We start from the raw sequence: 72,089 nt of genomic DNA, 5'->3' as shown, positions 1-72,089 counted from the left end.
AAACAAATGGTCTTCTGTCTCCTCCCTGCCATTACAAAGGGTACACATTCAGAGAGAATCTTCCAATGAATCAAATCAGGCCCCGCCAGTAATGCATTGCTCGCATTCTCCTGATAAAAACCAATAGTTTGTAAGGCATTTTCAGTGCTCACTTTAGACTAAACGAGGAAAGCTTTTTAGCTGAAAGCATTAAAGTATACAGAAAAAGCTAAAAGAAAAAGGCACATGGGACTGATGGGACTCACAAATAGTGCTTACGTTAAAAAATTAAGAAAAATGTTAAGAGATGTAATTGTTAATACTTTATTAAAAAAAAAAATTTATGATAGTAGAAAAAAAAAAGTAATTAATATTTTTATAATTTTTTTATTTTTCATAAAAATGATATCAAATTTTTTTTAAAATAAATTATTAATTATTATTCTAAATGCACTTGTTAACATGAAGGAAAAAAAAAAAAAAAAAAAAAAAAACTAACAAGACACTACTAAGAATAGAACTGACATGGGACCAAACATTAAAACGGCCAAGCTTTCAGAAGAAAACAAAAACAAAAACAAAAACAAAAACGGCCAAGCTACCACCTAGTGTAGTGATACAACAAAAGCTACAACCATCACATAACATGGTACAAAGACTACAAGTGGATATAGCCAACAAATCTTTTTGGCGGACGTGTTGCACTTGAAGGGGGGAGAGAGTGAGGCATGGACAGTTGGGGGACCAAATATTTTTCTTTCAGGGCCAGCTACGTGTAAATTACTATTAAAAAATATTAATAATAAATAATATTATGATTCTCAAAAAAAAAAAAAAAAATTTTTGATTTTAATTAATTTCTCTATATCATTTAGAATGAGAGCACTAATAATTTATATACAATGGTAGTTCGGTGTGCATGAGAGATCAATGTTTCAAAGATAGCCAAAAATTTACACTTTCTACATCATAAAATAGTGAGCAAATACAAGACCTCTAAGCTTAATTGTATCTAAAGATGCTATCATTGATACTTGAGTGGTGTCGATAAATGGAATATTTGAGCTCAGCCTAGAGGAGTAGACTCAGTTCTCTTTGTTTTTACTAATCTTTTTGTTGGTTTGCAAAAGTAAAGTCATATTAGATTCTAGAGAAAAGATAAGCAACATGAATAAGACATAAATAAATGTCAAGTAACTTGAACAAAAATATATAAGTGCTTAAGTAAAAAGCATGTAATATTACACAGCATTATGAAAAACGAGCTTACAAAAAAGAAATAGGGCCTAAAGAATATAAAATGTATTTCTTTTGAACTTGTAGCTTCAATCTCACCTTGAAACTAGATCAAATATTAAAATTAGATTAAACTTCAAAGTCATAGAAATTGATATGCATGATGAAATGAACAAATATACACCATGCAAAATAGATTGAAAAAAAGTTATAAAGACTCTCTATCACATTCTAATTAAGTTTCCATCACCTCGTTTCTCAAAAAAAAAAAAAAAAAAAAAAAAAAAGAAGTTTCTATCACCACAGAACCATTCACAAATCAAAATCCACCAAAGAGCTTGAAAATTAACTACCCAAGGTAATTTTTAAGCATAGGATTTCATTGAATTTTGGGATCTGTGGGGAAACAAGGCAAAAAAAAAAGGGATAAAGGAAATCGGCTGATATCAATACCTAACAATAGAGTACAGAGAATGTGAACCCCTAAGAATAAATGCCCAAATAGTAATGTTAATCTCTACAGATGTTTCAATAGCCAACAAGTTGTTGAAAAAACAATCAACCAAAAGATACATAGATTGATAATGCCAAAAATATTGAAAAATATTCAAAGAGAACCAAAAAAAATCAATGTAAGGAAAATAGAAATAAGAATCACCTGGACTGTGGAATTCAGAAAGCATTGGATTTTTCTTTAAAACCAAAAGCAATAGCAACAGAGTACAGAGACTGTGAATCTATACGACAATACCTTATTAGCAATGAAACTTTATATCATGAAAAAAAAAAGCCCCAAATAAGTTACAAATATCAAACATTTCCTTTTCTCTATATTCAATTTGTCAACAACTAATCAAATACTATAAACTAAAAATCAATGATCCAATGTAATTTTTGAGCAAAAAAGGAAGTGAGGTTGCTTGAGTTGAGAGCTGATGCAGACCTTATCTCTAAAGTTCATCATCTTTGTATAAAATGCAAAATTCCTCTGTCAGATATATTGTCATTACACAATAACTCATTATACTATCAGATATAAAATTTATTTAACAACACAGTCATAAAAAGTGTTAATTCTGATTTTATAATCTCTAAACCAAAACCTACCACTAAAAAGATATCTTTCGTAGCAATCATTTAAATTCCTTATTCATTGAACAAATTGAATAAGAAATCTTATACAGCCAATATATAAAATGCACAATCATTAAAAATTTGATATCCAATATCCAAAGGTACTTACTTCCTAATAACTTGAAATTACTCCTATTTGAATGCATCCAAATATTGAAGAAACTACAACATAATAAACATTATGGGTGATTATTATTTCCTAATTATCCAAATAACTACCTTTTATGAAATAAATAAACTGATATTAAAAAAATAAAAATAAAAAGACCCAACACAATCCACTAGAGGAGACACAGGCTTTTTACCTTAGAGAGGTGTAGGGGCTAGGGCCCAAAATAATGTATTGGGTCTTGGGCCTTGTCCGAGAACACTAACAAGTCCAAGGAGGAGAATACGACTTAGATGATCCACATTACAAGTATCATCAGTGGGATAGAGGGAAGAAGGTCCGAGGAGGAACTCCTCCTCGGACACGGCAAACGCAGACCAGGTGTGTACTCTAGCAATTGAGATGCACCCCCTGAACACGTGAGAGGGAAGAAAACTTAAAATATCTAAGGAAAAGCTGTCACCACCACATTAAATACACTGCAGCTACTTTTCTGGTCGCATTAATGTGGAGAAGACTCTTGAACAGTGCTGTCTTGGCTACCACAACTCATAGAGTGCTGAAAGAGGTATCTGATGGGATGGGTACTCAAGTGGAGATCCAGATGATCAACAAGTGTAAGGTCCAGATAACCAGAAAAGAGCTATATAATGTGGAAGAGCTCCCATGAAGAAAGGAGGCAGAAAAAAGAGTGAGAGAGAATACTGTAGCATGCTAAACGATCTTAATATTGTGATCTGTATACATCAAATTCTGGACTCCTCGGACCGAATATCCTTTGGCAATAATGGCTTTTATTTGTGTTTGATTGATTTTTAACTCCATGCTAGCCGTTGCCCAACTCATCTAGACTTAGTTCTTTGACCCATACTCTACAAAATTCATTGTATTGAGCTTATTAGACCAAGATTCCATACGTTTGGGCTTAGGCTCCAAATCTTGCCCCTACAAGAGGTTATAGAGATGTGGCTGAAAGGACATATTTTTTGGACTAAATAACTAAAATTTCAAACAATAAATCTAATTCACAAGGTAATCCATCAACTACAAAACCCAATGGCAATATCATCTATACAAATCCAACCGATAATTACACATGCATGAAAGAAATTTATAATTAAAAAAATGATCAATGCCAAAATAAATCAGAGTTGCTTAAAGGCAAGAGACAAACAATTGAGAGTGATGACTGGTTAAGAGAGGTTACTGAAATGGGGACTGAGTAAGTGAATGAACTTCTCGAAAATATGAGTTGATACTATTCTTCTTCCCAGACTTTCTATTTGTCTCTCATCTCTTCTATCCATTCTCTCTCCTCATATCTATGGAAGTAATTAAAGACCACAATTCTTATCTTTTGACTTCCTTGTCTATCAAAGCAAGTGCAATGGATAAGTTTAAAAATGTGAACAAAATGACAAAACAACCCTCAGAAAGAGCAAAAACAAAACGCAACACACATGACTCGTGCCGTTTAATCCTTTCTATAATCATTTTGCCAAATACAAGCACCTTAACAGTCCTTTTATATATAATAGAATATAGAAGCAAATTTAAAAAAAAAAATATATATATATATATATATATATATAGGTCCTGGCTCCCACGACCATATACATAGTCCCACTAAATAATTTATTTAGTACAACATAACATTTACTTCAAAGTGATATGACATTTTTAATAATCAATTTAGTAGAATATAACATTTGCTTTGAAGTGATGTGACATTCTAAACAATCAATTTAGTAGAACATAACATTTACTTTGAAGTGATATGACATTCTTAATAATCACTAGTTTGGCTGCAAGGCATGTGCTGACTTGAGTGAGAAGCCTGAGTGAGAAAATTAACACAAAACTTCTATTTGAAGAGTATAAAACATTGTACTTAAACTTAGAGAAAAAATTCAATATATGAATATTTATTTGGAATGATAGTTTTTTAAAACCTATTTGTTAAAGTCAATATCCAACCCCTTCATCAACTTCTTCATAACACTCATGCTCATCATCACCTTCATTACCTTGATCCTCATCAACTTGTTCCTCAACAGATTGTTCAACATGCTTCACATATGTGTATTAACTTTTCAAGTGCAAATTCTAACCAGTCACATAGGGCCCTAACATCACCATTTTTATTCAATGGACATAAGCTGTTACGAAGTTCCATCTAAGGAATCTGGTAAAAAAATTCTACTACATTCGTAATACCAAGATTTTTGGCATATTTAGGCATATTAAAAACAGCAAGAGTGTCTCTGTCACCAAAAAAAAAGAAAAAAAAAAAAGAAAAAAAAAGATTGCCAATATCAACATCAAAGACCCTTGATTCAGTCCCTTTAACATATTCAACATGTGTATCACTATGTGTAATGAATACCTCTCCATGATGTATACACATATCAAATATTTGATCCATATTCAATGTCCTGCACACACATATAAATGCATTACTAAAATATAATATTTAATTAATATATTACTAAAATATAAAACACACATAAATGCAACAAAACATACATGTAGGCATGAAGCACAACACATGTACTGCTCACTTGGACCACAACCATGCACTCGGTTAGTTTACCAATTAAAAATACACATTATTTTAAACTAGTCAACGCATATAGCTAATCATCATCTAACAAGTAGACCCACCAAAAATAAAAATCAATAAAGTAACTAGAACAAGACAAAATACAACCAACTATATTATAATCCATTGACAACAAAATAATACAAAACTAATCCCAATCAACAATATTCAAAGTGATACAGAAACCAAAAAAAAAAAAAAAATCAAAGAAAAACAAACTTCACCATAAACACACACAGTTTCAATAAAGAAGCAAGTTGTACAATGAATTTAAATCATACACAAATAGACAGTTCCAGCAACAAATCAATCACCTAAACATTTATACAAAAACCCCCCACCAAACCCAATCAACAAATCAATCACACAAGAAGAGGAGCTCACGGTTGGGTTTATTTGGTTTTACTGTGGATGTGGCCACTGAGGCTGCCTAGAGCCACCACCACTGCCATTGCCTGGGTTCACAAGAGCCGCTGTCTTCGCTGCCACTGCGATAATGGGTTCACAATGAGTCGGTACCTTTCAGGTGGATGGGTTCACAATGAGGCTTGCTCAGATAGACGAGAATAGCTGATGATTCACTAATTTAAGATTTTAGAATTAGGCTAAAATGATGTAGTTTTAGGATTGTATTTTTTGTGTTTTAGCTTAGGGAAAACAATACAGTTTGCATAGTGCCATGTAAGTTTTTATTTTTCATTGAAACGATGTAGTTTTTGGGCTGATTTGGCAAAAATAAAACACGTTAACATGCACATGTGTCACTTAACAACAGAAATTGACCGTAGGGTGTGAATTGCTAACGGAACCAAATTTCAAGGTGTAAAATCAAGTTTCCGAAATTTTGGAGTGTAAAATCCAGTCACCCCAAACTTTAGGGGTGTAATTTGAATTTTACCCAAAAAAAAAGGGAACAAAAAAAGCTAGCCTAAAAAAACTATGCATGAAATAGTGAATTTTGACTCTCCAAATTTAACTAAATCAAAACAACCAAGCTACCACCTAGTAATACAACAACATACTACAACATTTTCACAATATTTTTATTTTCAATTGTGTTGAATCCCAATTTGATATTTTATTATTTTATTTTAACCTATAAGGAACTTATACCTTAATAGTTATGAAAATAGTTTGATAACAACAAAATATCACGACATTTTTACAATACAATGTCTTTATTTTTAGTTGTAGTGGATCTTGATATGATATTTATTTTATTTTATTTTGATTTATAAGTAATTAACACCTATGTCATAGCATTTTCATAATATCTTTATTTTTAGTTATAGTCGGATATAGTCTCATTTTATAATTAATTTTTTTTAACCTATAAGAAACTGGCATCTCTACAATTATGAAATTATTGTAACAATTTATTTTATTAGTATAACAACTCTTAAACCAAAATAAACACATAAATATTAAAAAATAAAAAACAAATACAAGCTCAAACTAAACCAGTATACTTAAAAATAAAAGAAAAAAGAAAAAGAAAAGCTAGCTTACCAAAATAATTGACCAAACCAAAGTCCCTGTAGGAAGTATAACATGCCTCCAAAACTTGACTAAACCAAAATTACAATTCTTTAGCCAACCAAAATTACAATTCTTTAGCCTCCTGGCTCTATTTATCTAGCTAATAGATTAATAAACGTGACTCGTTTAAATAATTTAATAAATCTCATTATACTGGGAATGATAATTTGATCTCTATTTATTATTTTTGCCATGATCACCGGATGATCAACCCGGTAAGTCACATAGTCTTTAGCAACAAATTAACTTGTATTGTTTAAAACTTAAATGAGTTTCAATGTAAACGGCCCAGGAAAAAGGAATAAAGAAGTAAGAAAGACAAAGAGTAAATAACAGTAAAATTACATACAAATATATCTATATGACTATATTCATATAATGAAATCTAGCAATACAAGAACTGACACAGCTCACACACATATATAAATTTTAAAGCAATAAATAACAATAGTTTAGATAAACGTACAACATAACATATCTCATATCTGACATCCATATAAAACGAAACAGAAAATAAGTGCCTCCAATTATTCCATGCCATTGAATGTGTGTCTGTTCAGTATACTGGTTGGCATGAGATGAAACATAGTTCAAGGTGTTTCTTTTAGACCCATGTCAAAGCAGTAATAATTAACCAGTTTTAAGCTTGAGTTTTCAATTAGATCAATTATGCAAGCCTTAGGTTACTTCAACTATTATCAATATTATGCTCAATGAAAATATAAATGGATACAAAATATAATGATCCAGGAAAACCAATTAAATGAACCGTTTCATAGTAAAAACCTTGTGAGATTTGACCTACAATCCCTAGGAAGAAAATTCACAATCAAATAGAAGTTTAGAGACTAAATAACCCTATTATTCGTAAATTTAACTATAGTTACCAAACCGAGTTCTAAAATCCATAAATGTCTATGATAGCAACTCACTGCAATATTGTGAACCCTCAATCCTCAACTTCAAGATCACCCTTGACAATTTAGATCTGGCACTTTGTTTGACTGGTATGTAGCAACTTTAGATCTACCAGTTTAGATTGAATGCAAAATAAACACTGGTAGTAACTTTGAATACAAAAGACACACAATCTTTTAGATCTCAAAAACTACATCTTCAAAGTCTTAATAAACATGCATTAGGGTTTTCTTTATATATTAGGTCAAGTAGAACTATAATCCCTAATCACTTAATGGGCTAGTGGGTTGAAAATCTGTTTCATTGAAGGCGTAGTTCGATTGGTTTATATTCATTTCAATTGATCAAGCATGTAAGTTTCCAAAATTCTCTTTCATACATACTAAATTGTAGAATTTTGAGAATCAGTCTTGACACACTTATAGAATTTAAAGACTATAATAAGACATATTTTGATTCACATGTTTGCTAATACAAACAAGGATTCTAAAATCCTAACAATTTCCTCGTTTGGAAATTCGTGACAAAACGTACAATATAAAGAAATGCTCAAATACAGTAGACATTCTTATTACAAAATTTTGCCCAATAACAAATCCCAACCAAAAATAATTATCCTAGAAGTTGCAAGAATAGGCAGTCAATCTTAATTAGAATTTACTTATCTTTTTTGAAACACTTAAAAAGAACATCAAGGTACATGTGGAAACAAAAATAGATAAACACAATGTTTCACAATTCTTTAAAATAAAGATAAAATCAATACAGACTATAAAGCATGTGAACATAAATCAAGTTTGATTCCACTTATTAGTTAATAAGAAATGTATCAAAACTAATAAAAATAGGTACAAAACCCAAAGCATAAACAAAATAAAATAAAATAAACTAAAAACTAGAAACTTCCCCTAAAACCAAGAACCCATTAAAAACACAAATGACAACTACTCTCACTGTTTGTTACATATTCTATTATTTTGTCAACCCACAAAAAAAAAAAAAAAAAAAAAAAAAAAAAAAAAAAAAAAAAAAAAAAAAAAAAAAAACTTTTTGTTACTTATTGCCAAAAAGACATAAGATCAATCAGAAGGGGTTGGAAGTGGTGTAGGGAATAAAAAAATCCTCGGCTCATGGAAGTCAACCCGCAAAGCAGCCACATCTCCCACAAGGCCACAAGTGTTTCCAACAACTGAACATGTGCAGCTTGAGAAGACAAAAAGGACTGCAGCATCTCCCCTTGAGTAGCACTCTCTCCAATATGGACTAGACAATAGAAGAGCTCAAAGAAGCAAGAACATCACCAACTCATCAACTCATATTTCCTGTTCACCCCAAATCTTCCTAAGACAATGATCATCTTGAAAATTTTCAAATTGCTTAACAGTTTGAAAAAGAGTATGATCACAATCAACAAAGAGAGGAACAAGGGAAGCAGCACGAGTAGATTTGCGAGGATTAACTTTTCTAGAGGCCACGTGTTTGAAACTGGAAGAATTAAAACACAAATGCAGACAAAAACACAATTGCAATGCGTGTCTTAACTCCTAAGTGCAACCATATGCTCTATGCAAACTGAACAAAATTATGATTCATGATAGACCCAATTTTTCCCCACCACACAAGTTTTTTATATATTAAAAAAAAAAATTACATCTGAATGGTTAAAACTCATTAGTAACCAATATAGCACAAAACCCAAATGTCAATTGAGTGAAATAACCAACTAGAACAAAAAGGCACAAATTTTGTCAAGAACATATGAACCATAATTTTGCAATTTTCCACAAATCATCAAATTGAAAGATATAAAGGGTAAAGAACATATTCAAAACAAGCATATATAAAAACTCAATATTCAATTTAACCAATTAAACACAAAAGGATCAAAACTCCCAAATTTCACTCTAAGTCCGAAAGTTCTAGGTTTAGGATGATTTATGCATGAAATCATGATAAACACAAGGAAACAAAGGTTAGAAAAGACATACCAAAGGTCTATTTGAGATCCGCTTATTTTGCTGAAACTGAAAACTTTTTGTTAAAAGTACTGTTTATAAAGGTAAAAGTTAGCTGAAATAGTACAATAAGACCTATAAATAGTACCAAAAAGTACAGTGGGGTCCATAAATAATAGCAAAAATAAGCTAAATAGTAAAATAAGCTAACATTTTAATTTAGATCTAAACGCACACCAAGAGTAGTGAAACAAAACCCTTGAAAGATTTGTCTTAGAAAATTACAAAATTGACTTGAGTGGGTGTGGGGTTCAAGATAGAGAGAGAGAACTAAATCAGAATGAACTTAAAGAGTTCATAAATACATGTGGCCAAGGATCTTAGGAATCAGACTTTTGATTAGTCGAATAAGAATCAAGAAAGAATTGAAATCTAGAAAAATGCAAAAACAAAATTGCAGCACAACATGTAATTTTTGATGACAAAAATGCATATGAACATAGTCCAGACTTGATTTAAAAGCATCGAAAACGCAAATGAGACATATTAGACCAAAATAAGCAATAAATTTAGCAGATACCCATTTTGTAATATAGGACACGTATTAGTTTTATTCCTATCAATGCAATTTATATAGTCAAAGAACATTGTCAGATAATTGTAGGAATAATGGTAAACGTAGTAGGAAATTGAAAAAGTATTGACAGCTTTTTCAATTTCCGAGAAAATATTTCAAAAAATAGATGGCTTAATGTATGTCCTAAGGACACACATTAACCAGACCCTTTGTTTAATAGCTTCTCATTCTTTTTTATAAAAGGAGTATCTTTTTTTTACTGAGATATAAAAGGAGTATCATTCTTTTGTGGTCAAAGAACATTGTCAAATAATTGTAGGAATAATGGTAAACGTAGTAGGAAATTGAAAAAGTATTGACAGCTTTTTCAATTTCCGAGAAAATGTTTCAAAAAATGGATGGCTTAATGTATGTCCTAAGGACACACATTAACCAGACCTTTTGTTTAATAGCTTCTCATTCTTTTTTATAAAAGGAGTATCTTTTTTTTGCTGAGATATAAAAGGAGTATCATTCTTTTGTGAAGAGCAATGATTAATATTGCAAGTCTTTCTTTAGTTCTCTCTTATCCTTTCTTTGTTATCGCTTTGTTTTTGTAACTAGTACAGAGTCTCCTACCTACTTGTATATACACTTAAAACACTACTACTCTTGTGAGTTCTGTAAATAAGTACAAAGTATCTAAAGCATACCTATACATTATCCTAAGGAGTTTGTAAGGTAAGCTTGTATTATATAAATCTGTTTGTATTATATTATAAATAGATTCATTAATAGGCTTAATGAACAATTAGAGTTTGATGGATATTTTACTCCTAAAAGAAAATGTCTTGGTTAGTCAAACCAAAGAATCAAAATTCTTTAGTAAATTTGACTGTAAATCATGATTTTGGCAAATATAGTTGACAGGGGAGTCTAACCATAGTTGTTAGTATCATATAACAATACATATCGTATTGTGCACTAATTATCATAAGTACTTATGAATCATACAATACATAAGTGTATATTATATGAATTGTATCTTATTATAAAATTGTTTGTATTGTACAATACATTAATATGTAGGTTTAAAATGAGTTTTTTAATTAAAATTTATACTTTTGTTTAAACCCAACAAGTTGTTAGACTTGTTTTTAACACAAAATTATTAGACTACTTGGTTGAGCCCAATAATATAACATGTTCATAACTATTTTCTCCCCTTCCTTCTTTGTCCTACAAAATTTAAACTACATACCTAACACTTCATTTTTATAGTATGAATAAGGTATTAAATGAAAATATACTTTTTGTTTTCCTTTTGATACTATAGTTATAAGTATAAGAAGCTAAAATATGAAGAAGAAATATAATGAAAAAATTACTAAAATTAAATAATTAATAAATAAAAAAAACAAGAAGAGGTACTATATGTTGACGATGAAGAAGAAAATATCAATGAAGAAATAATTTTGCGAGATAATGAACATGGTGATAACATTAACTTAGATGAAGTTAATTAGGGAAGATGATAAATATGATGAAAATAAATAGTACTATTTTGGCTTATATGTCATATATTATTATTATCACTTTTGAATTTAATCAATTTAAATGTGTATATTAATATTATAAACATATGTTATTTTCTGTTATTTAGTTAACTTTGTTAAATATTATTACATAAGAGATAATTAAATTAGCCATGTGCTGAATATTTTCTGAATTTATAACAAATATAATTTTTATATATGTATATCTATATTTTTTAATAATTTTTTTGAGATGTTTATATATCTTATGATAAACAATACGATACAATATATGATATAGAAAAATAAAAAATCGATTGAAGATAAGATTCACATTTTCACAACTATTGTCTAAACCATTAACATCTATCTACCTATCTATCTATCTATCTATATATATATATATATATATATATTAAAGCTTGTGTATAATAAATTCATACTGTATTATATATATATATATATATATATATATTTAATGTACTTTTTTATAACTAAATGTGTGTTTCCATATATCTATATATATAGTACAAGTGTTAATTTATTGTACACAAGCTTTGATTAAATTGACCCATTGTATTTTAATTAATGTCTCATGTTTATTCCCACCAAAAAAATGTCTAATGTTAATAAAAATAAAACTATTATATGTTTATTTATGATTTTTTATAAATTCTATAAAGGAAAAAAAAATCGATTCATAATACTATTTGTATTTTGAGAACCATGGTTTAACACGTAAAATCACCCATCGCAATTAGCTTTTAACACATATTTCCACGTTTATTCTATACATACTTACAGTGCCAGCAAAAGAATTGAATCAGAGATCTAAACCCAACTGAAACCAATGAACCATGCAAAAAAGACACTAAGATAAAACTTGGGTTAAAACCATGAACTCAAAAGTCAAAAGTACTTGAAAGGCAGGAGGTTTATGCAAGTTCCAATATCAAATACTCGCTCGTGGTCGTGGGTTTGAACTTTGAAAGAACACAAGGTGGAGCGGAACACTCATCGAAAAAGGCAGTTGCAATTGAAGTTGATCTTGATTTTGATTCTAGCTTTGGCATTTTTGAAGGTGATTTAATTTGGCCATTGTTGTCAAAGCTGTCTGTGGAAGCCTTGAACACGTACTACGTTTTAGGGTTGTAAATGAAACAAAGTGTTTATAAACATTTCATACTCCACTCTGGAAAAAAACTTATGTTTGTTTGTTTTGCAAACAGGTCAAACTTAAATCCAAATTTAGACTTGATTATTAAACAGACCTAGCTCAAATATAATAATATATTCATGAAAAAACTCGTGATTATAAGACTCGATTTAACTATATATAATATACATTTGTCTTAAAATATACTTATATGGACTTAGAAATGGATTGTGTAAGTTTGTAATTAGATAGATCCATATAATATCAAATTATTATTTATAGTTTATTGATAATATAAAAAAATCAATTTATAGTAAAAATTCATAGATTTATAAAGGGGTAAAAAAGTTTAGGCATACTTTTACTACATAATGAAAAAAATTAATAAAGTAATTCGTTAACAAGCTCAAATTTATTCAATGAGAAAATGAAGCGAGTTTAAATATGTAATGAAACTTGAGCTCGACTCTTTGAAATAAATCTAAAAAACAAATCTAAACTTCTAATAATCGGCTCAATTCATTTACAACATATCAGCTACCATGGTTTATCTCTAGTATGGTAAATGATATCAAAACTTTTCTCTCTAATTTTGTTGTCTGGGACTTTGTCCATCATGCCGAGAAGTTAATGTACTTTCGGCCCATAGTCATTAGTGCGGCCACATGGGCTTTGTCTTCTCATACTGATAGGCCAGTTTCACCAGCTTCTCTACCCTCCTCTGCTTCGGACTTAAAAGGCAGAGATGGACGTGGCCCTTTGAGTGTTTTTGTGAAATAAATATGATTATTCAGCAGAAAAGTAAAATACAAAAGGCCAATAACCTTCATTGGGGTTTGGCATAGCAGCGGTGCAACCCACCACGGTTCTAATGCATGTTGCAACCAAAACAGGCAATGAGTTTGCATATTTACCATTGTTAAGTTAAAGATTGACCCAGTTAAATTAACCAATTATTTAAGTTGATTAATTAAACCAAATTACATACAAATTCAATTAAGTGTGTGTTTGATTTCAAATTAAAAAGTCAGCTTATTTTTACTATTATTCGTAGGTCCCATTGCAATTTTTGGTACTATTCGTGAGTTTCACTATACTATTTCAACTAACTTTTACTTTTATTTACAGTACTTTCAACAAAAAAGTTTTCAATTTCAGCAAAATAAACAGATTCCAAACAGACCCTAAGACACAATCAAATCACCAAATTAAAGGTAAGTGTAGTGGAAAATAAGTTTAACACAATTATTTGATCACGAGGAAGAAAACTCTCGCAAGCAAAACCCCATTGGGTGAGTTTTGATTACCACTCTCAAATAATTTACTAAAACAACTTGAGGTTACAAGAAATCTTATGCTATCCCGAAGTATCTATCTATAGTAAAACCTACTAATCTATAAGGAAGCTCATTTTTAATCCTAATTAAACTACTTCTTGCAACAAACTTTTTCTTTGCACAAATTCCATATCCATGACTAACACTAGAATAACCAGTTGATTAATGTAGCTTTTGCAATGTTTTTCAAATTGTGCTTTGATGAATCGATATATAGTAGCTTGGTACAAAACCCTAGATGCACAAAACGTCACAGCAGCACTAAGCATGCGTGAATCTCTCTATATATATGATGACAGCCATAAAATATCCCTTTCATATGTTCTAGAACCCTAGTGCATGAATTCCAAGTTAGACTAAGTCATCATGGTCTGAAACTGAAATTACTATTCAGTTTTCCCTTAACTCAATAAATCGAGAGGTGTCAAGATTCATTTATTCTTGATAGATCGATAGGTATTGAGAGGTACCAAAGTCCTGTGTCAGCAACTTTTCTTGAACAGTCTTGTGTCTTCAAATCGTACCACATGGATGTGTCTTTTAATACACTTTAAACTAAGACTCAATTACATATAAAGTGCATTTTAACTCAAATGTGCCAATGTATAAAACTAACCCTAACAACTATTGTGTTTGTTTGATGAGTCAAGGCAAGTAAAAAGGATTCACCTGCTAGCCCATACAACATCATGAATCCAAGAGCATTGCATTACTAAGTAATGCTAGAGAAGCAATTTTTCACAATATTTTTCACTTGTTAAGATGATTATGATTGGAACATTACTTTCATATGGGTTTATCTCTAATCCCACCTTTATAATACATTAATCATAACAATCTATGTTAACAGTTGTGAGAAAAGTTTCAAAATTTTTTGTTAAATCAATATTTTCTTAGCACATAAACACAATCATAACTAGAACATAATGTTTGAGATTTAACATCAAAGTATTTTTATAAATATTCGCAAGGTCAAGAACTTTCAGTCTAAAATCTAGGGGAACCAAAGGAGTTGAGAACTTTTCATATCATATTTACAAAGTCAAAACCTTTGTGAGTTTCAAACCTAGATGATGCGATGGAGTTAATTCTCCAAAAAGAATTAGCTATTGGTATCCCTTTCTTATAGATTTTGTTAACGGATACTTTAAGGGTATTCGTTTATGAAATACTTTTAGAAACTTTTTATGAGAAAGGAAAAGAGCAATTAGTTTGTTTGATAGTCATTTATATTTTCATAAAAATTGTATCAAAACTTTCTCAAAATATTTATTAACAAATGCCTTAGAAGTACCTATTAATCAGACCATTTACTTATTGTACTTCCAGTTCAAATGCCCACGTGGAGGATTTCGTTGTCGAACAAATTCTGCAAATCTACATCACTTTGAGAATTAATTGTTTAGAATACATCTGCCACTAAATGCCAATGGTATTCTCTTTTGATTGATATCTTACCCTATATGGGGAACCCAAATCCTTCGGATGGGTTGAATACTTGAATCAGATGATGGTGAGAATAAATGTAATGACAAGAAAAAGAGAAGTATCGTAGGTTCATAAATTTATAATCCTATTTAACTGTCTTCATCATGAGGGGAATTCCAATATTTAAAAGGGGAAGCACTAACTCACTTAGATTAATAATGGTGTCACATCAAATGGCACAACTCGTCACGTAAGCAAGTTATGAGTGGTAGAGGTGTGATGGTGGATCCATGTGGGGATACACCTCTACCACCCAAAACTTATCACGTGAATGAGTTGTGACACAAATTGTGTTATTTGATATGGCATCAGCATTACTCTCTAACTTAACATATCTCTTAAAGTGGAGGTGACATTGTGAATTTAGGATACATTAAATGAGTGTGTAATTTATTATTAAAAATAAATAAAGGAAGAGAGGCAAAAAAACATTACCAGAACACAAGATATTTGTTGATCCTTTAGCTTTTTCAAATTGATTATTTTTGAATTAAGAATTAGTCAAAATATCAGGTTGTGAAATTGGAGTGAGAGTAAACATTATGAATTCAAATACTAAAATAAATAAATACCCAATTCAATAAATTATGATCTTCGGAATCTCAAGAAATGATGATGACGTGGGATACTAGATGTTTTTACAAAAATATTTACTATAAAATAAATAAATAAATATTTAAAACACTTAAATAAATTATTTTAATCATAATGAGTACCATGGAAGAACTAGGGAATTTTTTATGCATACTTAACTACTTGTCTGTATCGATGGATGTATTAGTTCACGATAGGTGCTTGGGCTTTCTCCTTCTTCTGCATAGGGCCCCTCACCCATTTCTTCTTTCCCCAACTGAATTCTGTCACAAGATTGAGAATTTTAGATGGGCTGATATTTTATTTCTCTACTAGCTTGTAACTCCATGCATATACATGGATACACTTAAAGATATACAATAAGATGTATAATATAATTCCTATATATATAATTTAAATACTATTGATAGTCATTCATGAGACTACTTGTTCTTTCTTGATTAAGCGTTTTTCATGTGATTTATATGTGAGGTGTTTGATTTTGCTTACAGTATTCTGCTCACATATATTGTTAAGAGTGTTACACCCCATTTCAGAGTGATTTCATTTGTTGAGTGATAACACCGGAAAGATTTGAGTTGGAGCATACTTTCAAATAGAGATTCGAGTCAAGTTTATTTTAAAACTAAGAGTATGTTTGGGTTGGCTACCACTTTTCACTCACATTGAGTTTTGATGGCATGAGAAATCTCTTTAGCATTTGTAGTGTTTTTGAACTTGAACTAATCCTCTTTTGCAAAAGGCAATTGAAAAAAAAATTGATTTTCTTTGTTTTGTTTATTTTAGTATTCATTCTCAGAATTTTGTGGGTATATTCCCTGCAAACCCTCACGAGACTACAACTCGTCCACTAGTGTAAGCTAGAGGTTTAAAGGCTTGTTGCATACGCTAAATGCAATCAAAAATTCCAGCGAAAGTGGATTAGTTAGGATTTCCTTTTTCTTTGTTTTAAATTTCTTTGTTTTGTTTTACTCTTTATCTGTTTTGCTCGAGGACTAGCAAAATGTAGGTTTCGGGGTATATGATGTGCATTGATAATAGCTTAATTTTGCATATTTATATCATTGTTAGAAAGCATTATCATACTTATTTTGAGTTAATTCATGCATTTTATATTTGGTTTTAGAATAATGCTGAATAATCAATTTTGTGCTTAATTGAATTTTATTGCGTGAATTTGTCTTTCGTAGGAGAATGGAATTAAATAAGTGGATTTGTGCAAAGAAGAATGCTAATGGACTTTACTTTTACAAGGGCCATGATAAAGTTAAAGAAGTCCAGCCCAATTAAATTTAAGTCCAATTGGAGCAAGGAATCAATGGAAATTTGCACTGAATCCAAGTCCAATTCGGATTAGGATTCCAACCTACACATCAATTAGTATTTTTGGCATAACTTTCGGCTCAGATGTTCAATCGAGATGATTCAAGTTGGGCTGAAAATTTAACTTAAAGGGCTATAATTTTGTAGTTTAGCAAAAGTCCGAATTCTGATGTTAAATGGGCCAAAACCGTCGGTTAAGTGAAGCCTAAAAATCTGGGATTTTCTCCAAACGGGAATTCAACTTGTAATAGGAGTCCTTGACCTATTTAAAAGCTCTTTAGGGAAAAATTCAGGGGGGCTGAGGCTAGTGCTAGGGCTGAGGGCTGAATGTATAGAGAGTGTGGCTACTTCTTTGGTTTTCTTCCATGACAGTTAGTTTTATTTTATTTGTCTAGTTTAATGTTTAGTATTTTCTTTCAATTACCATGTGTAGCTAAATTTATAATTAGGGTTGAGGATGAAACCTTGTTAAGGATTATCAGTAATATTTATGTGATTTGATTTTTCCCACAATAGTTGTTCTTTAATGATTTAAAGTGTTCTTGCTTCATATCAATTGACTAAGATAGGATTCTAGATATGAGTTCAATCATGTTTTTCTTATGATTTAGGATTTGTCTTAATTAATTGAATGCTTGGTTTATTAATTCTTGATTATAAAATTGGATATCGCTTGTGATTTGTCTCTCAATGGATACAATTTATGATTTGATTTTTAGAATTGGATATATCTTGTGATTTGTTTGGCTACAGATACAATTGATGATTTGGTTTTATACTTAAGAAGCGAAGAAGAACATGCTTTAGATTTTAAAACATAAGTTTTAATGATGATATTTTCCATGACAGCAAGATTGATTTCTAGATTATCATGTAGTGAGTTGGGAAAAATTAATGATCATAAATATATGCTGATATGACTTACAAGGCAGATTCCAAAATCTTAATTCATTTCCCTTGATTGTTTACATCTTTTTATTGCTTTATATATTTTGCTTAGTTTAACTATTTGCTCAATTTTATTATTTGCTTAGTTTATTTAATTGCAAACAACCAATTTTTATTAAACTAGATTAGGATTAATTTGGTTAAGGTTTAATTAATTTTCCTACGTTCATACAAGTCCCTGTGGGTTCGACCTCGTTCTTATCCAACTATACTTCGGTACGGTTCGTACACTTGTACGTTGTGAAATTTTAAAATACTCGCAAGTGTACGAACCGTACCGAAGTATAGTTGGACAAGAACGAGGTCGAACCCACAGGGACTTGTATGAACGTAGGAAAATTAATTAAACCTTAACTAAATTAATCCTAATCTAGTTTAATAAAAATTGGTTGTTTGCAATTAAATAAACTAAGCAAATAATAAAATTAAGCAAATAGTTAAACTAAGCAAAATATATAAAGTAATAAAAAGATGTAAACAATCAAGGGAAAAGAATTAAGGTTTTGGAATTTGCCTTGTAAGTCATATCAGCATATATTTATGATCATTAATTTTTCCCAACTCACTATATGATAATTTAGAAATCAATCTTGCTATCATGGAAATTATCATTGTAGGAACCAAGTACAAGACTTCTAGGCCTTAGATCACTTGGGCTCACAATTTATTTGTAGTGGGCTTAAGGATTTCCTACAATGGGTCGTTCTCGGCAGAGAGACTCAAAGCAACACTCAGTTGATACTCTCTCCTTGACTGTTTTCTCTCAATTTTTCTGAACCCTTTCTTCTCCCAACTTTCTTCTATTTATAGCCAAGGTTAGTGGGGAGATTATGATTACAGCCACCGTTAGTGCTACTGAAAGTCCAATATTATCTTATTAAAGTGGATGTTTAGGTGAGAGGGCGGTGCAGCATTTATGATCTTGGAACTTGGCTCCATCTTGACCGATTATGTTCGGCAACTCAGTTCCCTGTGAATATCACATTTTCCCGGGAACAGTTCATATATTTGACCGGGAACGTTTGACCGATCACCTCTTGGAATTCAATACTCTACGCTTGTTTGTACATTAAGGAAGCTCCAAGAAGGGCGCAGGATAACTAGACCTTTCTGCTGGGCCTGTGCCCAAGGCCGGTATGGGACTCGGCCCAGGGCCTGTATGGGACTGGGCCCAGGGCCTGTATGGGACTGGGCCCAGGGCCTGTAGGGGCCTAGGATCTCGGTGCCGTACAATAGTCCCCCCTTGATTCATACTCGGTCGCCGAGAAGAATCAAGGAGCTGTCTGGGCCTTTTGACCTCGGGAATCTTCTAGCCTGGGACTTATGACTGTTACTTCTTATTAGTATTCATCTCAAAAGACGCGCCGTTTCGCGGCGCCAGGCGCAGTCGTCATTATTGCCTGATGGTTCGTGGACCGAAGCGGCGCACGAATCGGTTACGTTTGGCATTCGCTGGGTCGCTCGTAAATTGTGCCCATTTATTGCTTGATTAAACGTTTCTTCTTCCCCCATTTCTTTTTGGCTTTATAAATAGTCCCTCTCTGAACACCATTCCATTTTTCCTTCGCCTTTGATCTTTAGTGCTTACTCTCTGCCAACCACATTTCTGTGCGCTTGCTTGCTCAGTGTTCTTTTCCTCCTTAGAACCCAAAGTAAGTTTTTCTTCCCCTTCCTGTTCCCTCAGCTTTATTTCTTTGAGTTCACTTTTGTAGTTTTAGGCTTTATAGATGGGTTACTCTTACCTTCTAGAATCCCCGGCTGCTTTGGCCACCTTTAGGAGTAAATTTAATATTCCCGATGACGTGGATGTGGCTCACTGCCATGAGAGTGATATGGAACTCCACCGAGGGCAGGGTACAACCTTCTTTCCTTTGATGTCCATTTTAGAAGGTGGGGTCAGGTTCCCCGTAAATCCCCTCTTGATAAACACACTCACTTACTATGGGCTGTGCCCTGACCAGCTTCCCCCCAATTTTTACCGGGTAGTTAGTTGTGTCAGTAAGTTGAATCACACCTTTAACTTACAGTTAGACCACCATGACATTAACCAAATGTACAGCCTCTGTGGGAGCAAAGCCACCAATTATTACCTAAAGACAAGGGATGCTCGGGTACGGCTGATATCATGCCTACCTGACTTGAACAGGAACTCCGCCGGGGAGTTCGTCAGGGTGCGCGGCAATTGGTTTGCCAGGGAGATCCCTTGCCCCCTTACACAGCGTGAAGTGGGTTCGTATCATCCCCTTCATATAATTGCTTTCCTCCGCCTCTTCTTTTCTTCTTATTGGAGTAAAAATTTTTTATTGTTAGAGACTAATGCGCCACCTGTTCTTTTGTAGACGGCAAAGTGTTTGTTCAGGACCTCAGAGCCGTCCACGCCAAGGATTTAAACTTCGTCCTCCGTTCCGAGATATACGTGCATTGGGACGGACAACTCCGGGCCTCGCACTTGATCCTCGGAATGGAGCCGGTTTATTCTACTTGGCAGCCTTTCAAGCAGGCACTGATAGTTGACAGCCCCCTGATATCATACATAGACGTCCGGTACGTAAACTTTTTGCCGCCGAAGCTTACAACCGGGGAAGCGAGGGAATTTGGTCGGCGGTTTACTTGCGCGGACGAGCTAGCCCCTTTGCGAGACGAATCCGCAGAAAAAGCATCCCGGCGTCTCAGGGAGATAGCCCACGAAGCCATACAGCAAGGAGACCAAGCGCAAGGGCAGCCCATTCCCGAGAATCCAGCCGCCGTGCCTCAACAACAAGTGAAAGAAGCGGCTGCCTTGCTAGCTGAAGCTATCCAACCTAGTGGAAGGATGGCATCAAGGAAGGTGATGTCAATAGAACGGTTCGTGCCAGGTGCCCGACAACCCAATCAGCCCCCGCCTTCCCAAGGCCGGGGTCAAGTGCCTCAGCCCCCACCTTCCTCGCAAGCCGGACGTGCCCGAAAGAAACAAAAAGTTACCGATCAACCTTCCACGGGCCCGGGAGATGCCACTGTCCAGACTCCTCCCCGACCAACAGGTGGAATCGTTATCCACGAGCCGCCAACCGAAGCTGGCACGGGGGGCGCGTCCTCCTCCCAAGTGGCTCCAGCGTGGAAGCCAAAGTTCCTTTTGGACGGCAAGCCATTGCCCTCAACCGCCTGTGTTCGGATGTGGGAGAAGGGCGAGGGCGGCCGTATTGCCCAAACTTTGGCCGAAGCTCTCCTACTTCCCGAGGACGTGCATGCTTTTGAGGAGGGGTCCGAGGAGTCTGTGGGGCGCCGGTTAGAGTGGCACGCCATTGCGGTAATTCTTTTGTCTATCTACTCCTTCATATAGATTTCCTTTTGCTTCTTTTCTAACATTCGTGCTTGCTAGGCCGCTCAAATGGCTCACATTGTGGCTGCCCGGGCACGGGAGCTTGCCGAGGAAAACAAGCGCGAGAAGGGGGCGCGGGAGTCAGCAGTTAAAACGGCTAAGGAAAAGCTGAAAGCTGCTGAGTCTGCTGAGAAGAAGGCTGCTGCTGCGGAGAAGAACCGGGCATTGGCCGAAAAGAGGTATGCGGAGCTCCTGATCAAGCAGAATGAGACGGAAGTCAAATTAGCCGAAGCCATCAGCCTTAACACTTCCAACGCCAATGAGATAGCCGATCTCAGGGCAGGCTTGGCGGCCGCGGAACAAAAGTGGTATGACATAGGTTTTGCTGATGCCGAAAATTCCGCAGAGCCGGTGGTGGCTCGGGCTCGGAATATGGGTTTCGAGGCCGGGTGGTTTGCCGCTCTCCAGGCAATGGGAGTTCCTGAAGATTCGCAGCTGAGAGACCCCGGCCAAATTCCATTTCCGAACCCTGTACCTGCCGTCCAGGACGCCCCGGCTGCTATTGACGAGGAGGAGACGGCCAGTATGAGGGAGCTGGTTGAGCAAATCGATTCTCACGCCGAGCCCAAGGAAATGGAGGCCACCAGCATCCCGACTGTGCAGGAGCTTCTCGGTGAGGACCCGCCTTTCCCTCTGACCGTCCAGCAGGAAGTGACACCGCCGACCCAACCTCCCAGCTGATTTTACTTTTATTTACTAGCTTATTTTTAATTTGTTGGTTTTATTTGCCTATGTCACCGAGATGTGGTGACTGAACAATTGCCTTATTTTGCTGGTTTTATTTGCCTACATCACCGGGATGTGGTGACTGAACAATTGCCTTTATTTGTTTAATTAGCAGACCATTTTCTTTTCCCGTTTCAATTTGTTGAATGAATTTATATCTATTTGTGTGTTTTACTTGAATTATGCCAGTGTTATGGCCGCTTAATAGAATGGTACCCCCGAAAACCTGTTGTGCGGCGCTTTGGGTAATTTGAAAGCGCTAATGGACTTAGTATTTGCAAAAGAGTTAGGTTTTCTTCAGGCTTTAGTATAACCGAGAATCGTGTTTTCGTCCTTAAAGTATTCGCTTGTAAGGTTTCCACCTGTTCGGAGATTTGAGTTTAACCGAGAATCAGGTTTCTGTCCTTAGGGATTTGTTTGTAAGGTTTCCACTTGCTCGGCGATTTTGATCGAGCCGAAGGTCAGGTTTCTATCCTTAGAGATTTATTTGTAAGGTTTCCACCTGCTCGGCGATTTTGATCGGGCCGAGGGTCAGGTTTCTGTCCTTAGAGATTTATTTGTAAGGTTTCCACCTGCTCGGCGATTTTGATCGAGCCGAGGGTCAGGTTTCTGTCCTTAGAAATTTATTTGTAAGGTTTCCACCTGGTCGGCGATTTTGATCGAGCCGAGGGTCAGGTTTCTGTCCTTAGAGATTTATTTGTAAGGTTTCCACCTGCTCGGCGATTTGGATCGAGCCGAGGGTCAGGTTTCTGTCCTTGGAGATTTGTTTGTAAGGTTTCCACCTGCTCGGCGATTTTGATCGAGCCGAGGGTCAGGTTTCTATCCTTGGAGATTTGTTTGTAAGGTTTCCACCTGCTCGGCGATTTTGATCGAGCCAAGAGTCAGGTTTCTGTCCTTAGAGATTTATTTGTAAGGTTTCCACCTGCTCGGTGATTTTGATCGAGCCGAGAGTCAGGTTTCTGTCCTTGGAGATTTGTTTGTAAGGTTTCCACCTGCTCGGCGATTTTGATCGAGCCGAGAGTCAGGTTTCTTTCCTTAGAGATTTGTTTGCAATTCTCTGGGTGTGCGGTTACGGAATCAAAAACAGCATATAAAAAAAACGTTCATCATGCTCTTAATTTCAATGAAATACAAGTTCTGGCTTACACGGATGATCATGCATAGAATTTCTTCAAGTTGTTGGCGTTCCATGGTCGGGGGAGCGGCCTCTCGTCAAGGTCCTCCAAGTAGTAGGCCCCTGCACCCGCAATGGCTGTGACTCTGTATGGCCCCTCACAGGTTTGAGCAAGCTTCCCTGCAGCCACGTCCCGCATGTTCCCCACTACCCTTCTTAACACTAGTTCCCCGGCACTGAATTCCCTCCCCCTTACATTTCGGTTGTATCTTTGGGCCAACTTCTGCTGATACTCGGCGAGCCGTACGGTCGCGGCCTCCCTGCATTCTTCTAGCCAATCCAAATGCTCCATCATCAAGTCGGCGTTCTGGACGGGGTCAAACCCGACGACCCTTGCACTGCATAAGCTCACCTCGGTTGGTATCACTGCTTCTGCTCCGTATGTCAGAGAAAACGGGGTTTCCCCCGTGGATCTCCTAGGGGTCGTGTGGTAAGCCCACAATACACTGGGTAGCTCCTCCGCCCATCTTCCTTTCGCCCCATCCAACCTTCTCTTGAGCTCGTTCAAAATAGTCTTGTTTACTGCCTCAGCTTGGCCGTTGCTTTGTGGGTATGCCGGGGTTGAATACTTGTTCCTGATGCCGAGCTCGCTGCAGAAGGTCCGAAAAGCGTTGCTGTCGAACTGTAGCCCATTGTCTGTTACTAGCGAATTCGGCACCCCAAACCTTGTAACTATGTTTTTCCATACAAACTTCTTCACATCCGTATCCCGGATATTAGCCAAGGCTTCGGCTTCAGCCCACTTCGTAAAGTAATCTACAGCTACCAATACAAAACGGCGGTTCCCCGTTGCTCGGGGGAATGGCCCGAGGATGTCAAGCCCCCATTGTGCGAACGGCCACGGGCTGCTGACAGGGTTTAGGTGTCCTGTAGGCTGATGGATCATTGGGGCGTGCTTTTGACACTGTTCGCAGCTCCGAGCGTATTCAACGGCATCCTTCTGCATCTGTGGCCACCAAAACCCCTGTGTCATTGCTCTGTGCGCTAAAGATCGTCCCCCAGCATGCCCGCCACATACTCCCTCATGTAGCTCGGTCAGAAGCTCTTTGACTTTTTTGAGATGTAGGCACAAGAGGTAAGGGCCTGCGAAGGATCTTCGGTACAACTTTCGATCCGCAGAGAGCCAGTATCGGGGAGCCATCCGGCGAATCTTGTTGGCCTCGGCCTCATCCTCTGGAACTTTATCTTCGGCAAGGAAGTCTATGATCGGGTTCATCCAACACGGACCAGCCACTGCTACCTGCGCAACTTCTACTCCGGCCTGGTCGGGAACACTCTTCACATAAATGCTTGGCTCCCTTATAAGTTCTATCGTGATAAGCCGCGGCGTGTCCTCGGTGGCCGATAAGGCTAACCGCTAACGTGGCAAGAGAGTCAGCGTGCTTGTTTTGTGACCAAGCCACCTGGGATATCTTTACCGTTCCAAACTGACTGATAATCTGCTTTGCCGTACTTAGGTAAGCTTTCATTCGGGGGTCCCGAGCCTCGAAGTTCCCCGTGATCTGATAAACGACCAGCCGAGAGTCCGAGTAAATCTCAACATCCTTCGCGCCTAGATGCAATACGGCTCTCAATCCGGCCAGTAGGGCCTCATACTCGGCTTCATTGTTCGAGACTTTGAACCCCAATCTGAAGGAGTGTTCCAGTCGTATACCCTCAGGGGTGATTATGACAACGCCAGCCCCGGCCCCCATAGCATTTGATGCGCCGTCCACAAATACCCTCCACGGGCGAATCTCCGCACTACAGATTACCTTGCCTTCGTTCTTGGGTGTGAATTCTGCGATGAAATCAGCGAGAACCTGTCCCTTCACCGAGCTTCTAGGTCGGTATCTTATGTCAAACGGTCCCAACCGAGTCCCCCATTTGGCAATCCGACCTGTGAAGTCCGATCTCTTTAACAGTGACTGCAAAGGATACTCGGTGAGGACGAACACCGTGTGTGCCTGGAAGTAATGTGGCAACTTCCTCGTGGCGTGCACCAGGGCTAAAACTAACTTCTCAAGGGGCAGGTACCTTGTCTCGGCGTCTACTAAGGTTTTTGCTCACGTAATACACTGGCATTTGTACTCCCCGGTCCCTTAGTAACACAGCACTTACGGCATGTTCAGTGACTGCAAGGTACATAAACAGATCTTCCCCGGGCTCCGGGTCCGTCAACCTCGGCGCCTCTGCCAAGTATTCCTTTAGCTCTCGAAAAGCCTCATCACAGCTCTCGTCCCATCGAAACCCCTTCCACTTTTTCAGAAGTTGATAAAACGGCCGGCAGCGATCGGCAAACTTGGAGATAAATCGGTTCAGGGCGGCTAACATTCCAGTGAGCACTTGCACCTCTTTAGGATTGCTTGGTGGTTTGAGGCGGTTCACGGCCTTTATTTGGTCGGGGTTAGCTTCTATTCCCCGAGTAGAGATCAGATATCCCAGAAACTTACCAGCCCCCACTCCGAAAGTGCACTTCTCGGCATTCAGGCGCAATTTGTGCCGTTGTAGTATCTCGAATACTCCCCGGAGGTCTTCGGTGTGCTGTGACTCGATTCTGCTTTTTACCACCATGTCGTCGATATAAACTTCAACCGTGCATCCAATCTTTTCTCGGAACATTCTCGTCATCATTCGCTGATACGTGGCCCCGGCGTTCTTCAATCCAAACGGCATGACCTCGTAGTGATAGTTTGCATTCGGGGAGATAAATGCTGTCTTTTCTCGGTCTTCGGGTGCCAAGGCAATCTGGTGGTAGCCCTGGAAGGCATTAGGAAGCTCATCCTCGGGTGCCCGTATGTTGCATCTACTAACTGATCAATCTTGGGCATCGGGAATGGGTCTTTGGGACATGCCTTGTTCAAGTCTGTGAAGTCCACACAAACTCTCCATTTGCCGTTCTTCTTCTTCACCACGACAGTGTTTGCCAACCACTTCGGGAAGAATATCTCCTTTATGACTCCGGCCTCCCTCAGCCGCTGTACCTCCAGGTTTACTGCATCGACGTGTTCTTTTGACACTCTTCTTGGTTTTTGCTTCTTCGAGGGGAATAATGGATCCACATTGAGTCTGTGGACAATGAATTCGGGATCTACGCCGGGCACTTCATACGGGTTCCATGCGAAGACATCTATGTTCTGCAACAGGAACAACAACATCTCTACCCTTTCCCGGTCATTCATGCTTGTACCTATCTGGAAATATCTGTCACTATCTGGAAGAATTCTTACCTTCAGCACCTCCTCGGCAACGTCCGCCCCAGTTTCCCGGGGTTTCTGTAATTGCTATGTAGTCTCTTTCTCGGCGTGCTCAGCTTGACCGAGCTGTTCCTTTTCCCACCTGACCGCGGCTACAAGGCATTGCTTCGCCACCTGTTGGTTCCCCCTTACCTCTGCAACTCCATACTCAGTAGGAAATTTTACTTTCACGTGAAGGGTGGACAGAACAGCCCCCATGGCGTGAATCCACGGCCTCCCCAGGATTGCGGTGTAAGGTGCGAATGATCGGACTACTATGAATGTAACTATAACTCCCTTGCCTTCCATGTCCACTGGGAGAGAGATTTGCCCCTCGGGAATTACAACTCTCCCGTCAAACGAGACCAATGGCGTGTCATACTTCGCCAAATCCTGGGTCTTTAACCCGAGCCCTTCGAAGAGGTCCGGGTACATGACGTCAGCCCCGCTACCTTGATCAATCATCACCCTCTTCACCAAGAATCCGCCTATCCGGGCTGTCACCACCAAAGCATCGTCGTGAGGTTGGATCGTCCCTTCCAAATCATCTTCTCCGAACGAGATGGCCAGCCGTCCAACTTTCTTTTTCTTCTTGGATGATTCTCCCTCCGCGCAAGCCACTGTCATTACCCTTTTTGCCGCTGCTGCTCTTCTTGGTGCGGCATGGATGACGTCGATTACCCCCAGGGGTGGTGGAAGGGGGTTCCTTTTTCTGTTGGGCGCCCTGCCCGGATTCTCGGTCAATGGAATCTGCTACAAACTCTTTCAGGTGCCCTGCCTTCACTAGCTGTCCGAGATGATCTTTTAATACCCTACACTGCTTGATGGTGTGCCCTTGTCTCTGTGATAGGTGCAGTATAGGTTTTGGTTCCTCCGAGATGGGTCGCCCCCCATTTTGTTCGGCCATCTGAAGAATGGCTCATTCCTGATCCGTTCCAAGATTTTGTGCACGGGCTCTTTAAACACCACATTAACCCCTTCGACTTGCACCTCTGGTTCCTGCATTCTGAAGTCTCTTTTCGGCTTTGGCGGCAAAATGCTTTGCCGAGATCTCCTCGCAAAAGGAGCTTTCCCCCTGCTTTGCAGCCGGTCATCCTCCAGGCGTTTGTACTCCTCTATGCGTCTCATCAGTTGCCTCATGTCCTTCGGGGGTCTTCTCGTCAACGACTCCCGCAATTCAGAATCTTCGGGGAGCCCCATCCTGAAGGTGCTTGCCGCAATTTTCTCGTTTCCTCCACCAATCTCGTTGTAGAGTTCCCAGTATCGGCTGGCATAACTCCGAAGGGTTTCCCCGACCCTCATTTTCATGGAAAGCAATGCGTCGACTGGCTGTTGCACTCGGCTGCATGTCACGAACCTGCTGCCGAATTCCTGAATCAGCTCGGCGAAGCTGTGTATAGAACCTTTCCGCAACCCATTGAACCATCTCAGTGCGGTAGAGCCGAGACTAGAGGGGAATACTTTACACATCAATGCATCGTTGTGCGCATGCAAAGACATCATGTGGATGTAATGGGTGACATGTTCCACGGGGTCCGTCCTCCCCTCATACGAATTGAATGGCGGTCGCGTGAATCTGCTCGGCAGCGGGGCCCGTTCAATTTCATCGGAGAATGGAGACCGGGCCGCCATCCGCAAGGCTCGGCTCATGGCATCCACGGCAGCATTGTGGTGCAGTCGTTCCTCCGGCGATTCTGATCCTTGGTCATCGTAACCATGCGACCGTGAGCGGTTTCATTGATGACGTAGTCCCCGTGGTTGCCGGTGTGACTCTTGGGAACGCGATCGGTCTCGGGATCGTTGCGTACCAGATCGGCTGGAGCCCTCGCCCTGATTTCTCCTTTGCTGGGGGTTGCGATTCCTTTCATGTCGCCGATCCCTCGCTTCCAGCTCTAAATCCATTACCAGTCTGCGCAACCGCTCCAACTCTCGGTCTCTATCATCATGTTGCCGATGCGCCGAGACGCCGGAAACCGTCCGGTGTGTCTGAGCCAATCCTTCTCCCAATCCGGACCTTTCCTCCCCCCTTGGTTGCTCCCTATCTTCCCGACGTTTCTGCCTTCTCTCCCTCCACGTTGACCCCCGAGAAGATCCTATGGAGCCGCTCGGTGCACGCTCTCCTGAACGCTCCTCAGACATTCCTTTCGTTTGAGTCTCAGTCGAACCACGGCTTCGTAGGAGGGCCCCACGGTGGGCGCCAATTGTAGGAACCAAGTACAAGACTTCTGGGCCTTAGATCACTTGGCCTCACAATTTATTTGTAGTGGGCTTAAGGATTTCTTACAATGGGTCGTTCTCGGCAGAGAGACTCAAAGCAACACTAAGTTGATACTCTCTCCTTGACTGTTTTCTCTCAATTTTTCTGAACCCTTTCTTCTCCTAACTTTCTTCTATTTATAGCCAAGGTTAGTGGGGAGATTATGATTACAGCCACCGTTAGTGCTACTGAAGGTCCAATATTATCTGATTAAAGTGGATGTTTAGGTGAGAGGGCAGTGCAGCATTTATGATCTTGGAACTTGGCTCCATCTTGACCGATTATGTTCGGCAACTCAGTTCCCTGTGAATATCACATTTTCCCGGGAACAATTCATATATTTGATCGGGAACGTTTGACCGATCACCTCTTGGAATTCAATACTCTACGCTTGTTTGTACATTAAGGAAGCTCCAAGAAGGGCGCAGGATAACTGGACCTTTCTGCTGGGCCTGTGCCCAAGGCCGGTATGGGACTCGGCCCAGGGCCTGTGTGGGACTGGGCCCAGGGCCTGTATGGGACTGGGCCCAGGGCCTGTAGGGGCCTAGGATCTCGGTGCCATACAATCATCATTAAAACTTATGTTTAAAAATCTAAAGCATATTCTTCTTCGCTTCTTAAGTATAAAACCAAATCATCAATTGTATCTGTAGCCAAACAAATCACAAGATATATTCAATTCTAAAAATCAAATATAAATTGTATCCATTAAAAGACAAATCATAAGTGATATCCAATTTTAAAATCAAGAATTAATAAACCAAGCATTCAATTAATTAAGACAAATCCTAAATCATGAGAAAAACATGATTAAACTCATATCTAGAATCCTATCTTAGTCAATTGATATAAATCAAGAACAACTATTGTGGGAAAAATCAAATCACATAAATATTACTAATAATCCTTAACAAGGTTTCATCCTCAACCCTAATTATAAATTTAGCTACACATGGTAATTGAAAGAAAACACAAAAAATAAAATACTAAACATTAAACTAGACAAATAAAATAAAACTAACTGTTATGGAAGAAAACCAAAGAAGTAGCCGCACTCTCTATACATTCAGCCCTTAGCCCTAGCACTAGCCTCAGCCCCCCTGAAGTTTGCCCTAAAGAGCCTTTAAATAGGTCAAGGACTCCTATTACAAGTTAAATTCTCGTTTGGAGAAAATCCCAGATTTTTAGGCTTCACTTAACCGACGGTTTTGGCCCATTTAACGTCAGAATTCGGACTTTTTCTAAACTACAAAGTTGTAGCCCTTTAAGTTAAATTTTCAGCCTAACTTGAATCATCTCGATTGGACATCTAAGCCGAAAGTTATGCCAACAATACTAACTAATGTGTAGGCTGAAATCCTAATCCGAATTGGACTTTGATTTGGTGCAAATTTCCTTTGATTCCTTGCTCTAATTGGACTTAAATTTAATTGGGTTGGCCTTCTTTAACTTCATCATGGCCCTTGTAAAAGTAAAGTCCATTAGTATTATTCTTTGCACAAATCCACTTATTTAATTCCATTCTCCTACAAAAGACAAATTCACGCAATAAAATTCAATTAAGCACAAAATTGATTATTCAGCATTATTCCAAAACCAAATATAAAATGCATGAATTAACTCAAAATAAGTATGATAATGCTTTCTAACAATGATATAAAAATGCAAAATTAAGCTATTATCAATGCACATCAGTCATTTTTATATTTTGTTAACTCTTTAAAAATATTTGTAAAGATATTATTAGGTATAAAATGTAAATTGTCTATTTTCTTTTGAAGCGCTATTTTTTTTTTTTTTAACAATTCATTTATTCTAAACTCTTTGGTTATTGTACTTAATAACTCACTTGGATGAATATTTATGATATGGTCTCACATTTGATTCTAAAATTAAGGAATAAAACTTTTTAAAAATAAATAATTTAGGACACATGGCGCAAAATTGGAACTCTAATTTGAAATTCTAATTTAAGTTTCTCTCAACTTCACCTATTATAATATAAATTTAATACATTCTCTTATTTAGAAAGAGGGGGGGGGGGGGGGGAAGATTTCAACTAATATTCATAAGGCATTTTTTATTTAAAAAAATTGGCCAATCAATAGAATAAATTTCTAATATGATTTATCTCTCTTTATCATGAGTGTAATTCCAATCTTTGAAAGGTAAAGCTCTCCCAACATCTTTCCCTTACAAGTGTTTGGTGGAAGGTGACATCATGAATTTCATATACATTGAATCTTTGAGTAAGTTTAATAGATAAAGTATGCGGTTAACGGGAGACCTTAGAGTATTTACTAATAGACCATTTTAGAAAGAAAAAAAGTTTATACCATTTTTATGGAAAATATAAAAAGTTGTAAAAAAATCTTTTATTTTTTAGCAATGCTACAGTTTCAAACTATTTTACATCATTTTTACAAACTGCTATTGTGGTCAACTTTTTACTAATTCTCATCTAGGCTCACCAAAACATCACTTTTTTATTTACCATAATCACTCACCAAATCAGTAGTTTGTAAAAAATTTTGTAAAAAAGTTTGTATCTCTAACATTTTCTTTTATTTTTTCATTTTCCCATACAAAATTTCTAAAAATATTTTCTAAACCAATTCCATAAGACATAGGTTAAGCTTTTTCCATAAATAAAAGAAGAGAAAGAGAGAGAGAAATACTACAAGATCGCAAGATAATTGTTAGAAGTGGCAAAATTGGCCTGGACTCAACAATCCGACCCGAACCCAAAGAAAAATATCCGACCTTACAAAGGCGTGGGTTAATGTCATAGCAAAATACAATGCCGTAAGAACTTCATAAATATCCCTGCAGGTGATCATTGGTAGTAGAGTAGTTCCTAATGACCAAAGATTCAACGTGTGAATGTCCAACAATGTTGGTTCTAGGATCACCATATATAGAGAACAAGTGTGGTGGCAATTGCTCTGCTTCAGGATCATCATAGAATTCACAAGTCACTAAGTATTGGGTAGGAGGGTGTATGAATTTTGGGCAAGGAATGAATCTAGCAATTGTGCTCCAACTGGTTCTTAGTTTGACATATAGATGTGTTGTAATTTTTTATTTAACACACATCACAATTCACACATGTCCTCTCTTGTTCTGTTTTAGTGCCTAGTGTCTATCTGCACTAAAATGGTCAAAACAGGTTGATCCTTATATATTAACTTGTATAAAGTATAATCTATTAATCTCTGATACAAAAATAAAACAATTGAACGATGAAGCAGCATGACATTCTGTGCTTTGGACCAAACAAGAGTGTTACCGAAACACACTCACACTCAGACTCCCTCTTTATTCAGCACTAGTATTTTAGGATTTGTTTTGAAATTAATTGAACGATGAAGCATTGGCCGATTAAATGGTTTTTTTTTTTTTTTTAACTATAATTTTTTTTTTGTTTTTGAAAGGCTAAAAAATGGGCTTCGTGTCTAACGTTGTGGTGAAGTTTGGGCCGATCTTGTTGTATTTTTTGGACTAATGTTTGTTGGTTTAAGTGACTAAGGAATATGTTTAGGGGGAGGGGGGAGTTTAATTTAGGCCCAAATTTTAATTGAACCTCTCTCCTTTTTTTTTTTTTTTTTTTTTTTTTTTTTTTTTTTTTTTTAATTTGAGATGCAATTCTAATTGAACCTTAAATAGACTTGCAGAAAATTTTTTTCCCCCTAAAATCCAGGGGGGCCATGCCTTTGCAATGCTAAAAAAGTGCCTGTCTTGAGCGATAAAAAAGTTGTAAAATAATTTGTGATTTTTTTTTTTTTTTTTACTGTGTTTGTTCTTATTTAAATGGGAAGAGTAGACAAAGCTGAAGAGAAATTCTCTGTCCTCTAAAAACAAGGACAATGTGACGAGTGCAATGATTTCATTGTATCTAACAAATGCATTCCTTGAATTCAATAAACATTAATAATAAATAAATAAATAAAATACTCATTTAATTTGATCGTTCTTATATCTTGTCAAATGTAGTTAGATGCATGAAAAGTTGACACTAACAAACAAATCATTTTAAAATTTACAACTTGTCATTAGAGAGCGTAAATCCTCTTTCCTCAGATAAAGCGTTGATTGGGTAATTCTTTTTTTAGTTTTGAATGTGTTAGTTTCTGCTTGGTTGATGAGAGAACTAAATGAATGAAAGAAAAAGATTTTAAAGTTTGAATCATTTGCATTGTGTTCAATTAGTCTTAGTTGAATGGAGCTTTTATGTGTTTTCTATGTACAGATCTTGATGAAATAGGTTTTCAAGATTGTAAATTTCTTATTTATTTTTATTGTTTTTCAAATTTGCTTATACAATTAGATATTTTTAATTATGTTCTCTATTTTAGGATGTTGATATTGTGTGATTGTTTTAATTAGATATTTAAATGGTAAATCAAACTCCTTTGTGTTTGCGCTATTTCATTTTGATCAGTAATGTTGTGATTTGTATAATTTTATTATTAATGAACAAGTATTAATTTGTTGATCTGTACTATTTCTTGATATGAATTAAACCAAATTAATGTATTTCACACCAAGTAATTTGTTGCATTACTTACTAAGTGACAAATACATGTTTTCAAAAGTTTTTTATTCATGTGAAAAATTACGGTTCAACCACAATCCAATCCATAATCTGATTGACTCGACCCGTTTGCAACCTGTTTAAATGACCCATTTTCAACCTAAACTCAATTGGCTTGACTTGTTTGCCACGTCTTTTTTTTTTTTTTTTTTTTTTTGGGAAAAACAAATACACACAAAGTGAGAGGGAATATTTAGGTTTTTAACATAAAAATACGCTAACTCCACTAAAAAACCATGGTAACTCTTAAGCCACATTTGATTAATTGTTGATCCAATAGCTTATTACCTTTTCCAATTTTTGACCATATTGAATCAAGAATTAGTCATAATGTTGAATATATTTTATTCGGATACTTCACTTTTGTAATAGGTTGTGGTAATCTATTTTAAAAAATTTATACTTATAAGAAGTTGTAAGAAAGATGCTATAATTAGTAATTAAATTATAGTATTATACTCCCAAGCATGTAAAGCCTCGTGTGAAAAGGTCACGGAATTGATCAGCAAGAACAAAATTAACATGACACTTGTTCCCTGCGTTACATATCAGGTTGTGAAAAATTGGAGTGAGAGTAAACATTATCAAATTCAAATACTAAAATAAATAAACACCCAATTCAATTCAATGATAAGATATTAAGATTATGATCTTTGGAACCTCACAAAATGATGATGACGTGTGGTACTTGATATTTTTTACAAAAGATATTCATCATTGAGATTGACACATACCAACTTTTTTTCAATCACTTGCCCAACTCAATCACAGAGCTTGAAACAATAATGAAGATTATTCTTTGGGGTAGTTGGTGATTTTAGATTTATTCATTTTTTGGTGTTGCTGCAATTTATATTCAAGAACTTCTTCAGTGAGATTGATTGTCAAGCAAGAAAGTATGCTCTAGTTTTGGCCTTTTAGGAATAGCTCTCACACAGGAGATTGATGGCAATACGCAACCTAAAACTCATCATTTTCACTCATCACCTGAAATTGTTGCTTTGTCCCATTTGGGTGTGAATGGTGTGACTGTTAGGCTTCCATTCAAAACTAATTCTGGTTTTTTCTTGAGAGAAAGAGAAAGGTAAAGCATTCAAAACTGTTAAACTCTTTGGTACATAAACAGGTGTATTAAACTTTCAATTCAATTTTAAGTCAAAATTCCGGCCTCTACATTGCTTATTTCGGCATTTTGGGTGGAGAAGGCATTCTAGATTGAAATTGCTTTTTTATATATATAAATAAAAGAAAGAAGCCCACCTTTTTGGATTTTGAGAAACAAACACACATACACACATAAGAGAGAGGGAAATGAGGTTTTAATAAAAAGACCCGCCTTTTTGGCTTGTTTAATTATGTATGAGATGTGGCATTCGAAGTGGCATGTTATGATTATCTACTGTATTCATGAACTGCCTATATAGTACAATAAACCCCCAGGCTTCATGCTCTAAATATTAATAATATTTCCTTATTTTATTTATTAAAAATCCATTTTTCTCTATAATTTATGAGTAATTTTTTTTCCAAAAAAATTTATGAATAATTATTAAGGGCATGTTTGGTATACTAAATGAGAATTACAACATGACTAGTGTGGGGCCCGGCCCAAAAATGATGGGCTATTCCAAACTCAGGCCCGTCCGAGGAGCGTCCTGTCCAAAGAAAAGCCTCATATGAAGCGCTATTCAACCCCAATAGCGCCAAGGAAACCTGTCCGAGGAGTAACTCCTCCTCGGACATCACGAAGCCCAGACGAGGAACTTGCCCCAGCCATTTCAGCTCGTCTTCCCAACATATAAAATGAATTAAATCCAAAATATCTCACGGAAGGCTACCACCACATTAATTGCGTCCCAACCACCCTCTTGGCCGCATTAATGAGGAAAAGACTCCTGAACAGTACTGTCTTGGCCTCTGCAACTCACAAAGGGTCTGATGAGGGCGTCTGATGGGACAGGTGCTCAAGTGGATGCTTGGATGATTAACAAGTGTAAGGTTAAGATGAAAAGAAGAAGAATATATAATGTAGTGGAGTCCCTCAAAGAAGGGGACGAGAGAACTGTATCAGGAACAAAAGAAATAAAATCAGACTTGAGAAATATCCATTCTGGTGTTTTTTATTTTCTTTTTGCAAACCATATTGTCCATGCATTAGACCGAACAAGTTCACTGAGGCCAAGTTCTTTGACCCATCCTCTACAAATAATTATTGTGGGTTGCGCTTTGGGCCAGGGCCTAATCAACATAAGTTGGGCCAGGAAAATCGTGCGACTACAACTAGTAATCTTTATCATTAAGAATAAATGTGTTGTTAAGGAATAACTAAATCTATTCATAAGTTTGGTTGTGAGTTGTAACATTAGAATAAATTTAAGATCTATTTTAGAAAAAATCAAACTCGTACAATTATATTTCCTAAAAAAAAAATTAAATTTGAGAGAGATGAGTTTTTTTTATATAATTTTTTATTTCCATATTTGTCATATGCATATGAAAAGTTTGTTTATTTGAAAATACATTAATTTCAAAAACTATTAAATTTACTAAGAAATAGCTATTACAATCATTTTAGAGATAAATAGTTATTCCTCATTTTAAAAAATACCTATTTATAATGAATTACTATTCCCTGTAATAAAAACATAACCAAACTACAAAATAGCTAAACCATAAAAATACTAAAATAGCAATTACATTATAATATATATTACAGTCTACCAAATATGTCCTAAGTAATCCTAAAATATAAATAACATGGCATTCCACTAGTAAATGCAAGCTAGCTAATACTAGCATTAACCTTTTCATATTAATTTATAAATTTATGTCATATTTTTATGTTTAAAAACTTGCATTTATGGGTAAGGTAGGATGGTAACTAATACTTTTCCATAGTTTAAAGTTTAAACTTTACACTGCATATTATTTGTTTTAAATTTTATGCAAAATTTTCAAATATTTGTTAATCCACATATATATATGTCAAAATCAAATAGTATTTACTAATATATAATACCTGTTTTTTGTTTGACCTTGGATGTGAATTATATTTGGGCGGCACCTGTACGTTTAATTTACTCAATGTTCTTGAAAATGGCACTAAGGAGTAGAGTCTACCTGTCTCAACCCTATAGGGTCAATGTGTACATTTCTGTGCACTTACTTAAAAATTCAGTATTATTGGTTGAATTTCACACAAAGACAAAACCTTCACACCAGGAACCAAATGCCTCCTTCAGTTTTCGTTTACCTACCAAACTTACACGTTCCTCAAGGAGCACACATGTAAGTTCTCTCAAATTTCTGTTTCAGTGTAGTTTTTTTCATAACTGATGAAATTTGTACAGGCCAAGTCAGAATAAGATCAGTGATCTTGATGCATGACAGTGATTCCTCACAAGCTTTGTGCTTCTGGGTCATTGTAATTGAAAGTACAGAATGTGAATGAGAATTTTGTTAGGAAAAAAGAATTTCTGGGTTTTTTTTGGCTTGAGAGCTATAAGTTTCACCTCTTCTGCTTTTGTAGAATAAAAGTATGGTAATGGAGTTAGTCACCTCTGTGATACTATTGTTAGTGGGTGTTGCTGTATTCGTGGTAATACATGTTTGTATTGTTAGGAGATCTATCAGCTGGAGAGGGAGTAATCAACATGGTGATATTATGGTTCAAAGAAGTAGAAAATTTGGGGCCAAAATGATTTCCAATGAGGACTTGAAAAAGCTGCCTTGCTTTGACTATGAGGCAGCAGAGAAAGGGACTAGCTGTGTTGATTGTGCTGTGTGCTTGGAGAACTTCAAGATGGGTGATAAGTGCAGGTTATTGCCAAATTGCAGGCACAGCTTCCATGTTCAGTGCATAGACTCATGGTTGTTGAAGACACCCATTTGTCCAATCTGTCGAACTTGCATTATTCCTCTCAAGGTTGAAGTGATTATAAGTGAGGAAAGTAGTGTTTCAGATAATATTGCAGTTGAATTGACATAGAGCAAGGTTGTTTTGTTAACATACTAGCTTCAATTAATACCCAGTCGTTTTGGCTTTATGTTTAGTAGTTTGTTCCATTGATCATAGAGAGATGATCTTGTTTTCCTAAGCCCACTCAAATTTCACAGAAAGAACTAGAGCATGAGGTCTGCTTAGCCCTCCTTTTTCCTTCTATCTTTTGGTTGGCTTTGATGAACATTCAGATTTTTTCTTCTTGTGGTGATAACATTGTCTGAAGCAGAATCAAATCCATTCAGTGGGTTTTCATATTTTCACATCTAATGGCATTTCAGGTTGTGAATTTGTATTTATTTATTTAGTTTTATTTTTTGATAAGTAGGTTTCGATTTAGGCTGTGAAATTGTATTGTGATAGATGCCTTGCATTTTGATAGTTGTGAACCATACGCTTAAGACACTAATCACAAGATTAATCACGTCTTTTATTAGATTTGAGCAACTATTAGGGGTGTGTAAAATTTAAAATTCACAAGTTTTAGGGTGGGAAAAAATAAACATCATCTAAAGCTCTCTAGGTTTTGAGAAATCAAGCATAATTTAGCATTATTTGCAAGAAATGCTAGGGATACAATTTTTCCCCCCACAAATACTATGGTGACAAGTTGTGATTAATAACATGTCACTTTCAAATACCCCTATCACAAACACTACTTTTATTATGTACTAATCATAATATACTAATTGCCAAATATCTTGTGTCACTAGACTTATTATTTGCATGATAAGAGGTAAGCTTTTGGAAGCAATTACTATATCCTCATTATATTGGATAGTTTTTTTTTTTTTTGGTCAATATAGTTAATGGATTTCCGAGTCCTCCCTCACAAAGTAGTCTAAGATTCATGGTCATGATGGGATACCATTGATAAGGGGTACCAAAACTTTTCACTCCACTCTGTTACATCCAAATATATAGAGTAAAAGCAAGTTGCTTCAATTTGCTAGTCCACCCGGAGCTTATTATGAACAATTTACCAGCCTAGGGAATGGGAGTGAAGTATAGAGTAAAACAATGGGACGCCGAACAATTCTAAACTTGAAACCTAGACCGCTGTAAGGAGCATCAAAAGTAATATGAAAGCCTTTAGAAACTTGCCTTCCCCAAAGGCCCAAACCACGGTATTTGCTTTGCTTTAACTGTTTCTATTGTTTACTGTGTGTGTCTGTTTTTGGGCATTGTCTGAAGTATAAATAAGCGAAATTGTTTTGAAATCAGTGAGAACACTTGGTTACTGTTGCAGATATCATTTCAGAAAGATTTACATGGAAACTTATTAATAAAGAAGAGCCATGTCCCTGAAATAACAATGTCAATGCATGAAAAATGAGGAGGAAAAGGAAAACCACAAGAAAAAAAAAATTAGAAAGCGTGGGGCATTTATGAGTTCAAGCCCTTCAAGCACACAGGCCTTAGCATGTCCGCATTGGTGGAGCTATCTTTTTTAGTTATTTGACATCACAAAAAGTTACTTTATCTGTTTTAACTACTCACTTTACAAGACATCTAACATCAGTAAATCTATTTTGGTTTTCAACACAATAAAATAATATATCTACTACAATAGCAATGTGAACACACAAATAAAAAAACAATGTATAAGAAAAGAAAAAAATATAAGAATAAAAGAACAATAGCAGTGTGAACGCAAAAAAAGAGAAATAAAAATTAAAGAAAGAATAAAAATGAGTAAAATAATAAAAAATAGTGTAAACGCACAAATAAATAAATAAATAAATAAATTTACCTTTCAGCTACAATGCACAACCAAAAGTAACTGTGCACTATAACTGTGGAGCTGAAAAATATAGATTTGGCTCCACCATTGTAGGGCACATTTTGGTATTTGATGGTGCTAAAAATAGCAGTATAGCTATTTAACACCACCAACAATGTGAATGCTCTTATCCTTTCAACCCAACTGATGGGCCTCAAGCCATGCAATGCTAAGATGAGACCATGGCATTTATGAATTACTACTGAATACGAGTTGTAGTTGATACTAGCCCCGCTGATCATTAACACTCCCAGTGTCCTAATGCTAACGGGACAATGTAATTCATGCGAGCTACCGCTCACATCAATCCAATGAGATGATGGATATAAGATGAGACAGGTTTACACATTGCCTCCTCATAACATGCGAGTCACATAAGTGTATGAGATCCTCCAAATGTGAGAGAGACATTGCGTAAACCAAACTCACGAGATACTTTCTCGATAGATTTGGCATCGTTCTTTACCTATCCTAAAGAACCCAAATGATTGTATAAAGAAATTCATGCTAAGGACTCTTTGTTTCCCATTTATCTGATAAGAGTTCATACAGACCTGTTAACTGTATAATTTTCATACAATCCTGGTTCAAGAAGATAGGAAAAAGACCATCTTGAGCTCAAATTATCACAACGATGTGAGTCTAAAAACTTAGATCAGTTCTTCTCTGTATTGTTCTCCAATTCTCTCCTCAGATGCAGAGAGAAGTCATCATTAACATCATCATCATCCCAGTCGTCTTCCCACTGCTGGGTCACTTCTTTTCCTTCCTCCTTGTCCTCCCACTCTGTCATACATAATTTTAGTTAAGAAAGAAGAAAGAAAAAATATTCAGAAATCAGGCACAACTTATGTTAAACAGGCAACTAAAACCAGTCGCATAAAATTTTATCTTCTTTGTAATGGCAGGAAGAAGAAGATCTCAGTAATCCAATTGAAAAAAAAAAAAAAAACAAATAACAAAAAAACAGGACAATGAAAGTATGGAATCAATCTACTGACAAGAAAATGAAACAAAGAGATGAATGCATGTACTAGATCCAAAGATCTATCTCTTGGAAAAGTCAAGTAAAGCTGTGCACCTTAAATTAACTACTTCTTGAAAATTTGAAATGCCCCAGAAAAAAAAAAAAAAAAAAATTGTACGGTTGCGTGTGTGAGAGAGAGAAAGAGAGAGAGGGAGAGGAATAAAAGACAATGAAATTCATAAATATTAAAAGAGGTAAAGAGTTTCATTCACATTATCATAGCAACTTCTAATAATACATGAGAAGATAAAATTCAATCAATCTAACCAAAATTCCACAGATACTGGCATCCATCTTTATCTAGCAACAATCATAATCTCAATAATATTGAGACAGCCCTTTAGTATAAATATCTACATAAAACTTTGCAAATTAACAACCTTATTAAAATTGTAGGGTATTGATAATCTTAAGCTAGCCCTTTAGTATATATATCTTACAAATTCTCTGATGTTACCATCATCATGTCACTTTATTACTAAAAACCAACCCAAGATCTCTCTCTCTCTCTCCATTTCTAGTGTGCATCAAGATACATGTTGCACATGCATCTCTCCAGTGGGGAACCAAACAAAAGCTAAAAAGATTGTAAAAGAAGAAGAGATTCTTATATATATTCCATTTCTCCAGTGGCTTACAAAAGCTTGCATAATGATCTAGATGAAAATGCAAGTCCTTTATTTTTACCATGGTTGCTAATCTCCCAAGTCCCAACGCAAACATATGACATTGAATCCCTTACACTTAGATGGCCTCCTCATCAATACAACAGTAGTGCAAGTACAATCTTAACACTAATAAATTGAATCCAGAAAACAAAAAATTTTCATTTTGTATCTTTCTTTCTAGAATTTTAAAAAGAACAATGGCTCTAGACTATAAAGGAGCACTTAGTCACTTACAGAAAAAATTTTAAACAAAAAAGAGGATAAAGGCCTTCATACTTAGTCAGAATAATAACATCCCATGCAAATCCATTCTTCAGCTAATATCACAACTACCCACTTCTACTACAATTATAGTAGCACCTTAACCCTTCTATGCGAAATCAAATGTATGAATGCAATATCCCACTAAGCTCTCCTCCAAATTGGAAAATTATTCAATAATATGAGTAATACTCTCTCATCTCACATGAATAATCAACCCATGCCATAAATTGTACCTGTGGGACCTAGTTTTATGTGAGAGGGAGTATTACCCCCAAGATATGGAATAAGAGAATAAATTCTATAAAAATTCAGTATAAAAGTCAATGTTTATATCCTCTAATAAAATATTAATAAGAGAATAGGTAGAACCATACACAATCACAATCCTAATAAAAAAAAATTTACTCAATTATAATAAATTTCTATGTGATCATTTTTTTTAAAAATGAAAAAAAAAAAAAAAAAGTATTGGTGAAGAGCAAGAAAAACCACTAACAACATCGTTACAGAAGTCACCCTCAACACCTTAAGCTCCCCTGTATGGCCTTCTTCAAACTCCAGACAATGTCAATGTTCAAAAATATTTCAATTTTGTGTCCCAAACATAAGAGGATTTCAGTAGAATAAATCCGGAAAATAAATAAATAAAATTCAAGACAAAGGATTTCATCCTGCTGTCAGTTGAAAGTGCAGCCCACGCCAAAGAAGATTAATACTCCTCACATGCCCAATAGCAATGTTGAACATATGGACACTAGCCAAGAAAATACCTTCCAAGATTAATGCTCCAATGAGTCACCACTCAATGAACACCATTCTAGTGAATGATTGCCAATGTGGACCTCCCCCTTCATCTCTACACTCGCACATTTGACAATAATTAAGGCTAAATTTTTTTTTTAAGGATAAACAAAATTTAATTATTATATATAATTTTTTTTTTTTCAGTTCAGGGTGTTCCTGGGAACACCCTGGGACCAATGTGGCATCGCCACTGGTTGAGCCTCTGCAATTTCAGTTGTTGTGCATTGCGGCTACTGTTGAGTGAATCACGTGATATGGTTTTCCATGGCTTCTATCTGGAAATGGGAGATATGGTTTTCCAGTACGCAACTGGTAGAACCAAAAATGGCCTCTGCTTCCTATATAAAAAGGAAGCACGACAAGTTCTCAACACCTCACCCAAGTTCTCAAGTTCTCCTTCCGATCTCTCTCTCTCTCTCACAAGTTCGTACGCCTCCTTCCGATCTCTACTCAGGTCCGTAACTCAGTTCTTCTTCTTCTTCTTGCTTATATAGGTCTGTAACTCAGTTCTTCTTCTTATATAAGCAAGAAGAAGAAGAAGAACTGAGTTACGGACCTGAGTAGAGATCGGAAGGAGGCGTACGAACTTGTGAGAGAGAGAGAGAGATCGGAAGGAGAACTTGAGAACTTGGGTGAGGTGTTGAGAACTTGTCGTGCTTCCTTTTTATATAGGAAGCAGAGGCCATTTTTGGTTCTACCAGTTGCGTACTGGAAAACCATATCTCCCATTTCCAGATAGAAGCCATGGAAAACCATATCACGTGATTCACTCACTCAGTAATGCGGCTACTGTTCTTGGACAGTAGCCGCAATGCACAACAACTGAAATTGCAGAGGCTCAACCAGTGGCGACGCCCTCAAATTTTTTTATTATATATAAAAAAAAAATTATATATAATAATTAAATTTTGTTTATTTGTTTATCCTTAAAAAAAAAAATTTAGGAACACCCTCAAATTAAAATTAGGAACACCCTAAAAAAAACATTTTTTATTTGTTCTACTTTCAAACAAAAAAAAATGAAAAAAGCCCACAAAAAAAATATTTGAACTAAAATCTGAAAAAAAAAAAAAAAAAAAAAAAAAAATTTTATAGAGCAAGCAAAGCCCACTGATTTTCTTGAAACGAGAGAGTGAGAGCTGGATGTCACTCCTGAAACGAGACTAAGACAACAACATGGACGCAACAAATGGGACCCACACCAAACCGCCAAGGTTACTGTTACAGAGTAAACGGTGACCTACAATCGCAACCTATCCAAACTCGCTCTTTGGATCAATGCGAGTCTGGTAGATCCAGCGAAATATTAGCCAATTCCACCAACAACTTAAGAGGCCCATCAAGTGCCAATACTGATGGAGGACAAAATATGGGGTCTAGGGTTTAATTTTTATGGTTGGTTAATTTTGCATTTTTATGTAATTTTCATAATTTTAGGTTTATGGTTATTATTTCCTTGATTTTAGGTGTATTCAAAGTTTTCCTAGTCAAATCAGGGTCCTATAATGGTAGGGTATCAATTAGGATCTCTTTTAGTAGAAATCATAATTGATACTCTACTATAATAGAAATCTAATTTGACTAGAAAAGCATTGAACACAAAATAATAACCCTAAACCTAAAATAACGAAAACTACATAAAATTACAAACCAACCATAAAAATTAAACCTCATATATTGTCCTACATCAAATACCGCCACCAAATCACATATTGCCAATGCCACCAACAAAGCCCAAGTGGTCCATTCGAGCAATTTCACAAACAACCCAAGTGCTCAACAGCTCTATCGGACGATTGTGGATTATTAATCTTCTTGATGCAGGCAGCACTTTCAGCAGACAAGGAGATGAAATCCTATAATGTCTTGATTTATTCTGATGAAACCCTCTTAACTCTCTTATGTTAGGGGCAAAAAAAAATTGAAACATTGCTCAACACCAACATTATCCAAAGTTGGGGAGACCATACGGGAAGTTTAGTCTGTTTAGAAGACAACTTCTCCAACTAACAAAGTTATTAGCAGCATTTACTGCTCTTCTTCACCAATGCCTTTTTTAGATATGTTTTTAATTGTTGTCATTGCGTAAACATGGGATTTTACAATTAGCAATAATTCAAGTGACTCATGAGATTTTACCAATTCTAATAAAATTATTAACCTACTAACAACTCTAAATACTAGGAAGCACGAACTCGGACACAGGTATGAGACAGTGACTCGAGCAATTTCTGAAAAATTATAACATGACAGCACCCTAAATAAACCTCTTTTGACCAAAATGCAATACCCAATTGACATCATGCTTCAAAAATTTGATGAAAGCTTTAACAAAAAATCGGAATTGAAATCATTAAAAATACAATTAGCATCTACAACGACTCAGATAAAAAATATATATAAAAAACCAAAAACAAAAACCAAAAAAAAAAAAAAAAAAAAAATTGTTACCTTCATTGATTTCGAACTCTTCGAACTCATCGTCGTCCTCGAACAAATCGATCTTGGCGTCCTCAGTCACGGCCTTGGGCTCCGCCGCCATTGCAAAAGCTCAAACACACTAGCTTTCTGCAACCAAACCAAGATCCCATTAGAAAAAAAAACCTAAAACTGAATAAGGAAACAAAAATTTTGCTATGATTTTTGGATTTTCTTTTTTTTACTTACAGAGAGTGTTAAAGTGAGATCTGAGAAAAACAAAACCCTAAAACTGTTTTTCCCCGAATTGGAGAGAAAGAAACAGTGAGAGATATTTATAGGAAACGGAGGCAGTTAACGGCGTCGTTTTTGTTTGTCGCTAACCGACTATTTTTTAAATCGTGCTGTTAAACGCTTGTCGTTTATAGGAATGGGCCATTTGTTTGAAGTGTAATTGTAAGAGAAGAGAGAGCCCAATGGGTCAAATTTGTTTTGAGAGTCCGGAGCTTTTTTAACATATATGGGATCTATATAAGTTCAACTCACCAACTTATCGAACTTATTGAATTTTATGATTTGAGTAAGTTTTTATGGATTTTCCGGGAAAAATTTTAAGCCTTTTAATATGACTCAAATCCATGTTACAAATGATTTTAAAAAGTATATGTATTTTAAATTTGTTAGATTGATTTGTTTTAATTTAAAGAAATAGGAATATTTCCTTTTCACATGCTCTTCGTAGTTTTAAAGTTTCATGTGTATGTAGGAATAGTAATCATGTAGGTCATTTGTTAGCAAAACATACTTAGGGTATTGAGTATTATTTACTTGGATTGAGGAGAACACTTGTTTTTTAGAACATGCTCTTTCAAACGACATAAATTCTTTTTGCTCTTGTTAACGAAATTTAAGAAGTTTCCTATAAAAAAAGAAAAAAAAGAAATAGGAATATTTGACTTGATTATATAAATTGTAATAATTTATTGAATAATGAACTTAAATGGTATAACGAATGTCTAATTTTTTTTTTTTTATCGGGCATGAACAATTTGTCCCAACGTGATGATCCAACCCATTGACCTCCGGATTGAGTTGGATTGGTTTTTATAACAACCATAGGTTGAGTTGGATTGAGGATTTCTCAATCTAAAATGGTTGGATTGGATTAAAAAATACTTCAAATTCAACCAATCCATTCCATGCACACCTCTAAATCTTGTGAATTTGGTAATATGGTAATCAAGCCATTTAATCGCAAATATATTAGTTCATTAAATCCCAAACAGCCTAGAACTCCCAGATTATTGAGTGAGCTTATCCTGAAGAACCAGATTTTTTTTTTTTTTTTTGGGAGAAAAAAAAGGTAAGTTGAAGTGTCAGTATCTAATCAATGAGAGATGGGTTGAGACTAAGAATGTTGATGTCATAGTAACAAATTGGTTAGAACTACTCCCAATCTTCTTGCCCATTTAGAAATTTCCTATGCATTTCCTAATGGGACTCACGGAGAGTATAAATGCACAAACATCCATCTAGTAAGTTCTAGACAAGCCCATAACAACCACTGGGCCTACTGGCCCAAGTGGTACCTAGTCATCCTAATGACTTTGAGCTCAGGGGTTCTAACCCCTGCATAAACACTTACCCAAAAAAAAAGAAAAAAAAGGACAAAGCCATAACAGTTCTGAATGTGACTGCTACTGCTAGGCTAAGACTAATTAGTAAAGTAGGACTGGAATTTAGGAGATTGAATAGCATTAGACATCTAGACTCTGCTCAAACAAATTCAATAATCCTCATAAATTTTCTCACACCATTTATTTATCATTACAAAGAATCAAAGATTACATGTATGCCTTGTATAAAAACAAAGGCTGACATAGAAATTAGCTTCTGAAAAAACTGAGCTAATTTCATATATTTAAAATGAAAAGCCAAAAGAATTAAATCAAACATTCTCACACCAGAATTGGATGTGTGTATTTACAAGAACGCATAGGAAAAATTTTTGGGAAAATTTAACTAAATCTACCAAACATGAACAGATCGTTCGTGTGGAACTGCAGAAGCCATCAATTCAGAAGTGCTTGTCTCATGAAACTTATGCAGAATTTTCATGAGTGAGCGAGCTTTCTTGCTTGAATGAGAGTTTCCATCTGTTAAATTTGCATACAAAGAAGCCATTAGAGAAGGGTCCTTGGCTAAAACAGCAACAGCCTCTACTCCACCATTGGTACACAACGATAGCAAAGTTGAAATGCAATACTCTTTCCCTGCCTTTGATGTGGAACACTGCAAAGTCTTAGTGATTAGAGGCAAAGAAGAAGTTTGAAGAATAGCCACTGCACCCTCAGCATTCTCAGCCAGTGATGCAATAACTGCTAAAGTGTCTGTGACAAGCTCGGCTTTGTCTGAAGAAGCTAAAATATCAATCAGCAATGGAACAGTCCCAGCTTCAAGCACTCTTTTGCTGTTCTTGGGTGATAAAAGAAGAGCAAAAATTGCGACCACAGCATTCTTTTTTCCACAACTAGTCCCTTCCTTGATAAGCTCTACTAAACTCGGGATTGCCTCGGGTGCTTCTCCGATCAATTTCCTGTACTCTTTCACTGAAGAAAGGTAAAACAATATGGCAGCCGCAGTCTGCTTCGCTTCTAAACTCGGCCCTTTTTTAAGCACCTCGAGAATTAGTTTCAATCCCCCATTTTCAATTATCTCTCTCTTGCCAATAGTATGCTTTGAGAGCTTCAACAAGGCTGAAATAGCATTCTCCTGTGTTGACATGTTGTTCAAAGACAAAAGGTTTAGTAAAGACGGGATTGTGCAGGCTTCTATCAAACAAGATCGATTGAAAATGTTCGATTTTGCAAGCAAACGAATCTCATAAGCAGCCTTGTTTTTCTGCTCAGTTGTTCCAAAAACCAGCTTTCTAGCAAGAAATTTAGAAAGGAACCTCATAGCTTCCGCGGCCACGGGACTAGCCGGTGCAATAGTCCTTGTTATGTCATGACTCTGGCCTCTTGACTTGGCAAGCGAAATGCCTTTGTCATTGCAGAACTGCAGGATAAGCTTTCGGAGTGAGGTATTGGGGACCAACTCTGTGTTCGTTAGCCTCTTCCCTGTTTTGGGACAGAGCATATTTCCAGCTTTGAGCCATTTCTGAATTGAACAACGATCATAAGTCTGACCAGTCGACACAGTAACTGGATCAATCATTAGCTCCAGCGAAATTGGACACCGAAAGTCCTCAGGATTCAAGCAACTAATCGCCTCCGAATTGACCATTTGATTGGCGTTTCGATAATCCGGTTCTTCAAACACCACTGCCCTGCAGTAGTTCATGAACCCCACCAAGCTGCCTAGAAATGGAACCTCTTTCTCGTCGGAGTCAGAGCATTGGAAGCCAATTTGTTCTTCCAAGAATTTGACTTCGTTGTTGCAATCACTCCATCTCTTAATACCAAGATAATCAAGAACCTGCTTTATAGCTTGAAACTCTGGCTCAATTCCCTTCTCAAACTGATTCAATATTGAAAGAACTAGTCTTGCTCTCTGTTCGTCATCTGGGTCGAGCTCAAACTTGGCCTTCGACGCTTGCTTAGCTACTAATTCAACAAATTCCTTCACTTCCTCACCAACATCGATTAAATTCAATGGCATAACATCAAGAGCTGTTGCTACCTCCCGTATAAGCACCCGGAATTGCGTGGTGACAAATTCGGACTTCATTAGCATCCAAAGCCGAGCGCCTTCCCGCGTGCAATCTTCGAATAAGAACTGAATTTTCTGGAATGTAAGGTGGAGCTCAGAGAAGCAGAGCACACTGGAATAAGATAATGTTAAACTCCGGTCTTGAATTTCCTCGAAAAACATACGAAGAATCCCGATTTCACGAATTGTTTCTCTGGCATTTCGACGCTGTGTAGCAAAGAACTTGGATTGGTAATTGCATATGCTGCTTGAGAGAGTGATCAAAGAGCTCAAAAGTGTCTCTGGGGATACACCTTCACAAGGGTGAACCGCCGGAAGCTTTAAAACCCGGCGATCATTCCGACTGAAACTTTGAATCATAGCAATTTGAGAATTAAAAACAGGGGAGCTCTGGTTTTGCTCTGTTTTTACTCTGTTTTAAGAGCATAGATGTTTCTCTGTTTTTATCTTGACATACAAATCTCAATCTATCATTGGGTTGGTTTATATAGAGAAATGTGGGCTGCATAAAATCTAAGGGGGACACGTGGCAGGTCATGGTGTTTGGTGTTGACTTCGAGGGTGACTGGAGTGGATAGATTTTGGCAACTGAATAAGGTAACACGGGTTTCTCAAAAAAAGAATAAGGCAACACGTGTTATGCACACGTGGAGATGTGGGATTGGGCAGGTGTTGCTTCTTGGATCTTGCCCATTTTATGAAAAAACTGAAGTAATAATTTGGATTTTGTTTTCTGGGTCAGTACGGAGGGACCCGTTTGTCTGTTACCCTCAAGTGATGGGCTTGTGGGTCCCTAAAACCGACACTGAAACGTGGACGTATTGGGGAGTGACATGGTGCCTAGGGTATAGGGATTTCCAAGGATTCAAAGCAACGTAAGCTGACTAGGATATATCATCATTTTTTTTTTTTTTTTTTGAGAAAGGATATATCATCATATAGTAATTGATTTTTTTAAGCAAAAATACGTGTATTTTCTGCTTCAAGAAGTAAAGAGAGAAAGTATGCATAGTTGACCATCAAAAAATAAAAAAAGTATGCATAGTTGATAGTTGCATACACATACTTTGCCACATTTTGTGGTAACTTGATGACATTTCCAATTGAAGTGAGAAAAATTGGTGGGTTTATAGGCAACTAATAGTTTTGTGAAAGTGATTATTTAACCTTAATTAATTTTTTAACTAAACAGCTGAACAGATCATTTTTCAAATTATGTAACAAAATACTACTGGCAAAGTGTGTAACCTTTACTGAGAAGGAAAACTTATCAGTATAAATATCTGGGTATTATTTTAATATGTTATTAGCTGTTAAACATGCTTAAACAGTATTAAAGATGGTGCTAGTTTTGTCTCCATTCTTATAATTTCAGCTTTACTTACCTACTACTTTTCCAGAACTAGTGTTACATGCACAGATGAACTGTTACAGTTTTAGTAGTTCTACGTTTCTGCTCCTAGCTATAACTCGGATTTTAATTAAATGGTCCATCATACATGTATGGTTAAAGATCAAGTTTTGCTTGCATTTAAGCATTTTGCGTATTGTGAGAAAAAGATTCTAAGATTGTCTTATTTCCAAATTATGTTCTAAACTAATAGTTTTTTTTTTTTTTTGCTAAACTGTTCTAAACTAATAGTTAAGTCTTACATGTACAGTTCATGCAATATACTAGTTTATAGTTTTGTCTAAGGTAACATTTTAAAATGGTATTATACTTATAACACTTTCAGTGTACTGTACGATGTTGTATTAAATAAAAAGCAATCTATCCAATAGAATTTTTAATTTCGCTATATTTAGAAACGCTGTTTAAAACAATCTTTCATAAGATTCCGGTTAACTTATAATTAATATAGTTTCTTGTCTTTTGAATATGAGATTCCGAGTTTGAACACCACCTACATCAAAACTAGTTAATATCATAGAGCAAATATTATAGATTGAAATTCTATCATATTAAAGGGAAAAAAAATCTTTTCATTATTTGAAATAACTAAAATTATTTTTTTTATAGGAATTTGAAAATGTTATTGAAAGTAGTGAATTGAATATATATTAAGAAAAACTAATAGGCAACTCTGATGTCTTGCATAACACTTACTCAGCTAGAACGAAGGCATGGATAAATTAGCTATCTACGGTCGGTGGAAGATGGTGATGTTAAGCATGCTGGTGCATGATTATGACTTTATGTATGGTACGTGACATTAAAGGGTTGGTGGATTGTAGTTTCAATTTTTCTTTTAATATTTGTATGATAGTACTCAACGTTACTCTTATAAAATATTAATTTCTTTTTTACAAAATCATTAATTTTACAACTAGATATGAACAATTGACAACTAAGCTGCAAATACTAATTAATCTCACAAATCATAATCACTTCGCAATCATATGCATAACGAAAAAAACAATCCTTATAAGAAACAACCATTCATCCAAGCATGGTGGGAAAATAAGACTAAACATAAACCCATTACATAAATTTTAGTGAAAATTGTACAGATCATGTGGTTGTGTCACGTTTATATAGAGTAAAGTCATTTGGGTCCATATCTCATGCATATCTAAATCTTTTTTTTTTTTTTTTTAATAGAGTTTCAAACTTATGGGATCTTTTTTATAACTGTACTTTTTATCATCATACTAAGACACTAATTAATTTTTAATATAAACAGAGATTGAACCTCGTATCTTTTATTCAACTATTAAAGACATTATCAGTTGAGCTAACTACAACCACACATGCATATCTAAATCTAATTGCTCATTCAAAGCTGGAACTTTGACAAATCGTTCTTATATGTGGCCCTTAATCCTTCAAAAAATGCTGGTGATTCTTCATCTAAACAAATTAAGCATGATGCTGACTAATGAGATGGAACATATTTGTTAACGTGGACCAATTATTTTTTGACAAATATAACGCGCTCGTTTTTCCTACATCACTATAATTTGACTGAGAAATATATAATAATATAGTTTATTATGAATGGGATATTAGCTTACTTTGTCTCAATACTTTTTGCCTTCTCGCACCTACCACCCAAGTTCTGCTACAGGTTCGTCGGCAAGCGCAGCCAATTCACTGTTTGAGAGAAATTCGTTATACTTTGAATCTATGATCTAGTGAGAGATTCCAGGCTTCATAAACTCTCTCTCTCTCTCAAAGTAAAACTCTCTCTCTCTTAAATTAAAACTCTTTTACTTTTTAAATTTTACAACTAGATCATGAAAATTTTTCTTTTGCTGAGAAACTAGATCATGACATTATTAGACTTTCTATATAGAGCAATGTTTATTACATACCATGTGTGCAATACACACTGTTCAAATATACTAACGCTTTCATCTTTGAAAACGTAACTTAACGTCATGTTTTCAATTTATTTTTGCAGTGTGTAAAACGCACTATGTGCAATAGATTTTTCCCTTCTATATAAATTGATATTGGTATAGTTAGTGTTAATTTATCGACTTATGTGTTAAATTCTTTCTTTAGATCGGTTGGTTATGTTGGGTAATTCTACTACTAATTGAAGTCATAATAGTGGCTATGATAAACTAGATTCTATTATTCTTGTTTTAAATCGATTAATTATTTTATCAATTGAAAAGTAAATCAGTAAATGATAATAAAACGTAAGTACAAAATTTTAATTTTAAATTGATTTTAAATATATATAATAATAAAAAATACCCTACTCAAAATTTGTGCATTATAACTCAAATTGTATCAAGCCAACCCTGAAAAGGGAGCATGGCCTCCTGACTTTTGAAAATCATCCCACTTCTTTCTATATTTATTTATAAACAAATAAATAAGAAGCTATTTATAAATTTTAACTAATGGCACCCTGAATTTTTTTTTTTTAATATATATTATATGATCAATAAATTATTCTTTAGATTTTTTTTTTTAATAAAAATATCTATTTAACCGTTTCAGGTTGTTTTCGGAGGAAACAAGATGTGAATGGACAACAATAGAAGTAATAAATAATGCCAAGACAAGATAAGAGTCGTGCAATAAACCTTACCTTTGTGATAATATAAGTCAGTATGCATAACATATCTACGCGTCTCGATCATATAATAAAGACATAAAACCAATGGTTCAATTGGCTTGCCCAAGTCGCAAGGATGGATTGAGAGTTTGACAGGTTCACAAAGTAAAAGCTATTAAAGGCTCTAAATGCAAGTTTTGAAACCTACCTTGATCACTTTTTGACTCGTCCTTAATTAAGATAAAGATATAGTAACTATTGGTCCCAAATGTTGATAGCAATTTCGTTAGAATGGTGATCACATAATATAATGTGAGTCACAATATCTATAGACAGCCACAACTACCCATAATGTGGGTTATTGTATGTGCAAGGGGTATACCATATCATAACGTGATCACCTATGATAATTATGCAATAACAACTAAAGTGACATGTATAAAATTACTAAATATTAACTACAATGTTAATTGGGTGTACTGCAACTGATAATCTAGTAATAATGGAACCTTTTATAGTGTGTCGTGTCTATAGTTTAAATCTCATTTCTTCTGATCTTCTCTCCTATTATCTATCTATTTTAAAAAGAAACATAAATATAATAAGTGCATACAAATGATTTTTAGCCACTTACCGTGAGAGGAGCTTCCAATCATTGCTCTGTTTGGCATGTAAAAAGCCAAGAACCATACTAATTAAGGTCAGAACTCAATTGAATCAAAAAAAGAAGTTAGAACTTAATCATTGTCTTACTATTTTATCTGTTATAGATATTAGGTTATTTAGTTAATTATGTGTAATGGCCAAGAGGCCCAATTATTTTGTAAGCTCATGTACACCTAACTTTAGCCTCAATAGTCTTTATATATACTATATTATGGTTCATTGTAAATACATCTGAGTTTATATAAAAAAAAATGTAGTCGTCAAGGCATGGTTATTAAACTTGGATCAGATTTTAACCCGATTTAGGAGCTGGGTCATTAGATTATTGGTTGAACTACAAGGGAAAATAAAAGATAAAAAATATAAAAATAAGTTTGAGAACTCATAAAATAAATATGCAAATTGAAAAATGGAAATACATAAATAACTAATTAAAATTAAATCTTAAAACTAGCCACCTATATAATTCAAAATCAAGATTCCAAAAGCAACAACACTAGAAAACATAAATTAATAGGATGTCATAGAATAACAGTTAATTCTTTACTAAATAAAATCCTATAACATTAACTAAAAAATTAGTATATCTGATAATTTAAAATCTCATTCTATTCATATTACATATCTCATTGGTTGTACTCAAATCCCATGGATTATGATCTAAGCTAAAACTTGAAGCTCTATATATCTTCATTAAAAAGTCCAACATAACATCAATCTCATTATAAAATTTCTATTTTCATTATGTCTTGTTTAGAAACAACTTGTCTAGATTGCACAAGTCACAAAAAACCCTCTAGGTTTTATCAGGTTTTACCAATTCAATTGCATAAGTAGTCCCATTAAACAACCAGATTGACTTAGGTACCAGTTCAATGGGTTACTAGTTCGACCTGTTGGGCCTGGTTGGGTTTAATAACTATGCATCAAAGGCTTTCATTGTGGACATAGGTCGTTAAGTCAAATCATATAACCCTAATATTCTATCTCTCTTTTTTGCTTCTCCTTTTCTAGTTTCAACACAATCAATGTAACAATCTTACTATTACAAAAATATCAAAACTTTAGGGGCTTCTAGTATAGTACAAGAGCAATGCTACATACAAAACAATATTCAAAACTTTTTCCATAACAATTGAGTTGACAAGCTTTTACTGGTTTCTAGGCTTATCATTAACATCATTTTGTTATTTACCATTAATAATTTGCCAACTAAATAGGTGCTAAATTATTTGTGCAATTTTTTTTTTTTTTAGGGAGAAATTATTTGTGTACTTATTGATAGTACAATTTGTAAGGTTGAATTTATTCAACCATCTAATTGGCTTTATTCTGTGCCAAATTTGCTTGTAATTCAGCATTTAGTAACCCTGTATTTAGGTGGGTTTGATGTAAAGGTAGTGAGTGAGATAAAGTGAAGATTGCTCAAGAGTATGCAAGAAAATAGAGACTCGCGGCTGGGCCTCGCGGGTGACTCGCGGCTACAAGCCGCCAGATGCAGCACACGTGCCAAGCATGCTGGAAGGTGAACAGTCATGCAAGCCGGAGCACTACAGGACAAAACAGGACAACTGGCCATATGGTTATCTCGCGACTGGATCTCGCGACTTGGTCAAGCCGCGAGCCACCCCTGTTTTGTAAAACCTGACATTTCACATTCCTCTCCCACTCCAGTATAAATACCCCTTTTACCCACGATTGTAAGAGAGCTTCCAGAGAAAATTTTGAGAGAGAAACCCTAAAGAAAAATAAGATTGATTCACCCACAATTTATACCTTAGAGTCTCTATAAATTCCTCAACTCTCTTCCTCTCCATTGTCAAATCCTTGAAAAGCATTATACCAAACCTGATTCTCACCATTATCATTACTGTGAGAGAGCTGTTTGGATTTCTGGGAAGCAGTTAGGAAGGAACCAATCTTCATTGGTTGATGCTACGGTCTAGTAGCGGAATCCTGGAAGCTAGAAAAGAAAAAGGTTCGGCGCAACCTCGTTGGAGCAAGAAGCTTGGAGGGCTTAGGTGCACTGGGTAGATTAGGCTTGGAGGGTCTATTGCTGTCCATGTATCTCAATTGTATTTTCTAGTGGATTGTTTACCGCTTGGAGGGCGGCGGAGAGGTTTTACGCCGAGGGCTTCGATTTCCTCTTCGATAACACATCGCGTGTTGTCTTTGTGTTTGCATCTTCCTTCATCTCTATCTTTGCCTTTTTATTATCTGTTGTGGATTGTGTTTTGTTTCGGCTTAGATAGTTTTTACCAACTTCATATTATAGCATATGTTAAGTTTCCACACACTAGTTGTTTGACATATTGCTTGTATTGGTTAAGTTGTAATTTAGGGGTCTAAACGTTCAAAGGTGTTTATACACGTTTTTGAACTTTCACAATTATCAACAATTATATATGGATAATACAAGGTTCTATATGTACTCACCGACTTGCATGTTTACTCGAACTCAAAGACTTCTTGGTACTTAGTTCGAAGTGATGGGTCTTATGGAGAGATTCACACTGCTGCACCACACTCACTCGTGAGGATGGTATAATTATCTTGACATAGACTGAGTAGTCAGTGTCTCGAACTCAAAGACTTCTTGGTACTTAGTTCGAAGTGATGGGTCTTATGGAGAGATTCACACTGCTGCACCACACTCACTCGTGAGGATGGTATAATTATCTTGACATAGACTGAGTAGTCAGTGTCTCTCTCTCTCTCTCTCTCTCTCTCTCTGAGACAAGGTCCTATATGAGAGCAACTCGGGTTTTTGTCTAGGCCATTGATTTGTACATTGAATCCCATTCTTGTTTTAACAAGCTTGTCGCCTTGATTTCTTTATAAATTCACTCGGGGTGAATACTGAATCTGAATGCCAACAACCACAACCACAACCACATAAAGGAAAGGTCACACAGGTCTCAGTTAATAGCACGTCTCTAGCTCTTGTAGATCCATATCTCCAAGTTAAACATAATGGGCCTGCCTTTCAATGTGGAAAAAAAGGTGAGAAAATCATTGCAATTTGAAACTTGCTAGTTAGTCATGATGTCTAATATAGTAGTCGAATTATGGGTTTATAAAAGGGATGGAAAAGTGAGTCTCTAAAAAAATTGTATGTAAGAAAATAAGGTAAAAAGCCTCAATGATGGTTTGTTACTTTTTCATATTTTATATAACTTTTAGTTTTTAGATTTTAAGACATTATTTTCTTATTTTTATGGCTATTTTATTTATACTAAAATCCTTGCATAGAAATATAGTAATTATGATGTGTTCATAATTTTATTTATTTATTTATTAATTAAGTTTTATGGACCAAGCTTATAAACAAAAACTAGAGACTTCAATATTATGATGTGTTCACATGAACTTTGTTAGGGAAAAATCCTAATCCCCTCTTTGTCTATGTGTGAATTAAGATTAATAACTACTAAGTAATAGCAATATTATGGAAACAAAAAAAAAATTCCAACGAGCACCACATAAACACAATCACACAAGAATATCAAATTTTATGTGGAAAACCCTCTAGTGTAGAGGGAAAAACCATGGGGTAGCTCCGAAAAATATCTACTATGAAATAGAAATTACAACTATCAAGTTTATGCTAAACTTGAGTCCACAATAAATTGGATATAGAACAAATAAATCTCAAGAAGTAAATACAATTTCACCACAAATTCAATAGCAAAATCTTCCTCTAAATACTTCAACTCTCCATGGTTGTAGCACTCAAAAACTCCTTGAGAACTCCACCAATTTATCTTTCTTGTGTGTAACTTGAGCAAAGAAAAATGTCTCATTTTTCTTTTTCACTCTCTCACACTCTCACTGTGTTTCTCTCTATCTTTTCGGATTGCACCTCTCAGCTAAAGCTCTCTCTTTTGTGTTTCTTGCTCACTCTGGAACTCCAACACAAAGATGGCCCAATTGCTCTCTGTGCTTCAACTCTCCACTCAAGGCCGAATGGCCTCTATTTTCTTTCTTTTCTTCTTTTTAGTTTCAACGTGTCTCACACGCCTAAGTCACTGCCCAAGGAATGGCATGCTAACTTTGGAAGCTTTGCATCACTTCTCATAAGAGAAGTCAGACCTTCCCATGCATGTTCAGATTTGCATTAAACCAAAGAGCAAACTTTGTGGGCTTGAGAAGACAAGCTCATAAATGAGCTTTGACAAGAGTGGCAAGCAAGTGGGCTGGACCCACATGGTACTTGCACCCAACAATCTCCCCCTCCAGCCCACTACAAAGGAGATCTTCAACCTAACTCTTCAGTTAGTTAACATGTTAGCTGGATTTTCATCTGTGTGAATCTTCTCTAATTCAAATGACTGTTGTTCAACAACTAATCTCAACCAATTGTATCTCACCTCAATGTGCTTCGAGCGTGAATGGTACATAGAATTCTTGCTCAAGTCTATAGCACTCTAACTATCACAATTAACTACATACCCATCTTGCTTCAAACCTAATTCTTGGAGAAACCGTTTCAACCAAAGCATCTCTTTACCTGCTTTATTAGCTGCAATATACGCAGCTTTAGTTGTAGATAAGGCAACACACTTATGCAATCTTGACTGCCATGATATAGCTCCCCCTGCAAAAGTAAATAAATACCCAGATGTAGATTTCCTACCATCAAAGTCACCTGCCCAATTTGCATCTACATAATCCTCCAAAACTGGTTTAGAATCACCAAAAGTCAAGCACAATTTAGAGCTACCTCTCAAGTACCTGAAGATCCACTTCACTGCTTCCCAGTGATCTTTACCAGGATTAACCATGAACCTGCTAACAACACCAACTGCATGAGCAATATCTGGTCGTGTGCAAACCATAGCATACATCAAACTCCCAACTACTGAGGAATAAATGGTTGATGCTATGTCTCCCTTCTTTTTCTTTGATGAAGAACAAGATCTCTTTCTCAACTTGAAATGAGAACCAACAGGTGTACTGACTGGCTTGGCATGCTTCATATTGAACCTTTCAAGAATCCGCTCAATATATTTCTCTTGTAATAACCATAGCTTCTTAGCTTTCCTGTCACGTAGAATCTGCATACCCAATATTTGCCTTGCTAGACCCAAGTCTTTTATATCAAATGACTTGAACAAGTCTTTCAAATTTCCAATCACACCTGCATCTTGTCCTACTATCAACATACCATCTACATATAGTAGAAGAATAACAAATTTACCATTGAGAAATTTTCTAACATACACACAATGATCTGCATTTGTTCTCGTGTACCCGTGACCCACCATGAATGAGTCAAACTTCTTGTACCACTGTCTTGGAGCTTACTTCAAGCCATACAAACTCTGCTTTAACTTGCGAACCATGTGTTCTTTCCCTTTCACTTTGAATCCCTCTAGTTGATCCATGTAGATTTCTTCTTTCAAATCACCATGAAAAAAAAAATGCAGTCTTCACATCAAGTTGCTCAAATTCAAGATCCAAGCTAGCTACTAATCCCAAAACTACCTGAATGGAACTCATCTTGACTACTGGAGAGAACATCTCATCAAAATCAATCCCTTGTTTCTGACTGAAACCCTTGACCACCAATCGAGCTTTATACTTCACTAACTTGTCACCATCTTTTTTTAGCTTGAACACCCATTTGTTTCTCAGTACCTTCTTGCCTTTAGGAAGTTCCACCAAGTCATAAGTCTTATTCTTGTTCAAAGAATTCATCTCTTTATGCATAGCCTTCAACCAGCTTTGCTTTCCTTATGAGACTATACTTCCTGAAAACTTTCTAGCTCCCCCTCTTCAGTAATCATAGTATACTCAGAAGTGGGGTATCTAGTCAATGGATGATGCTCTCTAGTAGACCTTCTCACCTGAGGTTCTACCATCACTAGTGGAGGAGGCTACTCCTCCTACTTAACACCATATGTATTTGTCACATCATCACCATCAACACCTGCTGGCTCATCAACATCAAATTCAATTGGTTCATCACCATAATTCTCATCTTGTACCTCTTTCCTATTTGTGGCATTATTTGAGGAAGAAGAAGTAAGTGTAAGATCAAGAACACCTCCAACTAGAGCTTTAGGCTTTTTAATTTTCTCAAAGTCTGCCAAGTTTTCATTCTCATGAAAAACTACATCTTGACTTCTGATCATCTTCTTTTCTTTTGGATCCCATAACTTGTAGCCAAATTATGCATCTCAATATCCAACAAATATACAAGGAGTGGATTTGCTATCAAGCTTTAATCTTTGTTCCTTAGACACATGTACAAATGTCTTGCACCCAAATACCCTCAAGTGAGAGTAAGAAACATCTTTTCTTGTCCATACTCTTTCTGGAACATCAAAACCCAAAGGAACTGATGGAGATCTATTAATTAGGTAGCAAGCAGTCACAACAACTTCACCCTAGAATGACTGAGGCAAATTAGCCATTCTCAACATACATCTTATCAACAATAGTGTGGTTCATCCTTTCTGTCACACCATTTTGCTATGGGGTACTAGGAACTGTTTTCTCATATCTAATGCCTTTCTCAGAGTAGTAACTCTTAAATTCATTAGATGTGTATTCACCTCTGTTATCACTACGAAAACATTTCAAAGGCTTCCCTTTCTCTTTCCACCATGGCATGAAATTTCTTAAAGTGCTCAAAAACCTGGTCGTTAGTTTTCAAAACATAAACCCATACCTTTCGTGAAGCATCATCAATAAATGTAACAAAATAATTATTGCCACCTAAAGTCTCAACATCAATGAGACCACATATATCAGAATAAACAAGATCTAATACATTGAGTATTTTAGTAGAGGGTATATTAAATGAAACTCTATGTTGTTTACCAAATAAACAAAAGTCACAAGGATTTAGTGATGTACCTTTGGCAAAGGGAATGAGAGACTTCTTTGCCAAAATCTGCAACCATTTTTCACTCATGTGAGCCAGCCACCTATGCCACAAGTTAGGCGAAGAATTCTCCTGAGTTGCACTAACAATATCCTTGCACAACTTTACTCATGTCTTGTAAAATGTACAACAAATTTTCTCTCTAGCAAACACCAATGATCCTTTACTAAGCCTCCATTTTTCGTCATGGAAATAATTGCCATAACCTTCTTTATCAAGAACATGAGTGGAAATCAAATTTAGGCGAATATCCGGAACATGTCTCACATCCTTCAAAATCAGGGTGTATCCAGTGTTAGCCCTAACACATACATCACCAATTCCCACAATGTCGGCATAACTATCATTGTCTATCTTCATTCTCCCAAAGTTTCTCGCTTTGTATGAAGTGAATAACTCCTTACTAGGAGTAACATGGCAAGAAGTAGCTGAATCAATCACCCATTCAACATAAGGATCTGAAACTATACAACAATCATCTTGTCCTATGACTAGAACCTCATCTTCCAACACTATAACAGCAGCAGTGTTCTCATCATCCACCCTTTTTTTTTATTCTCTTTTTGTTTGTTCTTCCAAACCTTGTAGTGCCTTTTTATGTGACCTTCTTTATCACAATAAAAGCACTTGAATTTTCCTTTTGACTCTAATCGACTTCTAGATTTACCTTGCCCTTTAGAATTTCTAAACTTACTTCTCCCCCTGTTCTCTGTGACAAGAGCATGTGCAATATCCTTGCCCATATCATTTCTTCTAGTTTCTTCATTAAGCAAACTATCTTTAACCATGGCAAGTTGTAACACACCATTCGAAACAGAATTACTAAGTGACACTACCAAAGTCTCCCAACTGTCAGGTAAGGAACTCAGAAGCAATAAAGCTTGCAACTCATCATCTATTACTAGCTTCATTATAACCATCTGATTAACCAAGTCTTGAAACTCACTAAGGTGCTTGGCAATAGACTTACCCTCTTTAAGCTTCAAATTCACAAGTTTTCTAGCAATAAAAGCTTTATTTTAAGCTATCTTTCTTTCATAAAGACTCCTTAATTTTTCCCAAATCTGCATTTGTTTCCTAAGACACAAGGTGAAAAACACCGACATCGATGCATTGTCTAATACACCTACTAGTTTTTCTATTTAATTTCTCTCAGTCTTTATCTAACATATCACTAGGCTTGACACTATCACCCTCAATAGGGTCATGCAAATCCTTGCAATAAAGGACATCCTCCATCATCGACTTCCATATCGAATAATTCGACGCTGAGAGTTTAACCACAGTATTCATGGTCATATTCTCCATTTAATCCAACACAAGACAGTCAAACCCAAGCAACCAAAAGCTCTTGTAGGGACACAATTTGCAGCAACCCAAAGCGATACTGGGTTCGCATATAAATAGGCCCCAAACAATATAATTTGTAGAGCGTGGGTATAAAGAACTAGGTTAACTTTTGTACAATAAAAAGATTCACCCTCACGTATATTGAAGGCCCAGAGCTGGTACAACGATCGTTTTCTTTGGTAATCGATACAGTTCTTTTTCTCTTTTCGCTCTTCTTCCTTTGTCTCTGTTCTCTTTCTTTTCTTTTTTTTGTTCCCCCCTTTCTTGCGTGTTCTTCTTTCAGTTTATATACCACCATTTAAGTTTCATCCTCACCATACACGTGTAGGTTGGGTTCGGAGGATTTCTTTCTATCCCATCTGGCACCTCCTGGAACTTCCTATAAGCAGCTGTAAGATTGCCTCCTTACTGTTCAGGTATCACCTCCACATTAATGTGGCCAGAGAGTTGGTTGAGAGGTCATTAATGCGGAGGCAGCTGTAATTATAGATATTTGTTCGTCTTTTCCCTTTTACCCTTGGTCGGTTATCCTATCTTCAGTGGTGACATAATTCTGAGGTCCGGTTGCAACAAGACCTCATCCTGATTGTCCTCGGACGCATACTGCCGAGGAGTATAGCGTCCTCAGACGAATACAGAACTCTACCCTCGTGATATTGACTACCACCCCCCTCGGTAATTGCCTTATGACCTGACTTGGCCTCCTCGAGTAGATATGCATCCTCGGATGGGCCACAAGCCCAACGATCCTGACCTTAATGGGCCTATTGATCAAATGGCTCCCACAATTCTAATACCACTTGTTGGGGAAAAATCCTAATCCCCTCTATATCTATGTGTGAATTAAGATTAATGACTACCAAGCAATAACAATATTATGGAAACAAAAAAAAAAATTCCAACAAGCACCACATAAACATAATCACACAATAACACCAAATCTTACATGGAAAACCCTTTAGTGTAGAAGGAAAAATCACAGGACAGTTTCGAAAAATATCTACCATGAAATAGAGATTACAACTATCAAGTTTATGCTAAACTTGAGTTCATAATAAATTGAATATACAATAAATAAATCTCAAGGAGTAAATACAATCTCACTACAAAACCAGTAGCAAAATTTTCCTCCAAATACTCCAACTCTCTATGGTTGTAGCACTCAAAAACTCTATGAGAACTCCACCAATTTGTTTTCCTTGTGTATAACTTGAGTAAAAGAAAAATGTCTTTTTCACTCTCTCACACTCTCACTGTGTTTCTCTCCATCTTTTCAGACTGCACCTCTGAGCTGAAGCTCCCTCTTTTGTGTTTCTTGCTCACTCTAGAACTCACACAAAAATGGCCAAATTGCTCTTTGTGCTTCATCTCACCACTCAAGGCCGAATGGCCTTTGTTTTCTTTCTTTTCTTCTTTTCAGTTTCAGCGTGTCTCACACGCCTATGTCACTGTCCAAGGAATGGCATGCTGACTTTGGAAGCTTTGCATCACTTCTTATTAAGAGAAGTTGGACCTTCCCATGCATGCTCAGATTTGCATTAAACCAAAGAGCAATCTTTGTGGGCTTGAGAAGACAAGCTCATAAATGAGCTTTGACAAGAGTGGCAAGCAAGTGGGCTGGACCCACATAGTGCTTGCACTTGAGCTGGACCCACACGGTGCTTGCACCCGACAAACTTTTGGCTAGGGGGATGAGAGGAAGAGGAAAATTATACTCTGGGTCTATTTGGATTGAACTTATTACTGCTGAAACTGAAAACTGAAAACTAAAAACTGAAAATACTGTAACAAAATAATTTTTAAATGTGTGAATAGTATTATGAGACCCATTTTTAATATTTTTTTAATCTGTAAACAGTGTTAAACAGTATATAAACAGTGTTTAACAATGCTATTGTCCCCTAAAAGTAACGCCTGCAGGAGAAAAAAAAAAAAAAAAAAGTTAAAACGCAGAACTCAAAACATGGGTTTCAGCCAAATCCAAACCCAGCCTCTCTTTGTTTTTCCACTGTTGGAAATTTAACTGAGTCACTTTTTGGGAGTTTGTGAAATTCTATAAATAATAAGATCTAAGAAATAAAATCTTAACCTTAAAATGCCCTTTCTCAATTTTAAGTAAAATGGAGAGATCCTGCACCAACGAGGCGTACTTTATTTTCCATTTTGAACTGTAAACAACCCTTGTGTACAATTTTTACTGGAAAGCAAGATTAATAAATGTCTTAAGCCTGACATCAATGAGTCAATGGCATTTGCCTCAAAAAATGTCAGCCATAACTGCAGTCAGGTTAAAGATAAACCACATGATAAATTTCACACTCGGTAGAAGAGGTGCAACACCATTCACATGAGAAAGATAGCACAAAATAACATCATCATCATCATCACTCAAAATGTCATGCAGCAACTCTAGGCAACTGAACACCAGGATTTGACAAAGATGCAACAGCAACATTGGGGCAGTCAAGTTCAAACAAGCAAGTTTTCTTGGGGAAATTGATACTTTCTTTGCATTTTTACAAGCCGGCCTGTGTATGCTCTCCTTTATTTAGGATAAATGAGACTATTACAATAAGGCGGAACTTAGACACTTACAACCATGCTGCCTTGTTCAGAGGAGTAATAACAGCCTTGACTTGCAAGTAGTTATTAAGGCTGTAGATTCCCTTCTCCCTGCCTATACCGCTCATCTTGTACCCACCAAAAGGAATCGCCGCATCAAACACATCAAAGCAATTAATCCATACAGTACCAGCTCTTAGAGCTCGGGTCAAGGTGTTGGCAGTGTCCAAGTTTTTCGTAAAAACTCCTGCAGCTAGACCATAGCGTGTTGCATTCGCTCTTCTTATTACTTCATCAAGATCCCTGGTATAGAGTACAAAATTTGGAGGAGACTTTTAAGTATGAACACAAATAAGTACATTATTCTTTTTTGTTGGCATGTACATAAAGAGACCAGTTTTTAAGTTTTCTTTTTCATGGTGTTTTAAATGTAGCCCTTTGTTTGTTCTTTGTTTTTTTACTGTTGACCATATAGCATTGCAGGCAGGACATATGTTTTTTCCATAGCATCAGCTTAGAATATGGAAAAGATGAAAGTGTTCATGACAATTTTAGCAGATTGCAGGAAGTTTAAGACTCACTTGAATTTGAAGATAGATTGCACTGGGCCAAAGATCTCATCCTGTGCTATCAACATATCATCCTGATTGATGAAAATATCAAATTCATGTTACATCATTTGGTATTTCATGCATAATAGAGAAATTATTGGAGAGGAATTATTAGTACCTGAACATTTGAGAAGACAGTAGGCTGAATGAAGTAGCCTTTGGAGCCAAATCTGTCACCTCCACATTCAAGGGTGGCATTGCTTTTGATTCCAGCTCTTATGTATCTAAGGACTTTCTCAAATTGCTCCGTGTCAATCTGGGATTTTCATAAGGTCCAGAAACAGCATCACTTGATTTGTTAGACATTACATGACTAAGATGAAATAGAACATGTCTCAACACCTTTGAAAAATGTATTACTCCCATGGATTTTTATGTTCAGTTGAATTAAAAAGTCCTTAGGTTTTGTTATATTCACAATCCCATTGAGCCAAAACAAAATAGAGAAGGCTGCTGTATTATTGAAAGCCATGGGTATTATTCCCACGTCAAACTATGAATCAGGAACTGGAGAAATTTACTAAAGGTCTAATTTAAACTGCCAAGGACAGCAAAAGATAGATAAACCAGAATTTTTGGAATTAATAAGAATGTGACAACCATTTCATCCTCAGGTACATACCTGAGGACCTTGTTCCACACCCTTCTTGAAGGGATCACCAACAACACGCCTCACAGCACGTGCCTTTGCTTTCTCTAGGAACTCATCATGTACACGTTCATGTACATATGTACGAGAACCAGCACAGCAGCATTGCCCCTGGAGACAGTATAGCATTCATCTCTCAAATAAAGCATCCACGTCTTACAAATCCAGCTGTGGAAAACCACTTAAACAAACCTGATTAAAGAATAGAGCAAAGTGTGCAAGCTCCACAGCCTTATCAACATCAGCATCCTCACATACTATGAATGGTGATTTCCCTCCTAGCTCTAGTGTTACTGGCTTAAGATTGCTTCTTGCAGCCAATTCAAGTACAATCTTTCCAGTATCAGTTGATCCTGTGAAAGCTAGCTGCAAAGGCATTGGTAATAGTTTCAACACAAGTGGTGCAATTGTCCAAAATAAAAAAGGTTTTCCCAGATCGGTAGTTTTAAGGCCTTGACAAGTGATACGAAATATATGCTAGCCAGAATCTTCACAGACTCAGACTCTGTGTGGCAATGAATATTGGCAGGAATAGAAAAATGATTTCAAGGAACAGGTTAAGTTGCTCTCTATATAACTGATTCATCAGCTATAAATTTATGTAGCCTGAATACTAGTGATCCCAATATACCTTATCCACGTCCATATGGCTGGCAAGTGCTGCACCAGCAGTCGGACCAAAGCCAGAAACTATATTTAGAACACCTGGAGGAAGACCGGCCTGTCACAAAGGATGCAGAATAAATTACAAGATCATTCTTGAGCAAACAAAGCAAAGAAAAATAATGCGTAAACAATCAACAAGCCCACCTCATGGAATAGCTTTGCCACAAAGAGTGCTGTCAATGGTGTTTGCTCTGCTGTCTTTAGGACAATGGTATTACCACATGCTAGAGCAGGCCCAACTTTCCAAGCAAACATGACAAGAGGAAAGTTCCAGGGAATGATTTGCCCTGCGACTCCAATTGGTTCATGCAATGTTTGCACATGATAATCTCCATCAGCCGGAACTGTTAGTCCATGGATTTTATCTGCCCAGCCTGAATAATTTATAATAAAAAAATGATTAGAGAAAAACACAATGCACTCTGAAATAAAAGCAAAAATATAGAATTAGCTTTAGTGTTCTGACCAGCATAGTAGTGAAATAGCCGTATAAACAGTGGTAATTCAGATTTGGCTGCTTGTTCATAAGGCTTCCCATTGTTCCATGTCTCTAGAGCAGCAAGCTCATCACTGTGTTTCTCAACCAAATCGGCAAAGCGCAACAATATCCTTGATCTTTCCTGAAACCCATATATTGTTTGCAAATGTTTCATAAAATTTGTATACATTTAGGAATCACCCACATACTAATTGAATAGCAAAACAAAACCAGAGGCGTATTCTTCTTACATAAGCGGTCATCCTTGGCCATGGTCCCTCATCAAATGCCTTGCGGGCAGCGGCTACAGCACGGTTGATATCTTCTGCATCACCTTCAGCAATATGAGCAATCACTTCCCCAGTACGAGGGTCATAAGTTGGAAATGTTTTTCCTGCGACCAATAGAATGTCCAAGATTAGCTCCATCAGGAATCATCAGTCACAAAAATATTGTAAAATACCAATTAGTAAAAGTACCCCATGAAAAACAAAGAACTTGTTCAAAGAAAAATAATAACAATTACCTGATACAGCATCTACAAATTGCCCATTAATCAGATTCTGAGTGTAATTTATCTGAACAGGTGGAATGATTAATTCCTCAGCTGCTGCAGCTGTGCTAAACCTGTGGATGCTTCTCCCACAGCCAGAACTTCTTCCTGAGGATCAAATTTTGTAAATAACTTCATCAAACAAGTTTGGTAAAAGATGTGAGAATCAAATCTAAAACAAAAGAATAATAAGGAAAACTAGGGAAAAGGCTTAAATATTGCATGTAGTGGTGGAGAAGAATTTTGGTAACTGTTTTGCTTCCAATCTACACCAAATTACACGTTCCCTTCTTGTTATATTCACCAAATAGAAAAATAGGTTTCCTCTATCATTCTAGATAAACTTTCCAAATAAGAAGGAACCCCATCTCTCAAAAACCATGACTTGTTGACTCTAGTCCTTTATTGATCTTGTTCATCGTCAAAACCTCAACCAAGCCAGGCTTACTCAAAAGTTATATACAATTCCTTTTTCTCAGTCCTTATACAGTGAAAAAGACTTTTCAAAAAGCAAAAAAGGAATTATTCAGATTCAAAAAAATTTTATCTTGTTTTCTCTCACACAATAAAGTTTTTGGCTTTCTAAACTATCTTCTATACAAATGAAAATAAGTAGAAGAAAAATTTTGACACCAAACACAAGTCATGAAGATACAAAGATGTTATAATTATCAGTCATGTAAGGAAACATAAAAGCAAGTGAAACCAAAAAGACAGAAAGAGAAAAGGCAACAAAATTAAAGAAAAGGCATCATTTATCATCATCATCATCATCATCACCTAGAGAGGAAAGCAGAGAAGCAGACCCAGATGAAGAAGAAGCAGCAAGAGAGCGATAAAGCAAGGAGGAGAGTCTGCGAGCTGCCATGGCCACACAGAATTACCTCAAAGTTCTTTCCTTCCTTTTTTTTTTTTTTTTATGATAAGAAAACAGAGTGTGCTCTGTTTTTATGCTCAAGTTGGCAGAGAGCTCACACTCATGTATTGTCACATGTAGCACTCTCTCTCACTCCGAGCCAGAAATGTGAATGTGACTTCTTATCATTTCTAGACGTTATGTTTTGTGACTATGATTATTGGGTTAGATAGAGATAACTTTAAAAAAAAGGGAAGTGGTTCTATTGGTATATAAATATGATAGATTAGATATCACAATCACTGGGGCCTCCAATATATTGGAAAAATATATATAGACTTTTAGAAATGGAAATAATCAAAGTAGAGAGAGAAACCTCAGAAACGACAATGGTGTTTCTCACCTGCATAGTGCACACTACAGACTGTGGAATGTGGTCTGTTTGCATCTTTATCGAGTGCTCTCTACATGTGCAGGTCCAAAACTAATTTATATTGTATTTTATTTTATTATATATACATTTTTTTTTTCAAACTAGTTTTAAAGTAATTTCCTTCGATTTATTAGGTGATGATTAATAAAACAATCTACATATATTATTTAAAAAGTCGTGTTATTTGTTAAAAATAAAAATCGAGCGACTAAAAAGTAAGAGATGATTTTATTAATCCTAGTAAGTTGGGGAATTTTTTTTTTTTTTTTTTTTTAATTTTCCTCCAAATCATATGAGTGGCAAACTTTTGCTTTCTCTAGTACTTTTTTTTTTCTGGGTTTTTTAGTTTTGTTTTAGTATTTTACAATTTTGAGTAATACTAATAAGTATAAGTACTTTGGTTTTAGCCAAATTTCTGAGTAGGAAGTATATTGGCTTATTGTTTGAAAAACAAGAAAAAGGGAAAAATGGTAGAGAAAGAGTAGTACTTGGCTATTTAGTTTGTAAGGTAAAGGACTCAGTGAATAGTACTAAGAAACCAGTATAGAGTTGGGAGTGGAATATTATAGAAGAAAATTTCTACTTTAACAGCCAATTAGTGCTTGTCTGCTTGGAACTTTGTAAGTTTCACATGGGCTTACATATAAAAGAGATAAGGTGGCCTATCATAATATTTGTACATTCGTTTATTTTAGTGTAAAGTTGTTGGAAGATGATCACGAAGAAAGGGTTGGTATACATTGGACCACTTTTGATTCATCGCTTCATTGTCCTTCAACCTATTCTAATTTATTTTTGTTCAAAAAAAATATTCTAATTTATTTATTTATGGGGAGAGACGCATTTGTCAAGGGGGAGAAAAGCCATGAGAATAGTACTATTAAATATTATGGAAGGGATAAAGACAATTACATTTCACTCCAATCAACAAAATAATGCTAAGCACAAATTATCACTTGTGAGTTTGATGGGCACCTCGGCTGTAGGCTATTTTGGATTGACCCACTAATGAGAGTGTCATTATAGTCCCAAAATGATCTTGCATGTGAATAGTTTTGCTCTATTTAGAGGATTAGATTAGACCGACTTTAGGCTATTGATGGCCTGAATTTCACCGAACACCAATCATAAGTTGACATATATGCAAGTTATGAAAAAATATGTGATAAAATATATAATCTTAGAAGCATTGTTGGTTCAATCAATCTATCACATAACTTATGCTCGTTCTCTTGAATCTAACCTAGTGAGTTCATCCATCACTAGTGCAAAGATATATGAATTTAATGCTAATCTTTGATGCATATCTATAATAATAAGAAACTCACTTATGATGCCTCTTTTTATTTTCACATTAGTTACCATTCTTTTGTGTATATATATATATATATATAAATTCTTAATCAACTTAAGTATCTAAAAGTCAATGCAAAAACAAAAAAAGAAAAACACAAAAGAACTCATAGTAATGGACTCGTATAAGAATAATACTAGAGATACAAATTATTTTACAAAAAAATTTACAAATTGCTAATTTGATGAGTAATTATTGGTAAATGAAAGTGTGATATTAATGATGGGTTAAAATAAAAAACCAATAAGAGGTTGGCCACATCAACATTTTGTAAAAATATTGTAAAATAATTTGTGATTGTAGCATTACTCCTAATATAAATTGAAAGTGACATCCAAACCGAACCCACTATTAATTATACTTTTTTTTTTTTTTTTTTGAGATCCACTATTAATTATACTCAGTTAAGAGTCAAGACTCCCTTTAATTACTCCCCAAAAAAGGTGAAATTCCATGATAGCTTAGGTAGTAACGTAATGACCCAAATGGGTCCATTTTGTCTTTTATGCAGAGATGAAATTAGTGATAATTGATGGAGAATGATGAAAAACTAAGTTGAGGAGCCAAGGACAGCTTAAAAAAAGAAAAGAAAAGAGATTTCAATTACAGTCCCACGTGTGAAGTAAGGGATTACACCACGTGTGAAGTGATGCATATAAACGATATACACTAAATATGCAATAATTAATTCCCGTGAAGCAAATGGTTTATACTAAATGTGTACAAACAATGTACACTAATATTACTTTTTGAAGAATAAAATTGCAAGTATCATGGATGAAAACATGGAGGTTTTGATAAGATTTTTTTGTCTTTCCAATAACAAATGTGGTCTTCGTACTCGAGAAATAAGGTAATGTTATTGACTCATAAGACAATGACGTCTTTTTGTTTTTGAAAACGAGACAATGACATCTTGGTTGCAACGAAAAATTCAAGACATTACGATATGTGGCAGAAATTTAAGGTTAGACAAACCAAAGAAATCAAAAGGGAATACTAATAATGTAAATAGGGTAAATTATAATTTACTCATATGTAGTTTGATCGAAATTTAAGTTGTTTATTTGTGGTTTGAAATTTGACATTTTACCCATCCGAAGTTAACTTAGTTTGATTTCTATAACCCAGCTCTGTTAAAAACAGAGTCAAATATGTAATTTTGCTTCACTTTTGTATCTCTCTTCTCAAAAAACATAAAAATACAAGATCAAATAAGATTTAAAAAAAAAAAAAAAAAAAAACTATCCATTGGAATACTTGCATCATGGAATTTCAAACTATAGATAGGCAACTTAAATTTTGGTCAAACCTCAGTTGGGTAAATTGTCAAATTTTAAACCACAGTTTGGCAACTTAAATTTTAGTCAAATCACGTGTAGGGTTGTTAAGGACAAATTTTTCACACCACATGGCTTCATTTCATTGGCGACCCGCACCATGTCAAAACTATCATGGATTTTGGGAAAATCTCTTCTAAAGCCCAAAAGAGCCCTGTAGGGCACCGAGGTTCCCGAACCCAATTGGGCCTTGGATTCAGGCCTAGCAACACAACCCACACTCTCAATCCCTTTTTACTCTACCCTCACAAACTACAGGTCCAAGCCTCATCACCTAACCATTGCTTGGCGTGAAATGCCCGAATAATAAAGAAAGATTGAGATCCGAACACACCATAGCATGCTCGGCAATTTCCAGGAAACATCCCTACCGAGCATATTGACTTGAGTTGGAACCAAGTTCCAAGACCACATTTGCCACACTCCACTCTCACCTAAACATCCACTTACAACAGATGATATTGGACCTTCAATTGCACTAATAATGGTAGTAATCATGATCTCTCCACTAATTTAGAGCTATAAATATGAGAAGTTGGGGAAGGAAAATGGGGGGTTTTTGAGAGGTTCACAAAAAAAAGATAGAGAAGAGAGCAAAACAGCGATTCAGAAAGAAAGATGATAAATTATGTTGAGTCTCTGTGCTAAGAACGACCCAAAGTAGGAAATCCTAAGCCCACCTTATAAGTAAGTTGTGAGCCCAAGTGAGGTCAAGCCTAACAGCCTCATTTCCGATGCGCACAATTGGCGCCCACCGTGGGGCTATCCTACGAAGTTGTGGCTCGACTAAGACTCAAGCACGGGAAATGTCCGAAGGGCATTTGGGAGGCCAAGCCGAGAGCGGATCGGTAGGATCTTCTCGGGACTCCACATGGTGGGAAAGAAGGCAGAAAAGGCGTAAGGATAGGGAGCGTGGGCAAGGAGAAGAAGAATCTAGCCTGGGGGAAGAGTCAAACCAGACTCACCGAACAATGTCGGGTGCCTCGGGGCACGGGCAACGTGATGAGAAAGACCAAGAGTTGGAGCAGTTGCGCAGACTGGTGAGGGATTTGGAGTTGGAGGCAAGGGGTTGGCGCCAGAGAAGGGACCCAGACAACCGAGAAAGGAGGGACGGTAGTGTGGGAAATCGAGGCGGGGAGAGTTCTAGCCAGTCCGGTCCCCGATGATTCCGGGACCGTTCACTTTCCCGAGAATCACACCGACACAGGAACCGCTCGCATTCCCTCGAGACGCGTCAGCACCGGAACCATTCACAATC

At 36.1% G+C, this 72,089-nt stretch overlaps 5 protein-coding genes across 5 annotated transcripts; 2 read left to right on the top strand and 3 right to left on the bottom strand.

Annotated features, from left to right (window-relative positions):
• The first annotated feature begins 21,221 nt into the window (after nt 1-21,221).
• Nucleotides 21,222-22,561, top strand: LOC126704229 (uncharacterized). The gene is made up of 2 exons (XM_050403246.1): nt 21,222-21,695; nt 21,768-22,561. Exons 1-2 carry the CDS (start codon nt 21,222-21,224, stop codon nt 22,446-22,448), a joined length of 1,155 nt encoding a protein of 384 aa, XP_050259203.1. The 3' UTR covers nt 22,449-22,561.
• A 14,248-nt stretch (nt 22,562-36,809) lies between these two features.
• Nucleotides 36,810-37,996, top strand: LOC126703323 (RING-H2 finger protein ATL39-like). Its single transcript, XM_050402290.1, has 2 exons — nt 36,810-37,021; nt 37,355-37,996. Exons 1-2 carry the CDS (start codon nt 36,876-36,878, stop codon nt 37,719-37,721), a joined length of 513 nt encoding a protein of 170 aa, XP_050258247.1. The 5' UTR covers nt 36,810-36,875; the 3' UTR covers nt 37,722-37,996.
• Nucleotides 37,997-40,017: 2,021 nt separating this feature from the next.
• Nucleotides 40,018-45,087, bottom strand: LOC126702990 (protein DSS1 HOMOLOG ON CHROMOSOME V-like). The gene is made up of 3 exons (XM_050401873.1): nt 44,947-45,087; nt 44,731-44,847; nt 40,018-40,302 (listed from the first exon to the last, which is right to left on the bottom strand). The coding sequence occupies exons 2-3, from the start codon at nt 44,819-44,821 to the stop codon at nt 40,172-40,174; spliced, it is 222 nt and encodes a 73-aa protein (XP_050257830.1). The 5' UTR covers nt 44,822-44,847; nt 44,947-45,087; the 3' UTR covers nt 40,018-40,171.
• A 1,400-nt stretch (nt 45,088-46,487) lies between these two features.
• On the bottom strand, nt 46,488-48,873 carry LOC126702228 (U-box domain-containing protein 19-like). The gene has a single exon (XM_050400890.1). It carries the CDS (start codon nt 48,766-48,768, stop codon nt 46,726-46,728), a length of 2,043 nt encoding a protein of 680 aa, XP_050256847.1. The 5' UTR covers nt 48,769-48,873; the 3' UTR covers nt 46,488-46,725.
• Nucleotides 48,874-63,461: 14,588 nt separating this feature from the next.
• LOC126703609 (aldehyde dehydrogenase family 2 member B4, mitochondrial) lies at nt 63,462-67,878 on the bottom strand. Its single transcript, XM_050402632.1, has 11 exons — nt 67,629-67,878; nt 66,822-66,956; nt 66,547-66,689; nt 66,284-66,437; nt 65,962-66,191; nt 65,783-65,872; nt 65,344-65,517; nt 65,125-65,262; nt 64,621-64,758; nt 64,473-64,534; nt 63,462-64,194 (listed from the first exon to the last, which is right to left on the bottom strand). Exons 1-11 carry the CDS (start codon nt 67,714-67,716, stop codon nt 63,921-63,923), a joined length of 1,626 nt encoding a protein of 541 aa, XP_050258589.1. The 5' UTR covers nt 67,717-67,878; the 3' UTR covers nt 63,462-63,920.
• Between the last annotated feature and the right edge of the window lie 4,211 nt (nt 67,879-72,089).

The sequence above is a fragment of the Quercus robur genome, chromosome 10, assembly GCF_932294415.1.
Source record: "Quercus robur chromosome 10, dhQueRobu3.1, whole genome shotgun sequence".
Taxonomy (NCBI): domain Eukaryota; kingdom Viridiplantae; phylum Streptophyta; class Magnoliopsida; order Fagales; family Fagaceae; genus Quercus; species Quercus robur.
The sequence above is the reverse complement of the archived record's forward strand: the minus strand, read 5'-3'. Positions and strand labels throughout refer to the sequence as shown.

What these genes read in the sequence shown, in the direction of transcription:
- LOC126704229 (XM_050403246.1), top strand. Translation starts at nt 21,222, where the DNA reads ATGGCATCAAGGAAGGTGATGTCAATAGAACGGTTCGTGCCAGGTGCC. An exon ending in TAGAGTGGCACGCCATTGCG is followed by an intron (nt 21,696 to 21,767) that starts GTAATTCTTTTG and finishes CGTGCTTGCTAG; the next exon opens with GCCGCTCAAATGGCTCACAT.
- LOC126703323 (XM_050402290.1), top strand. Translation starts at nt 36,876, where the DNA reads ATGTGTACATTTCTGTGCACTTACTTAAAAATTCAGTATTATTGGTTG. An exon ending in GTTCCTCAAGGAGCACACAT is followed by an intron (nt 37,022 to 37,354) that starts GTAAGTTCTCTC and finishes TTGTATTGTTAG; the next exon opens with GAGATCTATCAGCTGGAGAG.
- LOC126702990 (XM_050401873.1), bottom strand. Translation starts at nt 44,821, where the DNA reads ATGGCGGCGGAGCCCAAGGCCGTGACTGAGGACGCCAAGATCGATTTG. An exon ending in AGAGTTCGAAATCAATGAAG is followed by an intron (nt 40,303 to 44,730) that starts GTAACAATTTTT and finishes TATGTATGACAG; the next exon opens with AGTGGGAGGACAAGGAGGAA.
- LOC126702228 (XM_050400890.1), bottom strand. Translation starts at nt 48,768, where the DNA reads ATGATTCAAAGTTTCAGTCGGAATGATCGCCGGGTTTTAAAGCTTCCG.
- LOC126703609 (XM_050402632.1), bottom strand. Translation starts at nt 67,716, where the DNA reads ATGGCAGCTCGCAGACTCTCCTCCTTGCTTTATCGCTCTCTTGCTGCT. An exon ending in TTCTCTGCTTTCCTCTCTAG is followed by an intron (nt 66,957 to 67,628) that starts GTGATGATGATG and finishes TTTGATCCTCAG; the next exon opens with GAAGAAGTTCTGGCTGTGGG. An exon ending in GGCCAAGGATGACCGCTTAT is followed by an intron (nt 66,438 to 66,546) that starts GTAAGAAGAATA and finishes TATGGGTTTCAG; the next exon opens with GAAAGATCAAGGATATTGTT.